Raw genomic sequence first — 72,037 nt, 5'->3', positions numbered from 1 at the left:
CTCTCACCCCAACTGGTCGAGACAGACGACCACCCACCTAGAGACGGAGGATCTGTCCTAGGTTTCTGCCTTTTAACAGGCAGTTTTTCCTTGCCCTTGTCGCCTAGTGGTTGCTCATGGTGGTACTGTTGGGTCTCTGTAAATAATGTTAAAGAGTTCGGTCTAGACCTGCTCTATTTGAAAAGTGTCCTGAGATAACTTCTGTTATGAATTGGCGCTATACAAATAAAATTGAATTGAATTGAATATGTATATGTTTGCACATACCTGGCCAATAAAAGAGATTCTGATTCATAATTTAGTTAAATTGGTTGTTCTATTTGCAATAATAGTGTCTTTTTAGAAAATATTTACAGTAAATCAAAACGTCTTTTTTTAACATGAAAAAAAAAGGGTTAGTACCTTTTTCATCACTGGCAATCTCACTCAGTATCATCTACCGATTCTGTCAGGCTGCATAAGCACCTCAACAACCTCCACTACATCAGGGTAGGGCAGCTTTGTAAAGCAAAAACCCAGGACCAGAAAGCCCACAAAACCTCCCCTTGCACCCCAATTTAAGTTTTATGTTTACATTTAAGGAGAGACAGATATTCCTGTCATTAAGCTTCCTGTATATAATGACGTGAACTTCTATTTGTTCCATGCACACACATTGCAAATACTGTGAGAAATAGTTACATAATAATCTATGTAAAGTCTAAATACGACTTTAAATATGAAGTCTGGAGTTGTGCTTTAAGGAAACAATGTGTTGAAAATGTCCATTGTGGATGAGAATGAACCATTAAATCAACAGCAACAACACTTCTGTAAGCACATTAAAAACTCCATTCTCTTTTTCATTAATGTGAACTAGCTGAAATATGTATGAAAGTCCACAATCAACATAAATGGAAGGGTGTGGTCTGTGTGTGCACATTCAATAGCTAAGAGGAACAATAGTGCTCTTTGTGATAAGAGTCGATCTGATCAACTTCAGCACACACACATCATAAAAGGACCAGAAAGGCCATCTTTAGTTTCCAGTGGGGCTGAGTTGGTGTATATATATGATGGACACTTACTGTGATGCATACTCTACAGTCTAGATGTACGTTCGTCATTTGGGTCACCTCAGGACTGTGATCTGTTCACACTGGAATATGATATGGGCCACGTTTAAAAAATAATGTAAACAGCCAAACAAAAACAAGACCTGAGGGAAAAATCTTAACTGAGCGAAAAGCTTTGCAGTGTGAACGGAGCCAATGACTGCATGCATGTTGCAGTCTTTGTTGCAAAACAAATTCAGCAGTCTCTCAGCACATATGTGTGACCAAATTAAGCATGGCGGATGTTCAAGGAAGGCTATCTTGTTTATCCTGTTTATTCTATTTATTTACAGTTTTATCTTTTCCTTTTCCTGCTTCCAACTCAGTCAGCTGACTGAGGGTGCTGACAGCTAGGACTGATGTGTAACAAAGGCTGAAAATATTATTAGTACTCATCCCTTTTAAAGGCAGCAGATAGTTTGCTATCAGGATTAGTCGTGAACATGGCTGCCATGCTCCATATCATTTTAATGTTAAACTTGAAATCTGTACATAACAGCTGAACAAGCAGCATGGATGATATTATTCCAAACACTCTGTGATTAAAGCTCCAGTGTGTAAAATGTATGAGAAACGGAATATAATAGGTATGTTTTTATTACTGTATAATCACCTAAATATACAGTGCATCCGGAAAGTATTCACAGCACTTCACTTTTTCCACATTTTGTTATGTTACAGCCTTATTCCAAAATGGATTAAAAAAATGTTTTTCCTCAAAAATCTACACACAATACCCCATAATGACAACGTGAAAAAAGTTTGATTGAAATTTTTCTCAAATTTGTTAAAAATAACAGACGAAAAAAATCACATGTACAGAAGTATTTACAGCCTCTGCCATGAAACTCAAAATTGAGCTCAGGTGCATCCTGTTTCCACTGATCATCCTGTTTCTACAACTTGATTGGAGTCCACCTTAGGCAAATTCAGTTGATTGGACATGATTTGGAAAGGCACACACCTGTCTACATAAGGTCCCACAGTTGACAGTGCATGTCAGAGCACAAAACAAGCCATGAAGTCCAAGGAATTGTCTGTAGACCTCCAAGACAGGACTGTATCGAGGCACAGATCTGGGGAGGGAGACAGAAAAAGTTCTGCAGCTTTGAGGGTCCCAATGAGCACAGTGGCCTCCATCATCCGTAAATGGAAGAAGTTTGGAACCACCAGGACTCTTCCTAGAGCTGACCGCCCAGCCAAACTGAGTGATCGGGGGAGAAAGGCTTTAGTCAAGATAGGTGACCAAGAACCAGATGGTCACTCTGACAGAGGTCCAGTGTTGCTCTGTGGAGAGGAGAACCTTCCAGAAGGATGACCATCGCTGTAGCACTCCACAAATCAGTTGGCACATGACAGCCCGCCTGGAGTTTGCCAAAAGGCACCTCAAGGACTCTCAGACCATGAGAAACAAAAATTCTCTGGTCTGATGAGACAAAGATTGAACTCTTTGGACTGAATGCCAAGCGTCATGTTTGGAGGACACCAGGCACCGCTTATCACCTGGCCAATACCATCCCTACAGTGAAGCATGGTGGTAGCAGCATCATGCTGTGGGGATGTTTTTCAGCGGCAGGAACTGGGAGACTAGTCAGGATCAAGGGAAAGATGAATGCAGCAATGTACAGAGACATCCTTGATAATAACCTGCTCCAGAGGGCTCTGGATCTTAGACTGAGGCGAAGGTTCATCTTCCAACAGGACAACGGCCTTAGGCACACAGCCAAGATAACAAAGGAGGGGCTTCGATGTCCTAGAGTGGCCCAGCCAGAGCCCAGACTTGAACCCGATTGAACATCTCTGGACCGACGCTCCCCATCCAACCTGATGGAGCTTGAGAGGTACTGCAAAGAATGGGAGAAACTGCCCAAAAATAGGTTTGCAAGTTTGTAGCATCGTACTCAAAGACTTGAGGCTGTAATTGCTGCCAAAGGTGCATCAACAAAATATTGAGCAAAGGCTGCTAATACTTATGTTACTTACTCATGTTATATTTTCGTTCTCCATTTTTAATACATTTGCAAAAATTTCAAACAAACTTTTTTCACGTTGTCATTATGGGGTATTGTGTATGGAATTTAAACCATTTTGGAATAAGGCTGTAACATAACAAAATGTGGGAAAAGTGAAGCGCTGTGAATACTTTCCGGATGCACTGTATGAATCATTGGGTTTTTGTTACCTTAGAATGAGCTGTTTATATCTACAGAGGGAGCGGGTCGCCTTCCATGGCGTCTACTATGCCATGTTACTACAGCAGCCCAGAAGGAACAAACCAAACACTGGCTGTAATTGGGCCTTTGGCCTTTTTTGTGCTTTATTTTTTTTTGGTCACTGTAGTTTCACCTAAACACTTCACAGCCCGTTCTAATTCCCAGGTTATCAAATACAGACACCAGAGGTGTTCAATTAGTCTGCAACTACACTGCTAGATGCCACTAAATCCTACACAAATTACATTTTAATAAACATCCCAATGAAATAATGCACAGTTAACTGAAAGAGGTAAACTTGACGTACATCAAACATGTTTTGTAACGATCTGTTTTCCATTACAGACTAAACTTGTGTTTGCAATAAGAAGTCGCAGAAATGCAAGCTCAGTTTCATTCCATTTTAAGCACCAAAACTGAAAACAGTGTCACCTGATCTGCATAAACATAGCCACATCTCTCCTCAAGACAAGCAGGATGTTTTACTGAACCAGTGAACTAACACACAGGCACAAACCCAAAAAAAGGCTACTGCAGGAAGAAAATGTTAAGTTATTCTGTTGAACATTGTAAAGTGTCATGTGATTAGAGCTCACCCTGAAGATGGGGATATCTGCCGGTCCGAGAGCATCACTGAGCGGGTCGTCGCCCTCCCCGGCCTGGACGTGGAACAGCAGGTAAGCCACTGCGTACACTGTGATGTTAGCTATCACTGTGAACGCATACCTGCACACAAGGGAGAAACTGTGTATTCAGGATCTGCTGATTACCTCGCTGTGTGTACTGTGTGTACAAAACGTACCTGTATGCAGTGAGCTCTACTTTAGCGTGCTCACAGGTGACCAGCTCCGGAATGAGAGACAGGTGGGAGATCTGAGTGGCAGCCCAGCCGAACTGAAAGACGATAATGAATGGGGAGAAGTAGGTCAAGCTGGCCCACTGTGGGGTGAGAGCGTCACAGCCCAGGCACTGATTGAAGACGAAGGAAAAGGACAGCAGCACGCTCAGTGTACCTAGAAAACACACACACACACACACACACACACACACACGCAAACAGCATGTAAATGACTTTGAGTGTGTTGTTACACCTAACTATTCCTTCCCATTCACACAAATGAACAGATGAACTCAATCATATGCACACACAATCAAATTCTGCTCCAAAACTAAAAAAAAATCAAAACACACCAATGAAGTCCTCAAACTTGCCAAATTTCAAACACTTGAATCACACTGCAGGAATAATTTAGATTATTTTTTTACTTTTCTGTCATTTTTAACCCCACGTTGCAACAAAAAGCGATTAAATAACCCTTAACACCTTAAATTTCACTTTATTGTAGACTAATAAATAAACAAATAACATGGCATTGCTGTTGCTAGGGCGTCTTTCGCATCAAAACATTAACAAAAGATGAAGTTTGATAATGTTGTGAAGTAGCATGGGATCATGGGAGTTGGTGTCTTCACCACCATTGCTGTCATTGCAGTCAAGAGGTTTCTACCGGGAGCCCAGTTATCCACAGAGCTCTCCTCCTCTCCAAAACAAAATGATTAAAACCACTAAAAACACTGAATAAAGTAGTTCCACCTTTAAAAATCACTGCTTCTCCCACGCTGTTGGAAGACAAAGGACGTCCCGGAGGGGCTGCGAGCCGAACTGCTGCTAACGTTAGCTCAGCTTGTTTCTCTGATAACTTGGCAATGTTTAGCTGCTATGTTACCCTTGTTACAAAGCCCTGTAGTGTGGAGAGGTGGTGGAGTGATGGGCTGCCCCGTGAGCAGTTAGAGGTTCAGTGCTTTGCACAATGATACCTCGGCCCAGGAGGTGAACTGACACCTCTACCAGTCCACACTCTACAGTGTGGCCCATGCTAGACTTGAAAAGATGACCCTCTGGACAGAGCTACTGCCAGCCCATACACTTAGCTGTCATTATAGACTCTTGTAAAACACCGTTTGACCTGAACAGGATCAATAAAATATATGTTTAGTGTTCAGTATGGGAGCATAGTCCAAACAGCAGTTTCATAAAAAGTTACATGAATACCCTTTATGAGAACATGCACATAACAGCTGAAGGGACCAGCTTCAAGACTGGACAACTGGACTGGTTTCTTACTGATTAACCCTTTCCCACCCACTGTTGGGCTGCAAGATTCTAGCAGTATGTATGTAAAAGTTATATAAATATGAGTGTGTAGTAAAGTTTTAACCTATATCCCCATGTATAAATGGTTTAGACTCGGAATTTTTATTTTACTGTACTACATTAAAGAAATCTGGATGTGGACTGCAGTTTTTTTGAGTGTACACTTTATTGTTGAGGGGTAAATCATTTCTAAGTCTTGTGGAGCAGTAAAGTAAAGCCACACTGTAATACTATCTACCTGTCTGTCTGTCTGTCTAGTTGACTTACCAACTAAATGCCACGTCTTCCTCTTGCCATAGTTGCCACAGCCAGGGGTTCGGTCAGACTCGTAACCAATGAGAGGCGTACAGATAGCATCAGCTATCTGCCCAACTAGCAGCAGCACACCTACAGCACAGGCACAATCAATTTAACATGTATTTAACATGGTAATATCAGATTTATATTGGATCAAGGCACATATTATTGAAGCTCTAGATGTTCTGAATCCAATGGGAACAGGCATACAGCCATCTCTGTATCATACTATATTCTGTTGTTAGTCACAAGGGGTTACTCATTTAATCCCATTGCAATACATTAAGGTCTGCACAATGGAAATACTGGATCAAGAAAAAGCAACAGATAATCATTTTTCTTTATATTGTAACAGTCCAGAAAAAGTATCTATCAAGATATAAAGATCGGAAGTTCTTAACCTTTTAACTTTTTAAAAAACTTCAGTGGAATTGTAATTAGCTCAGCTGGTACTTTAAGTGCTGTAAAGGAAATAGTTCAATTCCACTTCCATTAATGGGTTAAAACATTATAGGCAGGGTTACTGTATAGGACAGCAGACGTTGTCCAGATGTTAATACAAAGATAGATAGATAGATAGATAGATAGATAGATAGATAGATAGACTAACCTGCATATTCGTTTTGGAATCCCAGCACTGAGTGGTAGAACACCAGTAGGTATGTGAACCACATGGAGGCACACAGGTCGTTCAGAAAGTGTCCCACCGCATAGCTGAGCCTCCTGAGGGCTGGCAGAGACCTCTGTGTGTCTGCCATGATGGCTCGTGGGAGACTGTTTACACGACACGCGCCTTCATAAGCTACACTGACAGTGCTAAAATAAGTGCAATAAGTCAGCTAAAGTTTGACGAGTTTTCTCCACTTTGGGAGAAGTTGAAGCTGAATGACGACACACCTATTCTCGGTTCCCTTTTTCACATGTCACTCCCTTTAAATCATCAACTTATCGTCAGGTTTGTCCGTTCAGAAAGTTATATGTAGCTCCTGCGTGAGGTAGAACAAAAAGATACAGCCTTCCATTTCGGTGTCAATTTCCTCTTGTAAGTTAATCAGGTGACAGACGTGCCAAAGCCAGGAGGAGGAAAGAAAACCGAAACAGGATCGCACCAGGCGACAAAAAGGGTTTCTACTACCGCATTTCTGCCTTTACATTACATTCAAATCACTAGCTAACGTTAGCTAATACAAATATGAAACATCAGCGAGATGTTGTGTCTCAGCTTTCTGTCAGGTGAAACGTTAATTTAAGGATATTGTTGAAAAACGGTTGAAAGCCCATTAACAGTGACAGTGACCTTAAGATTACACAGAAACCTCTTGAATGCCCATTCTCCGTAACGTTACGTGTAATGTGAAATCCACCGCAGTACGTAAAGCAGCGAACAGCTCCATCATTAACGTCCAGCTAACTGTCCACAAACGGAGAGCACATCTGGCCATGCAAATACAAACAGATGTAAACAACAACGCAGACCGGCTCTGATGATGTAGACATAAAAAGCCAGAGGGATGGACCAATAGGAAAGCACTCGTGCTCCTCTCAGCCAATAGTGGAAGCCTCTCGGGTTAAACTTCCTCACGTGACGGCAAGTGGGCAGCCAGTGTATATCCGGTACTCATGTAAGTGACATATATATATATATATATATATATAGACATAATATATATGTCTATGTATATATTTACTGACTAGATGTTGCCTTGACTACTGCTGTTCATTGGAACGAATCCGTCAATAGAGACGCCATCTTGCAGCGGGGATCTTTTTTAGTTCCAACTGACAGACATGTATTTATGATCGAGTCCAGAGAAAATTTAAGCGTTTGATATTAATATAATCTACTTCAAAATGTAATGCCTAGTACTAGTAGGCGTAGGTTTATTATTCTTCCACTTAATAGTATGTGTATTTGCTTTTACACCTGTATTATACTCATATCTAATGACAATCTAAAAAAAAAAAGACCTAAAGGCTTCACAGCTCAATATTTCATGCAGTACCTTTTTGACGGTCGTGCTTTTATTTTGAAAACGTCACCGAACCAACCATAGATAACTATATATACTGAAACATGAGACTGAAACAATATAATTTCATCACCAGAAATATACTTTCGTAACATTCAATATCATAAAACACATTATTACCTGTGAAATATTATCCCTTGTTGTTTGGTTTTTTCATTTCTTTTGTTCGTACATCCATAAGCAGCACAACAGTCCTGCATCCTTAGAGCTGATGTGAATGCGGGAAAACTAATTTGGCGCTTCTGATCCCCGCTCCAAGATGGCGGCGGTTTTGACGTATTCTTAGAAGCCCAAGGCGACATATAGTCAGTAAATATATATATGTGTAAGTGAGACGTTGACATACGGTATATGTGTCTGTAGGGAGTCACAAGACCGTAAAGAAAATTTGCGAGCTCACAAAGGAGTACTACAGTACCCACAATCCTAAAGTGTTTCAGCGACGTCTCTGATTGGTGGAGGTAGTTATTGGCCTAATTGGCTTTAAAACCTGGTGCTCTTCCTGGAGACTGAGTTTATTTTCATTAAACAAATATTCATGTACAGCATTACCTTAAACATATCTCATATGTAATAAAATGAGATGGATAAAAAGGCACTCAGAGTCTCAGAGAACAAACTAAAGCATATATACGACACTAATACACAAAATAAAATAAAGAGGGAAAGTACATAGAGGGCTAGATCCTTTTTAACTCATATTCTTCTACTAAAAAGTTTACTGCATTTTGCTTTGATAATAAAAAAAAACACCTGGAAGTAATTTTTGCTGTTGTCCATAAACAAATCCATGAACAATGAAAATATCAAGTTAAGAAACTTTTTCGTAGAGCTAGTCGTGTGTATCCAGCCAAAAGGCTTCAGAATATATACATTGAAAAAAATATAAAAAATAAATAATATCAGTGATTTCAGCGTAATACGGAAGCCCTAAAGGGCCATGTTTTCATACATTTTATTTCCTCCGTTTTCTACGGTGGCCCTGAGGTGCAAATCACAACGGCAAATCAGAAAACACAACGACAAAAGAGAAAACACAACGACAAATCAGAAAACACAACACAAAAAGAGAAAACACAACGGCAAATCAGAAAACACGACACAAAAAGAGAAAACACGACACAAAAAGAGAAAACACGACACAAAAAGAGAAAACAACACAAAAAGAGAAAACAACACAAAAGAGAAAGAAAACCACAAAAAGAAAAAAAAACACAACGGCAAATCAGAAAACACAACACAAAAAAAAGAGAAAACACAACAAAAGGCAAATGCAATCAGAAAACACGACACAAAAAGAGAAAACACGACAAAAGAGAAAACACAACACAAAAAGGCAAATCAGAAAACACGACACAAAAAGAGAAAAAACACAACGGCAAATCAGAAAACACAACACAAAAGAAAACAAAAAAAAAAAAACAACAAAAGAGAAAACACAACACAAAAAGAGAAAACACAACGGCAAATCAGAAAACACATAGATATGGACTATTGGAACCCCTGTTTCTACCTCTCTTAGGTATCCCACATTAACACGGACGTATTAATACAATATTTTCCTTATTTAGTGGTTTGAATTTTCAGATTTGGCAACTTGAACGCATAGGTCTGGCGGTGTTGTGTTTCTGGTTCAAAGGACGGACCAGTTCTTTTGTCCGATACGCGACGACTCATGTCGCCCGAGGGTACCTACCTTTTCCGGTTTGGTTAATGTCGTTGTGTTTTCTGATTTGCCGTTGTGTTTTCTCTTTTTGTGTTGTGTTTTCTCTTTTTGTGTCGTGTTTTCTCTTTTTGTGTCGTGTTTTCTGATTTGCGGTTGTGTTTTCTCTTTTTGTGTTGTGTTTTCTGATTTGCTGTTGTGATTTGCACCTCAGGGCCACCGTAGTTTTCCCTTGATAGCCAGCCGTTACTCCGATCTCCGTGGTCAAATCAGCCACACTTCAATTTACAGCGTATTCACTTCCGGTAACAGTAAGCTATAATTCCAACCTACATTTAAAATACAATATGTTACATCAATTTTGTTTTGGCATTTCTCCACATTGTTGCAGTAGAAATGCTTGATATTAAGTATGTTTTTTATTCATCATGGGTGCATGAAACACTTTAATGTAACATATTTTATTTTAAATGTAGGTTCGAATTATAGCTTACTGTTCTAAATACCTTTATTTTGAAAACCGGAAGTGAATACGCTGTAATTTGAAGTGTGGCTGATTTGACCACGGAGATCAGAGTAACGGCTGGCATGACCGCAGTTATCATATCACAGTCGTTATCTCGAGATCTCGAATTAATTAACTCGTTATCATGGGAAAACGGAGGAAATAAAATGTATGAATGCATGGCCCTTTAGGGCTTCCGTAGAAGGGGTTTCATCACAATATACGCAATTATTGAATTGCAATTATAAAATCCAATTTTTTTTTTCACCAGTTCACTGCACCTATCACTCCATTTTGGGAGTTGGGGAATTGTAGCCTCCAATTAAACGATGTAGAGAGAAGGTATGATAGGAGTAGGGTTGTAGCAACCGATAATGTAATACCTGCCAATAACGTAATAATTCTGGCCATTTTAAATGTAATAAAGCCAATAACGTAATAACTTGCCAATAAGGTAATAACATTTTGCCAATAATGTAATAAGTTATTACGTTATTGGCACAGCATTAAAAAAATCCTTTGAAATGTAATAACTGCAGCCGATAATGTAATAATACATAGAAATAGGACTGCATTTCTTGGAAATAAAATATTTTTTTTTAGTTTTTGTGCAGTTTGCTCATCAAAAATAGATATAGTGAATGGCATAGTCGTCATATTCATTCATCAAGGGTATGTATTATGCAGCACTCTCTCCTTAAATATGCAAGAGTGCTGCATAATACATACCCTTGATGAATGAATATGATGACTTATTGGCAGGTATTACATTATTGGCCATTATTACATTATCCGTTGCTACAAGGATTCCTGTGATTAAGCATATAATATGGATGGCTTTTGTTATACAGTCATATATGATTGATACGATTAAATCATATTTAAGGCAAAACTGTTCATATGACAGGATAGAGCCACTACCATCAACTAAGTCAATCACTGACCAAATGCCTTTCTTCATCCAGTGCTTGTTCAAGAACGACTTGTTTTTAACTATGATATACCTATTATTCCATATTGGTGTGTTATGTGGGGTAAAATTCAATTAAAAAGGATCTACTGGTGAAAAGGGGAACATTTAATCAGGCGTTTTTGAATAGTGAAATCACATTTAAGTAAAAATTCTATACCTCCTAATTCAATAAATATTTCTTTGGGAATATGATACCTTTGTACCGTTGTTCCAAAACCAATTATTTGGCTTCCATTTATGAATAAAAAAATAAAAAAAATCAAACAGCATTTAAGCCCCCATCTTCAAATTCTTTGGTCATCTCTGCTCTTTCAATCAGGGGTGTTTCCAGACTTTTTTGACTGGGATGCCACGAGTGGGGCACTGACTGGGTGGCATCAAGTATGTGTCTCAGCTTTCCAGTCATTCCCAATTCATGCATATCCAACACAGTTTATGGACCCCAGTGTGCAGAAATATTCAAATACACTAGAAATAACTCATTTACATCAAAGACTTTTGAGTCATTGAACCCATTTTCTTTTAGAGATCTTGAGGTCAGAGGACAAGCGATCCCTTTGAAAATGGACGTGTCAGTTTTTCTATCACCATATTGAGCCTAACTCTCTAGCGTTATTTAGCCCGCTTCCCGACATGCTAGCATGTCATGGTTGTAACCGATGGATGCATTAGGCCATGTATTTCCATGTGATTGTTTTCACTTTAGCTCGTTTGTTAAAGTCATACTGGTACAATATACATTATGTGTACCGCAGCAAACACACATAAACCAATGACTCAAACTCTTTGTTTTTACCCACTCCCTTTATTTCTTTTTTTTTTGTCAGATAACAATAATTACATAATAATGGTACAACAGAATGTCACGTGTACAGCCAATCTTCATTTATAGTAACACTACAATCAAATATTCTCCATTTTAATGTGGTGTTCGCATCTTCTGAGCCTGACAAACTTCTGATTATTCGTCTTCATTACACACATCCTAACTATTCTCAAAATTAGTTATTATTCATTCATTCAATTTAATCATCAAAAATTCTGCAGAAATAATGAGTGTATATTCACCTGAAAATAAGAATCATTGTGTTTTCGTTACCATGGAATAAAGTGTGTTTATCTACAGTGGAGTCACAGCCCATTTGGTGTTCAGTTAGTTGCAAGAGTTGAAGAGAAACTTCACTGCTAGATGCCACTAAATCCTTTAAAAGACCACTAAAAATACATATTGACAATAACCCCAAAGTGAATTAACCAACCTGAACAGCTACAATACAGCTACAACAACTAAAGAATTTCCAACATCTTTTTAAACATTCTTCAGATCCAGTAAGATTTCCGGCTCCTTATAGAGGCTGAGGTTTAAGTCAGGAATCTGTTTGAGAAGACAACAGGACAAAACTGGGATTAGTTATGATTTATACTTTGTCTCTGAAAACATCCAAATCTGATTTAAGATTCACATTCCTGCTACTGACACAGCAGGACAAACTTACAATTTTTAGCTCAAAGAAAAGATAAATCATCAGTATGATAAAATGAATTCTGACTTAAACAACACTTTCATCAATAAAAAACGAATTGAATTAAGGAAAGTGTGAGTCCTCCTCCTCAGGAGCCCTCTTTAATAGTTTGGGAGTTTAAGTCTTAACATATTGGAACATTCATGCAGGGCACTTATTCATTCTGAGAGAAGAGCAAAATTCATTCTAGAGACACACTTAAAACCAGACGTTTACTCCATATCACTTAATAAAGAACCATGTAATTGATCCAAAGGGGAGCTGTCTTTACCTAATTACTCCAGGTCATAGTGATGAGGGCTTGGTTTTCTTCAGCATACTTGGACCTGGAAGATCTGCGCTTCCTGCTACCACCTCCGCTGCAGCTCTGTGAGACAGAGAGGATGGTTAGATTTTAGGCATAGACTGTGTCACCTTTTGGAAGGTCAGTGCAGTATAAAAGTACAGTATCTCTTTGGCATTATGTAGTGATAGCATTGATTTTTTTTTTTTCCTACAACCTGCACATTTCTTTATTTTAAGACATTATAATTATTCTTTTTTATGATCTATTTAAACGAGTTGATACTCAGCTGGTACTCAGCTGCAACTACAACAACAATGCTGCTCAAATATGAATGCATCAGTGAAAGTAATCTTATAATATACTGTATAAAACAACCATTCAGCATAATGAGTACTTTTAATTCGCTGAAGTCCTGCGTAAGAGACTTGTAACGGAGTTTTTTTACACTGTTACTTTACTTCAGTCTTTCCTTCAGCCCTGCTTACCACAGTACAGTTGTTGCCCTGTATGAGGCACAGCTCCAGTTTGCAGTGCAGGTAAACTTGGCCGTTACCCCCAGAGAACTGGAACATGTTGAAAGAGAAGAAATTGGACAATCCGTTTCCATTTCCCTCCACCTTTACCGTCTGGTCAACGGGGTTCGGGCATCTGCTCAGAAACAGGAAACAGACATGATGACATCATCAGCAGTAAGCAGTAAGGACACTAACAAAATCACAGTTTAGATTTTTTTTCTCACTTGTTTTTAATAAGGTCGTATCGCACAGTCGCATTAGGTGACGGGCTGTTGCTTGCCCAGCAGGAGTCGGTCACCACAGCAACCATTTTGGCGTCCAGCCCAGCCGTCTTCAGCTCCACCCAGATCTTCTGGTTCAGTGCAACCTCAGTGTCTGACTTGACAAGGTGCATGCGGCTGGAGTCAGTGTAGGTGTTCATCATCACAGTGTAATTCCAAATTCCAGATACAATCTGCGTCACCACAGAGCTGGAGAGACACACACACACAAACTTCAGCTGTCTTGAACTTTAACCACAACAAGCTTCAGTCGGCACATTAACAACCAGGTGAAGCTCAGCCGGCCTCCACACACCTGTCTTTGATCTTGAAGGACACACTCTTGACTTCCGGCTTGGTGTAGTAGCAGGAGAAGTCGATATTTACTTGGTCGTAGCGGGTGATGATGTCGGAGATGTTCCTCAACATGACGGTGTTCTGGTAGATGACTTGGCTATTGTTGTTCTTTAAAAGGAATACAGAAATGTTTTCAGGTGAATAAAACCTAATGAGTTCATTTAATCACAGCAGTCAAATTCTTCCCATATTAACCTGTGACATTTAAAAAAAGCAAGATACAACATGGTTTAGAGTCCTTCTCTTTATCGTCCTGATTGTAATTCACGTGTCTTTCTATAAATAATAAATAAATTAAAGGGACCCTGTGGAAAATGTCCTCTCACTATTAAACCAGTTAAAACCAGGTGAGTTTACAGTATGTGCCTCCCCTTACATCAATCCCACAGAGGCAAAATTTGTGGATAAAACTTGTTCAGCTCTTTTGTGTCTGCTGCAGGTGTAAACAGACTACAGACTGACACACATTCACAATAACTTCATAAAGTGATGATGAGTCAGCAGTTGTGTTGTCATCTTGTTCTGCTCCATCCAAGTGGCAAACAAATCAGTGAATGTGGCTTTGAAATCCTCCTTGTCACTCACCTGCCAAATGAAGGCTCTAGGAAGACCAACCTGTCCTGAAAGCACCAATATAAGGCGTGCATGGCTGAGACTTGAGTCTGAAGTGATCAGCAAAAACAACTTTTGGGCTTGCTGAGAGCAAACCAACTAGAGGAGAGTACCCACCAGAACCTCCGCCCCGCAGGTGTTGATGCTGTCGAAGCTGAAAGTCACCATGTGGGTCTCATTGTTAATGCGGCCTGTGCAGTTCTGGTCCCTGAGGTGTAAGGTGGAGTAGTCGATGTTTTTCTCCTCCATCAGACAACCGGCCAGAGTAAGAGTGGCAGAGTTCTGCGTGCAGACTGTCGGCTCACCTGAACGCAAACAAAACTAACTCAATTTTGAAAGTTAAACATTCTTGATCAAGTTAGTAATTTTAAGTCACACTGACTTTGTTTGCTAATCTTTACTTGTACTGTGAAAAGAAAATACTTAGTCAAAAATACTTATCAGGAATGTTTCTGTAATTTACATAGTTAAGTTGGTGTCACTTAAAATTACTAGTATAAGCTGCTGAATTAAGAATCTTTTTCTTAATTGAGTTTGTGTTACTTAAGAATTTGTTGAATTTTTTGCCTCATTACAGTGAACAATAATTAATGTAAATCTTCTCATAACAAGATCAAAGCTAGAAAATGCAGCAATAAACAAATGCCAACCCTATACAAATAAAAATAAATAAAATAATAAGTTAGTAGCTGTGGTCAGGAGGGAGGGAATCATGTGATTTTATCATCGTGATGATTTGGTGGAATGCTAAAGGTAGTCTGAACCAATTCTCCCTATGAAGAGACATGACAACCTTTCACCTTGTTGTTTTTCATGCCACACTTGTTGCACAGTACCTAAAGTGTCTGTTGATCTGTACTTGGAGGCGAAAATGGCCCGACAGAAGCAGCGGGATTCACCGTGCTGCTCACCGCAGAACTCATGAGCACTGCAGTACTGGTCCTGACAGGGGGGGGCAGCAGCTGCAGACAGACACATGCAGATGAGGCTCAGTATCAAATGAAAGATGAATGACATGAAAATGACATTAAAAAGCCCATTTGTTTATTGTATGTGTAAACACATTTTGTGATGTAGTTTTTACTGGACAGAAAAAAGTCCACTGGTCATGGAACAGTGGAACAGTATTTTATGTTCTCCTCCTTTATACTCGACATTCTTCTATTTTTATTCCACTGTATTTGTTTGACAGCTACGGTATACAACTAATTTTCAGATAAAGAATATATCCACAAGCAGCAACGAGTTTGCTCAACGGAAATAAGTGGCTCAAAATGAAAGCTTGACAATGGCAAGTAGAGTCACTATAATTCTGTTAAGAGAAGGAGTGAGACCAATCAGACACTTTAATAACAGTGCACCCAAAGTTCCATCATCTGGCCCCTCTTTATCAATACTGAATGAAACTTGGTAGGTAAGACCAGGACATAGACTGGGATGTCTGCAGTGAGTTGTATTAGGATTGCTCACAGGCATTTTGAGTTATGAACAAATATGGGATATGGCCACAACCACTTCCACTAATAAATATGTCCCTTCAGATTTTAGATAATACTTGCCCCCAGACCACGCATACCAAAATTTCTGAGTAGACTTCTTTGTAATCACGGTCTGAAGACATCTACCAATCTTCTTATGATTGGACAAATGGATAATGAGTTATGGCCAAGCCCCGCCTTTCACGACCATGTTTTGATTAATGGCAGCCATGTTTTTTGACCGATCTTGCTCATTTATGATAGAAATATGTATCTTAGTCCAACCATGCTGTATACCCATTTTGGTGTTGACTGGCCTTACAGCACCACCATTGGGACGATTTGGCTCATGTTTCTTGGGAAGCACAGGTGCAGTTTCATGTATCTAGCTCATTCCAGCTCACAGCAAATTGAGCTGTTGCAGCAGACAAATAATGATTATACATTCTGGACAAGAATACTTTTACTATGTGTATTTTTGGGAGAATTTGTTCTAGTGCAGAGTTTTTCTGATCAAACTGCCATATTTATTTCAAGCCTGGAATAGCAGGCAGAAATCAATAGAATTTTATTTTGTCTGAAACAACCACAACTATGAATATTATATTACATTTCTGACAATTAATCCTCCTAAATGTTACACACTGGACCTTTAATTTGTCTAATCCCATCTTCATCGTATAAAACAGTGAAATGATGATCTTACAGCAGTTGGTGTTTGACCTCCAGTCCTCCCATGTGATGTATTGTTTCAGGCTGCAGGACTTGGCGTAAGCTTCAAAAAACTGGCAGCCGACACCGTCCACCGCTGGGTATTTGCACAAAGTGTTTATGCAAGCGGTTATGAAGGGCTCTGGGTCAGCATGGCTGTGGCAAGCAGTGAAAGGTGCCTGCTTCATGAGATTGCAGCTGTTCCAGCAATGCAGTGAGGGAGAATGAGAGTTAATTACCAGTTGTGTGTGTTTAGCTTCCACAATCATTCCTGGTCATATGACAGAGTTATGGGTCCATAAGAACATATGATAAAGATGGCTTGTTCCTGTTTTAAAGATGACAGGAGTGTTTAGTGTGTTTTGCTGGATCAGTTCTTACTGTTCAGTTGTGCGGTTGCAGTTGATCGTACTGTTAGTGGTGTCGTTGTGGTGAATCTCACAGCTGTTGGGTGACAAACACAACAGTACATTCAATTTGAAACCCATGCAACATAAATAAACTGGTAATATCAGTTTGGTTGGAGTCGTACCTGGCTGCACTGTAATTAGAGGACTTGGCTGCACTCAGGGTGCTGTTCTCGCTGGAATTAGTGGGGTTGCCACACAAACCCTCCACAGCCTGTATATCCCCTGGTGGACAAATCAATGAACTTTCAACAACAGCTGTCAATCTTAAACTCAAACAAGATCAGCCTTGAAGAAGGTAAGCCATCATTAATCATCTCTTCAGATAAAATGTTAATAAAAAATACATTGACAGCTACTGTATAGTTACTAGTCATAAGGAGTAAATAGTAATACTTAAAAGTAGATAAATATCTGAATTAATTAATAATAACAAGTAAATATTTGTTTCCTGAAAGCTGCCAAAGCTAATGAACATTAGCTTAATAATTAATGAAAATTAAAATTGTGGCACAAATATTTTCTCCAAATAGGATTTCGTTTGATGTACCTGCCACATGTGCAGTGTTGCCATCAAAAAAGACTGTCAGGTTGGCAAAAGGTATCTTGGCAGTAACCACAGTCTGGTTCTTGGAGAGCTCCACACCGTGAACCAGCTGACCCGTGGTGTTGAGCGTTAGTGTTTGGTTATCAACCTAAATCATGGCAGATAGGCAAAATGAAGTTGAACAAAGTGAACACAGGCTGAAACATTACAAATACACATACATGTGCTTTGCGTGTGTGCTTGTTCCCACTTAAAGAAAGATCTTTTACAGCAACACTCAGTAAAGGACAGTAATGGCTGACATCTAATTGTAATTGTACTGTAAGGTTTCTGAACGAATGGCTGCGCAGAATTTTGGCAGTAACTGTTTTATTTGTGTGGCTCGATAAAACATGAATTAATCAAAAGTTCATTAGAAATAACAACAATTTGTACACCCACAGCTGCAGTACACAGGCCAGAACGACAGTGTGCATACACACACTGCATGCCATCATTAATCATCTCTTCATATAAAGTTTTAATAAAAAATATATTGACAGCTACTGTATAGTTACTAGTCATAAGGAGTAAAAAACATTTCTAAAAAGTAGATAAAAGTCTGAATTAATTAATAATAACAAGTAAATATTTGTTTTCTGAAAGGTGCCAAAGCTAATGAACATTAGCTAAATAATTAATGAAAATAAAAATCATCCTGCTACCAATAAGTAAATATCATTACAATATATTGTGATATTGAGATAATAATGGTCATCAAATTGATCAAACAAAGAGGGCTGAAGGTGGAAACAAGCCCATAAATACACTGTTAGGTGGATTTAGATGGATTGTGGCAGCTTACCCGAACTCTTCCACCTTGCTCCAGATAGATTTTTACACTTGACCCATTCAGTGACAGTATCAAGTGGTCCAAAAACACCACATCTTGACGGCGTCGCTCAAGGAAACCTGCCAATATGTTGTAGGCAGAGCTTCCTTGAGGCTTAATCAGACTGTATACACAGCGATCAGGAACAGAGTGGATGCTGCTGGAAAAATCGATGACAGTGGAGCCAGTCACAGTGCACACGGCAGGGGGTTTAGCACACCTGGTGGAGATGGAGAGGGACAGATATTCTGTCTTTTATTTTTGAGAGAAAAATCCAAAGACCACAATGAGAAAAAAGATGTTTTATCCTATGAAGACATCACTTCCAGTCAATATAAGTTGGAGAAAAATTAATCCTTACTGAAACTCAAAAGGGTTCTCCACCAATATTACAGGTCAGTTTTCTCATAATGGGGAGTACTATTCAGCCAAGGCAAACACTTGCATGGAGCCTTCTAAAGCTGTCCATAAGTGGGCAGTGCTGTTGTCACAATGACAAATCACTCAGTGACCTTGGAATAAAGCAAAACTGTACAACGTCACACACACATTGTGAGACAGTCTTAGCAAGAAAAAAGCTGTATTGCAACCTCAGTTCAAGACTTTACTGCTTGTCTCTTTCATGTTATTGAAGTGCAATGCTAAATCGTTGGAGAACACTTTTAAGTTCTATAGACTGAACGATTAATGAGTTGATTTTTTTATTTCATTTTTTAGAAACATAAAACAGATTATTCAGTAACGAAAATAATTGTTAGTTGCAGCCCTAATCTGAAAAATATTAGAACTTTCTCATCAAGTCTTCGTTGAACACAAGTGCCTTTTAGTCCAGAGGGTTCACTTCATTTAAATCAGTAGGCTGAACCTTTATTCAAACTTTATTCCAAATATAAAGCAAACATATTTACGTGTTGTTGCCCAGGCAAATCTTGGATCCACATGTACTGACAGTTTGGATGTCAGCAGAGACATCACACACGTGTGTAGTGCAGTTTTCTGCGACCAACCTAATCGTTGAATTGGCCACATGAGCAACATCTGGGAGGTGATAGAAGGGTTATGAAATTAGTTTAGCATTAAACATCAACAAGTGTACCGCAATGACAGGGAAAAAAAGCAATTATAACGGAGATTCACAATTTTGTTTTGAGGATCCCTGAGAAGTCCTAGAGCCCTCTTTGTGAATCACCGGATTCGCCTACCTGCGACTCTGCATCCGCTTATGTCCCAGTCAACATTGACAGCAGAAGCAGTTGGAACAGATTGTCGGCTCAGTGCGGTGTTACCGTTTTTTGTTTCCATGACCTAGAAAAGGAAAACAAAAATCAAGGTTAACAATGTTACACTGTGCTACACTGTGAGTCCACCTTTTTATATGTGCATAATTAATTTTCTCCCAATTTTAGGACAGTTCAGTAGGACAATGAGAGCAGTTGTGACCTAAGCATCAGATGAGTCAGTGGACATATGACCAGAAAGCACCCTGGTGGCTCACCTGATAGAGCTGGCGCCCCATGTACCAAAGCTGAGTCCTTGCTGAAGCGGCCATGGATTCGACTCTAAACTGTGGCCCTTTGCTGCGTGTTATCCCCTCTCTCCACCCTTTCCTATCACTCTACAGCTGTCACTATCCATTAAAGGCAATAAAATCCTTGAATTGCTTATAATCTCTCAGGATACCCAAGTTTGTACCTCTCATATATTACCATTATTACTATTAGATTCTAGTCTTTACAATAATTATCTAGCAACCTTAGAAAACCTAGAAGGTTAAAGGTTCTGCAGTTCTGAAGGTATTTCCAGCACTGCACAACAAAAAAAGACCTTTTAACCTTGTAAGTTTTCAGAGGCAGAAATGACATGTCTATTTGTTCTTAGAAAGAAACATCAATATATTTCACTGAAACGGATCATAAAAGGTTTAGCAACAGGTGTGTAGTTTAGAGGAGTCTGAGGATTCTTGTTAAATGACCTCTGGGCTCGTTTTTAGGAAAGTTGAATACTTGGGTCAACTGTGAAGGTAATACACAAGAGGAACAAACTGAGTCTGCTCTCAGGGATGAGATTCTATGAACTGAAGTCTGAAATCACAGCCAGTTGGGATTAAGTCAACTTCCCATAAAAACAGATTGGTTAAATGACATAGGTTGCCATGGTAACAAACACAGATTCATATCTGAGACCAAAGGTTTGTTTTACATATACTTACAACAGATGGATTTTTAAAGCCTTTCATCGCAGAGAATTTCACAGCTGTTTGTGCTCCAACATTGTAAAAAGAAACACTAACCTGAAATCAAAAACAGACAAGATACAGAAAATATGAGGACATTTATGATGTGAATAATATTTCAGATATAAACTTTGAAGTTCCCTTTGCCACACAATGTCACAATTGAAATGTTGATTTTGTTTAAAAGAACAACATTAACAATGAAAAACATGGAACTGATGATGACTCACATAATTGGTGTCATTAGCTTTGAACACAATGGAAACAAAGCATTTGGAAATGTTGGACTTGAAGTTTGGCAGGTCAACAGGTGTTGATTCATTTAGTAATTGCACAGTTATTCTGTCTGTTTGGTCAATATTGTAAGTCCAAAGACAGTCCTGTGCGATGTCAGAGGAGTTATGTTTGAAACAAATTGCACGATTGGTTAGATTTTTCGACACCTGCAAAAGAGAGAGACACCATATATGGATTATTACATTAATAGTACAATTAGTGCAAGTCAATAACCACATCAGATCAGTTTCTCATCAGTCCAAAAAGGTGTCATACATAAAGTACAGAATAGACGGAAGCAGTTTTGCATTGGAGAGAAGAGAAAGGTTCAAGGTGACTTGGTGGGAAATTTGGAGATTTGTGGGCAATAGTTCCATAACAAATCTCCATCATTTATTTGTATTTGATATTGTTATTATTTTTCAGATTTAATTATCCAATATATTCCATATTTATTTGTGTTTCATGTTCAGATGGACTAAAAGAATTGATGTTACACTAGCCTCTAATGAATGAATTCTACTAACTGCCAAACTTATAATTATAATAATATAAAATAAATAATATTGTGAAATGACAAGGATTTACAGGGAAGAATCCCTTTGTTCATACTATATAGGAACTATTAAAATATTGTTTGTTTGAGACTTAAGTTTTCAGTCTTTATATTAAGATAAGCAAATTGTAAAGTATATTTAAATCCTAATACTTCTGAATGCAGGACCATTACTTGTATAAGTGTATTTCTACACTGTGGTATTATTACTTTTACTTAAATAAAAGATCTGAGTACTTTTACCACTGCCGACTGCTGCTGTAGCTTCATATTTACTGCACAGACATGAGTGATACCAAACTTCTTGTTTAACTCTCAGCAAGAAAATGAGAGACAAGCCTTTTCTCAGACATGGTTTCATTTTACTCACCTCAATTACTGAGTATGTACGTCCATAAAAACTAATGGAACAGTTGCTGATGTCCACTTCCACAGAAGCATTAAGTGATTGGGACAGAGAAAGGTCGACCTGGCTTGCAGCGACTACAGAGTGAATTTGAAGGAAAAAGAAATGATAAACATCATACAATAATCAAGCTTTCTTTCTTTTCATTCACAAGTCACGGCTCTGACTTAGAATGGCATTTCTCAACGCAATGACAAATGGGAGAACTTAAAGGTTAAGGCCCTCATCATCAAGTGGAGCAATTAACTAAATCTACTAAAAAATGTCTTCAGTGTGTGAAACTAAATTACTGTACCTTACTTATGCTGATTAAATGGTGAAATGTTGATGTGCCCTCGTATTCATTTGTATTGATTTCATGGATGAGCATATGTTTCAAAATGCATTATTCAGGTAAATTCTGTATTGGAAATTTGATCATTCTAGACAAATCTGAAGGCGCATCTCACTTTTGAACCCACACCGTCACACTGTAATGAGGAAGTTCTTTTTTAAAATGATTTTGGAAAGAAATGTGGAAAATTAAATCTCCTGTAGAGCCCACTACATTTTTAAAATAAGGCTAGTCATCAAATGCCTTAAAAATAAAGCTTTTATTGTAAAGGTCTTTTCAGTGGCTGCTGCTTACCTGCCAGCAGGAGAAGCAGTGCACGAGGATTTGCCATGATGGAGTCCCAACAGTAAACTGTCACAGAGCTGGGAGAGACACAGTTCACACGATAATGTAATTATTTGTGTACCATACCATACAAATACATACAGCGATCATTTCAAGTGTATTTTAAATTGCATATTAAAAGTGGGTTCTGAATATTCCTGTTAATAAACTGAGGAACCATGATGCATCTTTATAGAACCAGAGTGAGTCTAAAGATCTGCAGTCATCTTGCTTATTTAAGTGAATAAGCATCGTCCACATGAAGCCAGGCAGAGAGGGAGAGTGTGCAGCTTGTCTTACCTTCTGGAGGGTGGCTGGAGCAGCAGGGAGATGAAGCTTTGCAGATGGAGGTCGGTGATAATCCCTTCTGGATGTTTCAACTCTCTGCCTGATGTGCTTGCTATGTGCATCTTCCTGTCTCTTTTTATGCAGGTTCGTCTCCCTCACGCCCCTGAAAAATTAAAGAAGTTTAACAGGTTGTCAAGGATATAGGACTCCCCAAACTGGCTTTTTGTAACCTGGAGCGACCCATTGTGTAACTGCACTATTATCAGTAATTATTAAAGGTTATGCAGTAAGTGACTGTTGATACACCATTACATGTCCACACACACACAAACACACACACACACACACACACACACACACACACACACACACACACACACACACACACACACACACATACATTTAACCAACCAAACCTATTTTCCTTGATTTGATCCACACTAAAATGCATTTCAATAGATACGGGTCAAATCTGACCCAAACAGTATGGAAGGGTTAAAGAAAAAACAGAGGAGTAAAATACTACTACCACCACCATCAATCCATATCTTCTGTTCAAACTAGTTCAATGACCTGGTTTACATTGTATTTGTTCTGTACTTTCTCTCCCCCCAGCAGATCAGGAGGTCAAAAGTTCAGTTCATAAAACTACTAGCTAAAACTGCACTGCCCCTCGTTCAACGGCCCCATCCAAGCTGGTTTGAGGTCTGGCTAGGAGGACCAGGTGGAGGGACATTTGTGATGGACAAGGAATCAGAGATAAGTCTGGGGTCCTGTAGCAGACACCTCTCAAGTAGCTGCTGGCACTGTTACAAAGACAATTTCCAATTTTAGGAGCTCCCAAAACATATAAAAAGAAATTGTTTTTATATGTTAATTGTTGTTAATGTTGACGTTATTTATCAAGAAGTTTAACATTTATTATTACCCTTGTTGGTAACACTTTATAATGAGTACACACTATTAAGCATTAGTTAAGCATGAATTAATAATGAAATTATCATTTATAACGCATGAATACACATTAGTATGTAGTATAAACACAGTTAAAAATGTTTTATTCATCATTGATAAGCACATGCATAGGGCTTATGTCAATCATCATCCTTAAGAATGTACCTGTATTACATTCTGTCACAGTGAGATGGCCTGTCTATTTACCCTGAGGGCTTTCAGGTGCACCAGTCTAGTTGTACAATTGTTGTGTCACATACCTTCCTTACAGAATATGCAAAGCAGCAGGTTGTTTTTAGAACATTCCTTTATTTCTGACATTTTTTTGAGGACTTTTTAAACTTTTTCTATCTTAAAGGAGTAGAGAAAGGGGTCAATTACAAATGCCATTAACAATCAGGGATGCCGCAAGGGATTTTGGTCCCCATAAAAAGATATCATTATGGGCCCTCCACCACAGGCCACGTCAGCTCTGCGCAATTGCTGTAACAACACCTCCAGAACCTGACTCGACTATTCAAAGCTTCAAATAAGTACTTTAGTAGGCTTGCAACTCTCTTGTAGTCCAATGCTTATTGTACGATATTTATCTTATCGTAAACAGTGGAATTCACTATTTGATTCATCTACAGTCTGAATTTAATTTTAATGGTAAAATCCTTGAATTCTTGAACCTTAGCTCTGTCACACACTGTGGCAATCAGTTAGTCTAGGCTTATGTAAGCACACTTGACATTTCCTTTTACTGGCAGACAAAATGATTGGATTTCAATATAAAAATTCAAAGAAATGCAGTTTTGGTAAATTTGTTTGAATACATTGTTAAATGGGGGCTACAATATGACTTGGGATGTAATCTTTGAGGGTAAAAAAGGGGCATTTTTTAAATTTCATCTGGACTTTAAAGAGACAGATCTGATCTGAAGTATCTTGAGCCTAAACTGTTCAGTGACTCATGGACAAGAAACTGAATTTTGAAGTTGATTCTGTGAGAAACTGTTAACCAATGTAATGATCTGAGAACTGTAGTGTGTGCTGCGCTTTTTGCCTCCTTGTCACAACCCTGGCAGCAGCATTCTGGATCAGCTGAAGCTGTCTGATTGCCGTCTTAGACAGACCTGTGAATAAATGCATGTACTAGTTTCTCCACATCATGTTTTGACATCGATGCTTGTGATATTTTTAAGGTGGTAGAAGGCTGATTTTGTTATTGATTTAATATAACTACTGAAATGTAGGTCTGAATGTAGGTGACACTGAGCTTTCTGGCTTGGTTTTTACTCTTTTAACGACAGACTGTTATGGTGGGCACAGACTTTAGGTCTTCACTGGCCCCCGAGGACAACAACAGTTATTTATAAATAATACGTAATGTGCTTTTGTCTGGAATTCACTCCTTCATGCACGACTGAAATGTGCTTCTTAACATAAACATCTTAAAATAACTTACTGCATTATTTAAAGAATAATTGCTGAGAAAAGTGAAGTACCACAATGGACTGCTTGACGTAACAAAAACCAGTTTGGGGAGTAAAACTTCTTGATCTGCCCAGGAGCAAAAAGCTTCAACACCCAATCGATCAGTCAGACTATTTGTATGGCACTTTTCATACAAAGAAAATGGAACAGTGTGTTAGTGCGTCATAAACTTTGTGTTACAACATGAGTGGGACCATGGCACTCTCAGACCACAAGTACCATGTAGCTCCAGATGTGACGGCAAGGAAAAGGCAGTGTTGAGGTGGCTGACTGCAACGCTTTCTTTCAATGTCAGTCGGTGAGTCGCAGCCACTCGTTCAACGGCCCCATCCAAGCTGGTTTGAGGTCTGGCTAGGAGGACCAGGTGGAGGGACATTTGTGATGGACATGGAATCATAGATAAGTCTGGGGTCCTGTAGCAGACACCTCTCCAGTAGCTGCTGGCACTGTTACAAAGACATCCATTTTTGCAAAATTGCTGCCATATAATCAAATATATTTGTCAATTTCCATTTTTAGGAGCTCCCAATGATGACCAAATAAGTTCTGTTTACAGAAATCATCTCAAAGAGTCTTGATGAAATATCATTTAGGACTTTTCATTTCATTTAGGGAGATGAAATATTTGATCTGATATTTGATCTGATATGTAAGCTAGCCTACATTATTTTCTCCTTCAAACTTCTACTTAAATTCAAGACATTTAAAGACACATTAGGTGGAGATGTTCTTGTTAAAATGGCCTGAAATCCTTTGTCAGGTGACATGTTATCACCATTTAATGGTGTCCACTCAGTTTCAATTTAATTGTCTTTATTGGGATGACGTTTTAAATCAAAAATGTTGCCAAAGCAGAGGTTTGAAAAAGGTAAGGGTGCTGGGAAGGGGGCTGCTGGTCTTGTTGACTCTCAGCCTGGGATTTGTGTTGCTGTTGTGTTTGTTTTTTGTTTTTTTTGTTTTGTTTTGGGCCTTTTACTGCCTTTATTGATAGTGACAGCCGAAGATAGACAGGAAAGGGGGGCAGAGAGAGGAGATGACACGCAGCAAAGGGCCGCAGGTCGGATTCGAACCTAGGTCGGTGCAGCAACTCCGTACATGGGTCGCCAGCTCTGCCTACTGTGTTTTTAATCTAGATTCAGTGTTGTGTTTATATGTCTTTATGGTAATAAATCCCATGAATTTGGTTGTTTTAAGGCTGTCATACATAGTAATTAACTTAGTTTATTTTCATTATACACATATTCATTAATTAAATGCTTTATTGTTTTTGTTACACTTCTGGTCTCCTGTATATAAGAAAAAAATATTTTTATGTTAATTGTTGTTAATGTTGACTTTATTTATCAAGAAGTTTAACATTTATTATCATTATTGTTATATGCATAGGGCTTATGTCAATCATCATCCTTAAGAATGTACCTGTATTACATTCTGTCACAGTGAGATGGCCTGTCTATTTACCCTGAGGGCTTTCAGGTGCACCAGTCTAGTTGTATAATTGTTGTGTCACATACCTTCCTTACAGAATATGCAAAGCAGCAGGTTGTTTTTAGAACATTCCTTTTTAAACTTTTTCTATCTTAAAGGAGTAGAGAAAGGGGTCAATTCCAAAGCCATTAACAATCAGGGATGCCGCAAGGGATTTTGGTCCCCATAAAAAGATATCATTATGGGCCCTCCACCACAGGCCACGTCAGCTCTGCGCAATTGCTGTAACAACACCTCCAGAACCTGACTCGACTATTCAAAGCTTAAAATAAGTATTTTAGTAGGCTTGCAACTCTCTTGTAGTCCAATGCTTATTGTACGATATTTATCTTATCGTAAACAGTGGAATTCACTATTTGATTCATCTACAGTCTGAATTTAATTTTAATGGTAAAATCCTTGAATTCTTGAACCTTAGCTCTGTTACACACTGTTGCAATCAGTTAGTCTAGGCTTATGTAAGCACACTTGGCATTTCCTTTTACTGGCAGACAAAATGATTGGATTTCAATATAAAAATTCAAAGAAATGCAGTTTTGGTAAATTTGTTTGCATACATTGTTAAATGGGGGCTACAATATGACTTGGGATGTAATCTTTGAGGGTAAAAAAGGGGCATTTTTTAAATTTCATCTGGACTTTAAAGAGACAGATCTGATCTGAAGTATCTTGCACCTAAACTGTTCAGTGACTCATGGACAAGAAACTGAATTTTGAAGTTGATTCTGTGAGAAACTGTTAACCAATGTAATGATCTGAGAACTGTAGTGTGTGCTGCGCTTTTTGCCTCCTTGTCACAACCCTGGCAGCAGCATTCTGGATCAGCTGAAGCTGTCTGATTGCCGTCTTAGACAGACCTGTGAATAGATGCATGTACTAGTTCCTCCATATCACGTGGTAGAAGGCTGATTTTGTTATTGATTTAATGTGACTACTTAAATGTTATTTGTCTAACTGAGAATCTGTTGAACTATATTGGTTTGGAGACACAGCTTTATATATTTGCATGTCATCTGCATACATGTGATGAGACTTTAAAACTTTGGGTAATTTCAGCTAATGGGAGTATGTAAAGCTTAAATATTTGATCTGATATTTGATAGGATATGAAAGCTAGCAAGCCTAAAACTGACTTTTCTGGCTGGTTAGGGTTAGTGGAGGAATGTTGCTTACCCTATAGGGAAAAATGTTTGGTTAGTCATATGAAAAATATTTCCTCAAGGGCTGTGAATCACTCCCATAGTCACTTAAACAAGGAAAGAACTTACTGCATTCTTTTATGAATAATTTGGGGAGTAAAACTTCTTGATCTGCCCAGGAGCAAAAAGCTTCAACACTCAACCAAAATGTTTACATTTATGAATTCAATAATAATTATTTTAATGATATACTTAATGACAGAGTTATGTTGTTTTTTTTTAGATCCCTTTCAATTTGAACTTTTTATTGATGGGTTCCTCTTTCTTTCCTTGACAATGAATTACACTGTAGCCTAATTCTATTTATTTATAGATTCATTAATCAATTAGTAAATTCATTATTAACTAAAATGTGCTCATAAAAAATCAAGCTATAAAATTTTTAATTTAAACCAGTATCAGTTGCAATCATACATATCAAATATTAATGAATTTTTAAAACGTTTTAACCCTTAAATTGACATATTTTTATCATGATGCAACACCATTTTATGGTCTAAAAAACACAATAAATGATTTATTTTCAATATACTTAATGCAAACTGGATTATTTATGGTTTGATTATTGCAGCCTGGTATATGTGAAAGATTTATATGCCCTTTTTTTAATATGTTTTTGCAGTGTCATATTTCATAAAATGCTCACGTAAAGGTCAATTCGAACAAAAATGTGCTCATAAAAAAACACTACGCTTACTACAAAGTTACTGTTTGGATTAATTGTACAGTTTTGAATATAATATAAAATATCCATAAAATATGTCACTGAGTCAGGGGTTGTCAGTTTACTATGATGGAAAAGGGTTAGGAACCACTGGCTTATACAAAGTGTCCAGAGGAGCAGTGTGGGGGCATGTGTGTTACAGTCACCATCTTGTGGTGTTCAGAAGATGAGGCATTGAAGGAAAGCAAACAGATAGTTTCAAAAGAACTACTTACATGAATTAATGGACACCCTGCAGCCAATCAGAATCAAGTATTCATGGTGCTATATGTGGCTGCCATGTTCTTAACCAGATCTGAGAGAGGGTCACATCACCCTCCTTGGATTGGTGATGTGATGACATTAATGTTTCAAACCATTAAGCTCTCATTTCCAGGTGTTCCAGAACATGAAGTGAGATTACCAGGACAGGATTCTGGGGATGACTCACAGCTCAACACTGTAAAAAAAGGAAAAGTTAAGAAAACTCATAATTTCAAGGCAATTGTCTTCACTGTTTTTAACAGTTTTAAGTCAAATTTAAACTTTTAAGTTTTAAAAAATGTAAATCTTTGGAAACTGGAAAAAATCTGTATTTCAGAAATTGTTCATTGAGCTGTGAACAGGATTCATTATTTTGCTTCTTGAAAATTACATAGTTGCAATGGAAAGTATGAAATTATTCACCGTTTATCACTTTAATGAGTTATCTGAAACATTTTTGAAATACAGATTTTCTTTTGTTTCCATTTAAGTTGTTCTAAAGAGGAAAGGTAAATTATCATTAATTATCGTTAGTTTAATTCAACACAAAGAGTCTGAGTTTGACCTAAAACTCAAAAATGTAATGAAGACACAACACCAGCATCTTCCACAACATCACCTCATAAAGGATTATGAAATGAAGAGTGCCAGTATTATTTACACATGTAAAAAAAATCAAATTCTGCATTTAACAAAACCCTATTTACATTTGTAAATCTTAAAAAACACTGGGGGCTTCTTTTGCTCCATAAATACCAACTTTGGTTATTTAATACATTGGTCTATGAACCTCCACCTGTATCTGCCAAACTGACATTCCCATCATCCTCAGCTGTACTGTGTTAAAGCATGTCAGCAAATGTTAGCATGCAAAACTAAGATGGTTAACTTTGTACATATAACATCAGCATGTACCATTGTACTTCAACACAACTGGTCATGGCGATAGCTGTGCATGAGGACGCAGCGGCTGGTAACTCCCTCAAACCTGCTACATTTTTGTTTTAATCTGTATTTTTCAGCTTCATTACTGAAACATCATGCAATGATGTCTGATTGTTAAGTGCTAAGCTAGAAGTGTTCAAATCAACTGCATCTGGGGATTTTGACTATGGCAACAGCTGCACATCCGGATGCTTCTATTCCTTCAAACCTCAAACCTGTTTCACTGCTAAAACATGTATTACCTATGACAGAAACCGCCTGCACCATTACCCACCGTCATCAGAAAAGGAAGCATGGGGTGGATTAAAGAGATACAGATCTTGATAATTCACCCAGCCAGTCAGTCGGAGGCCACTACAGTGCATACTGTCACCCCAGGAGAAGAAGAGAGGGATGGGAGCTATGCTTGGCCAGCTTGGATTTAAGGCTGCTCCTGGCTGATGTCTGGTCTGAATGAAATGGGACTCAGGCTGGCCAAACAGGAAATCAGAGACTTGTGTACACATCTTTACAGAGCCCTGCTCCGTCGACATGCTGGATCAAGCACTCCACAGGCTGACCGTGTTCAGAACCATTTCAAATGAATTACCATTTCATTTGATTTGCTCAATAACCAAAGTAGGCAGTTAATCTGGACTACGGCAGCTGAGGATCAAAAAGTAAATCTGTAGCAATTTCACACATAGCCTACTCATGGCTGTTTTTAAAAACTATTGTATGATGGTCAAAGACAATTAAGACTTCTAACAGGGCTGCATCGGTTAGTTTTATTTTTTTAAAGTTATTTTATGGCTTTATTGGATAGGACAGGTGAAGATCGACAGGAAAGGTGGGCAGAGAGATAGGGGATGACACGCAGCAAAGGGCCGCAGGTCCGACCCAAACCCGGGCCGCTGCAGCAACTCCATATATGGGTCGCCAGCTCTACCGACTGAGCTAACCGATGTTTCAAACTGATTAATCGATTATCAAAATAGTTAGCAGCTAATCGGTTAACTGACTAATTGTTGCAGCCTGCCTCCTCAAACTCCGTGCTGGATCCTAGCGTGGCAATTTGCACTCTTACATCTAACTGATCATCCACATTGTAACAAAACCGTTATCAAACCATGAAAGACCGACAAGACTTTTGGGATAAAGCTGAAGAGTTAAATGACACATTAAAACAGGGATATTGATATTGGTCATGATTCCCTTAAATAAAGATCAGTTTTTATTTTGTTTGGTTGTTTTTTAATGGAGTTATTCGCCTTTCCATCCTCCAACCCAGAGAGAAAGAGGAAAAAAAACATAACAGAAAATTTAAAATACAAGTTATTAAAAAAAAAAACATTTTGAGGAACACAATCGAAGCTACAAAACACAAACCTTTTGTACAACTCAAAAAGACAGAAAAAATAACACAGGTTCCAAATTGTAGACAGTCTTTTTTTAGTTACAAATTAAAACAGGGGGGAAAAAAAGCATAGTTTTCACATAAACATCTTTTTAACTTTTGATTCTGGTGGTTGTGAGGTTTTCCTCTGAGAGTGAACGTGTCTGAGAAGTACACTGAGGCCAATCCGTTGCGGGAAATAGACCAAGCCACTCACTGTGTACTTCCTACGACCCTAGAGAATAAAAACTTTATAGACTATGTGCAAGAGCTGCATCTTTGTGTCCAGGAAGTCTCTTTATGATGACCTCGAGAAAGTGTGCAGCGTGTTTGTACGTGTGTGTGTGTGTGTGTGTGTGTGTGTGTGTGTCTGTTTTGTGTGCAAGTGTGGTCCGACAGTCTCATTGCCTCCCATCCTCTTTTAGTCCTCTCTTCTGTATATCTCCTCTGAAATACACTTCTCTCTTCCCTGAACCAGTCAGTAAGGAAGAAAAAAAAAACAAAAACAAAATAATAAAGAACTAGCCAGTCTGCCAGTAAACCAGCTTAATCAGCCCATCGGCTCGCCTCTGACAATCTGCCAACTGTTTGTTTGTCATCACTTGTTTCCCACAGCAGTTTGTGTTGATCCAGTTTCAGTTCAGTTTGTGACCGTTAATACATGAAGACTCTACCGCTGGTACAGCCAGTCACCGTTTAAAGCTCCGAGGTGGAACAGCAAACACGTGTTACTCTGTCTCAGTCCAGAGCAGTTGAAACCAGTAGATCAGCTTAGCAAACACACTCAGCTGCACGGTGGTCCAGCCAGTCCAGCCAACCTAAGGTAGACCAGGAGACCGCCAACAGCAGAGGATGAGGAGGACTGAGAGGGTGAGGGTGGGGGTGGGGGTGGAAGGGGGCTGTATGAAGAAGGCTAGAGACAGAGAGAGAGAGAAAAAGAAGAAGAGACCAGGGTTTCTCTCTTGTCTCTCGTTTTCACTTGTGTCTCTGGAGAGCTTTCCTCTTCCTCCTCTTGAAGAAACAGCAGCACCTGCAACACACAAACCATCATTAACGGATAGATCCTTTCAAGGGGAATCTGACTGAATTTGACCCAGCGGCAGGGATTATACACTCCTGAACAAAATCTTAAGACCGGGGGGGAAATTACAAGTATTGGCATTTGGCGCTGGTGGAATGTAACCAGGTTGTAAGTAGAGCTTCAAAATGCAAAAAGAAGAAACAGGAGCAAGAGACAAAAAATAGAGTAGGCATTTATTGAAAACTGCATTTAAACTCACTTTAACTTTAAACAGGCTGTTCATCAGCTGATCAATGAGCTGATCATGAGGTGTCAGTGTTTGTCTACATCTACTCTCAATCACCTTTTTATACTACATGGTTTACATACACACAGTTTCTAGCCAAAAACAGATTTTGGTTATTTCAGATTTCTTGTAAAACAGTTAAAAGAAGAGCCCTGGCGCTCTACTCTAATGTGTGTTCTTACTTGGTATCATCAGCCACTTCCACCTCTGCATTGGCTGTGATTGGTGCGTTGGAGTGCCCTGCAGTGGGATCGTCTGTATTAAGCTCCCCATTGGTTGAACTCATCACCTGGAGGCGGGGAATGGAAGACAGAGGGATGAGCACAGATGTACCAATGTCCTATATTAGAGGGATTCAATTAAAAAACTTACATTACGTCCACATTAAGTCAGATAAATCTGAAAAACACTGTTTATGTGTGAAAACCACATGCTTCCACACAAGTGTTTTCTGGTTATATTGTAAAAAGTCCTTTTTCTATACAGACACACCAAAACTATAGAAAACTCTTCTTCCTTACAGCCAAAAAGCAATGTGACAAACAGAGCCCGGGTGAGTCTCAGCAACTTAAATCTGTGTCCTGCTCTCCATCCTCAAAGGAAAAGTTTTCAAATGTAGCCAGCTTAATGTGGACGTGGTCTTAGTAGTCCATAAGAGCTGTGACATCCAGGGTAGCCTAACACCTAAACAGGCATTGTAAACATTCACTTTGCTGCCATGCAAAATAGCGGCACCTCTGCTTAAAGGTCCAGTGTGTAGGATTAAGTGTCATCTAGCAGTGCAGTTGCAGATTGAAACTAACTGAACACCACTCGCGTCTGTATTTGACAACATGGGAATGATAACGGGCTGAGAAGTGTGTAGGAGAAACTACAGGCCCTATGTACAGTGCGTGTTTGGTTTGTCCCTTCTGGGCTACACTACCAGCGGGGTGTGCAGATAAAAACAGCTCATTATAAAGGTAACAAAAACACAATGATTCCAATATTCAGGTGATTATATAGTGATTATACACTTTTCTATTGCATTTTGGTCAATAGAACCTCCTAGATGTTACTCACTGGACCTTTATTGATGGCTGACTTTGAGAATTTAAAACAAAAAGCAATGACAATTTTTGGACTTTTAAATCTTTTACCAACTGAACAGCTCACATACATGCTAGTACAAACTTGCAGTTTTCAGTTCCTTTAAGCATCTTAACCATTAAACCCATCATCTTTTCCTTTTTAAATATTTCTCATCCTTTCAGTGCACAGGCCACTGAAATTTTTTTAAAATCAACTTCTCTCAGGCTTACCCACTTCAAGCTTAAAATGCAGTATCATAAATGGCAATGCCGCTCTCCTATAGAAACATGTTCAAAAATCCAAATCGATCAATATACATATTCAATAAAAAACGACTGGGTCCCTTTTACTAATGTGTTTAAAATACTGCTCCATTTAAACATATTGAGAAATATAAAGAGGTATGTTTTCACTAACTTGTAACACGTCAACAAAATCATTACATTGTTAGCTTGCTGTGTGTGTCACTGTAGGTGAAACAATAACTTTTTTGACACTGGTGTCTAGTTTATACATATAATTCCTGGTTCCTGTTTTTACCCCACCCGTCTGCTTCTTTGTTTTAATGTTTTATTTCCTTGCAGACTGCATTACTATTAAACAGTGCTGTACAGTCCTAATACACTTTTTGTATTTGCCACAAAAATCCCATTAAAAAGACATATCTTTGATAAAATCTTAGAATACATTAACACACCACTACCAAATTATAATCCTCACAGAACAAATTTCATATAGAGCAGGTCTGGACTGTACTGCTTATAACATTATTTACAGAGACCCAACAGTACCACCACGAGCAAGTTCTTGGTGACAGTGGCAAGGAAAAACTTCCTTTATAATACCAATAAAGTAAATAATATGTCAGTTATCTTGTGAGTATGCTGGACACAAACAATGACACAATATATGAAGCATGATGCTACTTCTTACAAAGTAAGCCATGGCTACAAGGTAGAGATGGTAATGGAAAATTAGATATGTATGTATGCACAATTTTGTGCTGGCTAAACATTGTGTTGGTTATTTCCAACTCGCATATTGGAGAAATAGTCTCCTCTGTTTGCCAGCACCGGCACAAATTACATGCAAACGCTGATGTGATCCACGCAGCAGCACGGACAGTAAGCGGCTGTTCTGCCTCTCACATCTTGGATGAGAAGAGAAACAGACTGAGCTGCAACAAGGCAGAAAAGGGCAAAAAAATAACAAAAAACATTGGTATGGGACAAATTGTTATTTTAAACATCTGTATCAGCCCAGAATTTCACAATCAGTGCGTTCACTACATTGTAACAGCTGGGGTGCTTTTTTATGTCAAGCAACATAGAAAAACTACTAGTGCCTCAGAATGCATTAAATCCTAATCTGTTTCCACATGGATTACTTCACAAGTAAATTCTTAACAAATATCAACTTTCTAACACATTCACCTCTGCACTGTGGGCTGACCCTATGCAGAGTAAAGAAAACTTCTCAACCATAAGTACCAACTTAATTTCTGCTGACTTTCTATTATTTATTCTAGCTGTTGCCTCAAATACAGTATGAACCCCAGCCTCTTCTACCTTGTCACTAGTCACCCCCCAAAAAGCAGCCTACATCATGTGGCCTTTGTCTATATATATGTCAAACCACCGTCTGCCCCTTTGCAGGTAGTCTCCATTACTTTCATGTTAGAAATAGTGCTGTCAGTTAAACACATTATTAACGGCGTTAAAGCAAACCCATTTTAACAGCATACATTTTTTTATCGTGAGATTAACGTTCTTTTTGGCCTAGCACACTTTGTAGTTTTTTTCACGTGCTGTTGCACCAACTAGTAACGTTAGAAAAACTACAACACCACACCGGATCTAGCTAGACCGGAAACAAAACACACTTGTTTAAGAGTAGTAGACGTTAGGTTTTGAGTGGATGGCGAGCGCGAGACGCCGAAATGGATGCCAATAATATTCTGAATGGAAAGTTTACTTTTCCATGCTGATAAGAGCATTAAAATGAGAAAAAAATAATGGGACAAAAAGAAATCAAGGGACATTTAGAATAGATAAAAATGTGCGATTAATTGCGAGTTAACTATGACATTAATGCGATTAATTGCGATTAAATATTTTAATCGTTTGACAGCACTAGTTAAAAAGTAAGATTACCTAACATGGATAAGTAAAGGTTTTAATTTGGAATGTCTATCATAATAGTCCCATGTGAGGGAATTATTGAGGTTGTGAGGAAACACACTTGAAGTCAGCCCTGCTGCAGAGACAGAGGAGGTCATGCAGGCAGACGGATAACAGGTAGGCAGACAGACAGGAAGCTAGCAGAGCTAACCCTTCCTCTCAGTACCTGGACAGACCCGCCCAGCCTATCAGCAGTGAGATGGGAGCCCAGCAGCTCTCGATTGGTCACTGGAGTGGGCTGGGACTCACTGCCTTTCCCCTCTGGAGACTAGAGGAGACAGGAAGCCAATCGCAGGAAAAACGAGAAGGGAGGAGGAGGATGGGGAAGAGGACAAGTGAGAAGGAAGAGGAGGGTCGCACGGAAAGGGGAGGAAGCAGTGTGGATTAGAGTGAGAGAAGAAGGAAAAGCAGTAAGGCGAGGAAGAAGTGGGAAGACAAACAGATGGAGGTGAGGAGTGGCGGGGTGAGGAGCAGTACGGTGAGGAGAGAATAAGCAAAGAGTAAAAAGGAAAGAGAAAAGAAGTAGTGAGTACAGAGTCAGTATTTGGTGGAGGAGCAACAGTAGCGTGAGCACTCAAGTGTGCAGTACAGTGAAAGTGCACAGGAGAGTGCGCACGTGTGGAAGCCCCATGCAAAAGGGGAAGGAGGTGGTTTGTTGGGATTAGACCCAAATAAGCCTGCAACCTAACTACTGGTGCATTTGTGTTTGTGAATATAAATGTAAGGCTGGGCGGTAGAACTGGTCATTGCTCACTGTGAAATATGCAAAAAATACAGATTGGGAATAGGGGTGGGCGATATGGGCAAAAAATAATAAACGATAATCAGTCGATATCCTTTAAAATGTGATTGGAATTGTCTGAGTTAGGGCTTGTGTCCACCAAATGCGTTTTTAGTGCTGAAAGCACTCAAAAACTCATTTTCCGAGCGCCCAGTGGTGGCTTACGTTGAACAGATTTCAACTAGAAGCGCTCTGAGCGCTGCACTAAAAAAAGTCTTTTCGAAACTAAACCATTTCCATGCCAGAGAGGTAGACCCACGTCTCGGCACTAAATCATCTGAAGTACCGGTAGCTTCAGGGACTGGAGGTGCTTGCATTTTCTCTCTACCATCACAACGCGCTGCTAAACTGTTGCAAGGAGGATGCTAGCGAGAGGTCATGTGATCACGTCATGTGATCATGTAGGCCCACTTGTCGTGTGACTGAATCCTGCCATGCTGTAGAGAGTGTTGTTGCACCGTGTATTAAGTGGATGTGAGTTTCCGCGTGCGTTTCAATATTTTTGGCGAAGTAATTTAAATACTCGATATTTGCACATCGTAAAAACAACAATGACGATATTATCGCAAACGATATATATCGCCCACCCCTAATTGGGAAGTAGCATTTGTTCTGGTATAGAATGGATTTTTACGTCACAAAAACCATGTTAAAACCAACACATCTGAATACTAAGACAATGGGGAGAAACTGACACAAATTAAAAAAAAATGTTGGTGGACCAAATGGAACACACACACAGCGTCAGCTCCGAGCAGCCAAAAGACACGAGTCGTGCTGCTCCCTGTTTCCATCAGCCTTCTCTACACACATCGCAGTTAGTTCTGTTGTTCCATTATTTTCACCCCATTCACTCCTGGTATTAAAATTATATTTTTAATGCATTCTTGTTATCCTCGTTCCTCGTAACTCAAGAGGTGGCAAATCAGCAGACTTCCTTAAAAAAAAAAATCTGTCCATTTTATTCCTTTCTCTGTATAAAAAATATTGTGTCAGTTTGTCTTGGTGTGTTGCAGAACTGGCTTGTCGGCAACTCTGTGTGTAGATTAATTATTAGCCTTGTTAATAGCTGATCAGCTGCACAGATTAGTTGCAGAGAGTTATATCTTACTGTATATCATTCATTTCCACCCGTATTGCTTTTCAAGCAGTTCAGTTGAATAACACATCTTTTGGCAGAGAACAGATGGATAATCGGTTATTGGAGTGTCTATTTCAACCATCTCACTTGCTCGCTCTCTAAATTTGAACAACTTATACTCAATGTTAGCTAAAAACAAATACGACATGACCTATCCGTTATGTTGTGCATTTTGTGTGGATTGTGTTTACACCTAACGATAAGATCCACACACAATGCCAGCCAGATGTGGACAAGTAGATCTGATCGCATTCAGATCACAATGCTTTTACACCTTGCATTAGCATACAGTTTTCCTTATGCGGATACAAACTGTATAATAATACCAGGTGTAAATGAGGTTCAGGACTCAGTTTTTAAAGTTTAAACCCTGCCATGCTGTTGCTCCTGCAGTGCTCTGCTGTACAATTACACAGCTAAAAAGAAGTGCAGTGATTCGACTGACAACTGATGACTCAATTCATCGACTTTTATGGGGCAGCCCTAGATAATACACAGTACAAGTGTATCAACTTTAGATGATACCGCCCAGCCCTTTGTGAGAGCGTAATGTGTGGGTTACTTGTATGAATGTGTACATGAACTAGTGTTCTACAATATCCTATTTTGTTGACACACCATGAAAACCATTTCCATTTCATACTATTTTTAATAACAGTGCAGAGCAACTGGATTTCCATCGACACATGAACACAGTGCTTACTGTACACTGAGGTTTTTCCATGTTTTGTGTAACAGCATTTAACAACAGATGCAAAATTTATGTTTTCTGACACTGGTCAACAGAAAGAAAGGCTTTCATGTCAAACTCCAAACACATCTTAGCAAACTGATCTAAATTCAAGGATCACGCCAGGATGATATTGTGCAATGTCAGTCAGTCAGAGATGTGACACATTTGGGATGAAAATATGCACCATTTGAAAACAGAAATAAAACCATGATATTGCAATTATTTTGACAGATATTGTGATTGCAATATGAACACGAATAGTGTGGGAATAATAGTTTTTGTGTCACAAATTTAATTTTCACCAAAAAACAAAACTATTAAAAGACATTTTTGCGGTCCGTTTTAAACATGTTGTCTTAAATGTGGAGAACAAGATTTGTAGGCCAGGGCATCTCTGTAGAACTACAGTACTTCAATATAATGTTATTTTGTCTCACATTTTACTTTTATCAAATTGCACCTGGCCATATTGTGGTGTCTATAATATGATTAATTAAGCAGCTCTAGATGAAAATGAGCATCAGACACATTTTTCCTAGATTTTCACTGCCTTCTCTCATCTACTTTGACAGTTTTGTTTCTCCTTTACAAAGTGCAATACTGTGCTTTTGTGTGTTCAGTTCATATTTGTATTAGCTATCTATCTGTCCCCACCAAGAAGCTTGTGGGTTATGGTACGACAGCAACGGAAAGGACATTTGCTCTCTGAGTTTGCCCTAAAGACAGCACTTCCCTCAAAGCTTGGTGCTATTATGCGGGGGAATTTATGTTTCTTGGGAGGAGGCATTACCTAAAAGGCTAAAGTCAGGGAACATAAATCTCTTGTGCATAGTAAATACCACAGATTACACTAAAGAAATAATTACCTACAGCCTTCCACAAAATGAACAGTGGCATGTACCTGTGGTTATCTTTAGGCAAGTATACAGTAAATGCCACTGCCCAGATGTGGGTATATGCTGTGTACTGTCTACCGTGTGCTCAGTGTGGAAATAGAATGTGAGACCTCTTACTGTCTCTGTGGTAAAGACCAGTTACCCTGGGTCAGACAACAATCCACCTTCAACTTCAGTGTGTTTCTCCCCTTTTACCTGCCGGCCTGTAAACCACTCCATGCCGCCTGAAACGCTCTCTGCCTTTGGTGAGGAGAGGATGTGCCGCAGCTTCCATCCGAGTAGACCATGAGGCTAATGGACTAACCAACGAGCAGATACAGGTTAGCTGCACTGGCTGGCTAACTAGCAGCAAAAAGTTCATTTGGTTGTCTCTGCAGCTAAGAAAATGTGCAATAACGCTGATGATTTTTTTTACTTAATTCGGTTGGTACCACAAAAGCATCGGAGTTCGGTTCCCACCCTACCAACACACAGTGTGTTCAAGCTTTTCTGTTGATCAGTGTCAAAACACGTCTACTGTCCACTGTGACTGAATTTAAAAATACTTTAGCTAACAGGCACAATAACTATACTACATGAATTATGAAATGTAACAATGCAGACTTTTTGCAGTTAACTTTTGGTGTTAACATCCTTAGTTCAGATCTCTGCAGGATTGGCTGTTTAAGTAGAGCAAAGAAAGTGACAAAAGCTGAGAGAGCAGCACTGTGAGTGAGACGCAGGGCTGCTTCACGTGACTGACATACCGTGAGTAGACTGGGACATCCACTGTATGAATTACTGAACGTTTGGCAATTATGTACTGAATCTGTTCCAAATACTCTGACTCTACTTAAAATCACAGGAATGGCAATGCTAACATGTTGCATATTTGTTCAGAATGAGCATGCGTACCTGATTTTTGGTCTGCGGTGCTTTCTCTCGGTTGCTCGTCTGAAGTGGAGTCTCGCTGGCCACCGGACCAATAGGAGTGGGCTAAACACACATGAAGTGAGGTCAACATGGGATCAGAGTGAGGAAATACACAGATGGTTACATGAGGATTCTTTATGTGGACTTGGTGTGCTACTATTGAGCTTAAGACCATTCTCCATTCCTAAAACAGAGCTTTCCTGATTTTACTTGAACTTTAATCTTCCTATTTCCCTAAATGTTTCGTTTTCATATTTTCTTGTTTAATATAATTGGAAATTTCTTTTAAAACTGATGAGTTTATGACTTGTGTTTTATAAAAAATTTTTGTGAAGTACTTTGTACAGTGGATTAAATTATCAATTTTATAAACTAATTACATCAAATGTAGCAGCCTGAGAATGCTGAATGTCACAGCATTGTGTACTACAAGCTCACATTATTTGTTTTCTGCTGACCACACTCGATTAAAACTTGGAGGAGGAAGTGACTTTAGGTCTAAGTCTCTAAGTTAATGACTTCATCACTTCCTGTTTACACAGTAAATGAGTCATATGATTATGTATCACTATTGAACTGACCTCTCAGCATCGACCCTGCTCTAAACCGAGCAGTAAGTTCAGCTCAGACAGCTCACTGTGCATGCACAACACAAAACACACACTCCACACTAACCAGTGGCTTTCCAGTCCAGTCATACTGGTAGTCAAAGATGTATCCATTTCTGTCAAAGAGGTCCGTGAAGAGTTTCCTCAGATAGTCGTAGTCTGGCTTCTCGAAGAAGTCGAGCCGACGCACATACCGCAGGTAGGTGGCCATCTCTTCTGTTACATACACACAGGCACCGAACCCACACGTGGACATATTCATACACAGACACATGAAATTTGATCAACAAATGCGTACCGGGGTATATATGCAACAGCTGTTTTGTAGAGGTGTGTGTGTGTATACGAACCAGGGAAGCTTTCACAGAGGACCTCAATTGGTGTGTCTCTCTTTGTGTCTCCAATCTTCTGATAACGTTCTTTCAGAGTGTCAGCCTAAAAACGACAGAGACAGGGAGGAATTTATTAATGACTGAAGACAGAGATCCATGCTTGAAAGGAACGGGGAAAACCCAAAAGAAAGATGACTGAAGTGATGAACACACTGGTTTGGTGTTGGTTGGCTGTCTCCTCACCTTGAGTCCCTGCCAAGGTAGACTGCCTCGCAGGAAGTACATGAACATGTGTCCTAGAGCTTCCAGGTCGTCCCGCCTGCTTTGCTCTGAAATAAACACAGAACAACAACAAAGGCTTAAACGGCTGGGCTGCATCAGTGCTGCTAAATTCAACACCTCTAATGCCAAGAACTCTATGCTTCAACACAATACCCCTGCTGTGAGAAAGGCTGGTGAAATATATTCACCATGGTGTTATTCCTTTTTGATACTTGAGCCATATTATCACTAATGATTATCCTGTCTTTACAGGTCTCTTTAAAGAATCAATCAGACAGCTGCAGCTTAACCAGAATGCTGCTGCTCATGTCCTTACCAAGAGCAAAAAAGTGAATCACATCACTCCTGTTCTTCTTTACACTGGCTTCCTGTCTGTCACAGGCTTGATTTTAAAATACGACTGTTGGTTTACGAAGCACTGAATGGTTTAGGGCCAAATTTAAATTTTTCCAAAGTCAAAACTAAACATGTAGAGGCAGCTTTAGGTTGTTGTTTTTTGGGTGGGGGTGTTATATTTTGGGGGACTTTTTGCTTTTATTCCATAGGAGAGCTGAAAATAGACAGGAAAGAGGATGACATGCAGCAAAGGGCAACAGGTCGGACTAGAACTCATGTACACTGTATCAGGGACTCGTTGGTACAGGGCACGCTAGCTGACACCAGGTCTGCCACCAGGGCGTCCTGCACCTTTCAGCTATTACGCACCACACATTTGGAATAAACTCCCAGAAAATGGTCGACTCCAAATCTCAGTTCTTGTAAATCAAAGCTGAAGCTTTTCTGTTTGCTGCTGCCTGTTATTAAATCAAAAACTTGTCTTCAGCTTATCTGTCTGGAATTCAGGTACTTCCTCAATGTGTTGCTTACAATCCACAGGTTCTTTTCAGAACAGACTTTATAGGTCTCAATCACAACAGATGCAAGCCATCATTCCTAGGTATGTGTTAAACAGACCAGAAAGTGGGATGAAAAATAGACTTGGGCTATTGGACAAATATATCAGCTATCTGCGAGGTCCATCACAGATTTTTATTTGTTGCCAATTTAATGGTCTGCCTCAGAAGAACGAGCGCTGCTGCTCAGCGGGGCAGTACACACACTAAGCCGAAGAATGAGTGAAAGGAAAAACTGCTGTAGACCCCATGTATCTTCTCACACAAGTGTGTTATCAGATTGCTTAACAAGCTCTTATTTCGGTATAAGAGAGAAACTTGAATTCACCGTTGTATTTTTCTTTTTAATGAGGAAAATATGTCTTATGTGTATGTTTTCTTTTCCTTTGTTGACATTTGGTGGCACTGTGCCCATCTGTGTTTTGTGAGCACACAATTTTTATTGGGGTGATTCTTAATCCTGCCTATAAAGCACTAATTGGTTCAACTAGAACACCAGAACTATTTACATCGCTGAAAAACTTGAAATAAATTGGGCAACAATTCAGAGGTCTGGAACCATGTGTTAGTTCTCCTCTTTTTATTACTAGTTAAATATCATTTGTAACACTTCCACTTTCCTCTGTGTATTCACATTACTGTTTCTCTTTAAATTAATCTCTCTGCACGCGTTCTCTGGTGGAAGTAACGTGCCACTGTGTGAATTATTTCTACAATCATTTTACCAAGCCCATCAGAATCTTTTTATTCTCCCCAGAATTGTCTAATTAAGAGTTATTATAAAGAACAATGAAGCAAACTTTTACAAGGCCTAAGACATCTATGATTTGGGCTGTAGTGGTACAGCACGAGGGAGCAGCTCACCTTTCCCCAGGTGTGTATTGATGCTCATATATCTAGCAGTTCCAGTCAGACTCTTGTGTTCTCTGTATGGGATGTGTTTCTTGGTCTCTGGGTCTATGTATTCTTTCGCCAGGCCAAAGTCTATGATGTGGATGGTGTGTTGCCGTTTGGAGCCAGGTCGGCCCACCAGAAAGTTCTCAGGCTTCACATCTCGATAGATCAGGCTTCTGGTGTGGACAAACTCCATGCGGGTTATCTAAGGAGCAAAAAAGGCAAAGATAAGAAACCAAACATTTAACAACAAGTGTTTGGAGGCAAAATGTTTTCTGTTTGTCTTACCAGTTGTATGGCTATCATGAGTACAGTCTTTAGAGAGAAGGTCCGGTCACAGAGGTCAAACAGATCTTCTAAGCTGGGTCCAAGTAGCTCCAGAACCATAGCATTGTATTTACCACATGGTCCAAAGTAAAACACCTGGGGTACACCCTCTGGATGAACAGACACAGGCATATTTATGTATTTACACTGGATATTGATCAAACATCAATCATCACTGCATCCATTATGAAAGTGACTGTAACTGTTTTGGGAAGAGTGACAGCAGTTAAAGCCCATCACGCTGTATTTTAAATACACAAACTGTAGCTCAAAGATGTCCTACAGTGTCCAAAACATTTCATTATCCTGCCTACGACAAATTGAATGGCATTAGGGAGGGCTGTGAATTGGCAAGAATCTGGCAACACAATACGTATCACAATACAGGGGTCACAATTTAAGATATTATGATATATCACGATACAGTAAGCAAGGTGATATATTTTGACTTTTTTTCATCTAATTTTAGGACAACTGTTACAGTATAAAGAACACAACACCATTTACATACAAAGTTGAATTTTTTGTGCAACCACAACAGTGGCATCTGCACTTGTATTAGTCAGTCCTTTTAACACAGCACTACGTTTTTGTACAATCTGAGCAAAGGAAATATATGTGCTTACTTCTCCCTAAAATAGATTACAACACTGTCATAATGTCTCCATGTAAACTATTAATCTATAGTGTTTTTGAGAACCGACAAAACAGGATAAAATATAATATGGGATTGCAATACAAGTGTGTGGACATCTTCTTACACCCCATGTCTTACGCTCATCTGAGGGAACAGATGTGCTTCCATTTCAAACAATCCATTTGACTACACAGGCCGTGCAACAGCACATTTTTTGTGTGTTTCATTTCTATTTTCTTCAGTTTTATGCACAAAACTACAGTGACTGTGTGTAGGCTCTGTGCGTGGCCAAATGTGGGTGACTAACACTCAAGACTGTGCTAGGGCGCATCTTGTGGGGACACATACGAAGCTAACATGGTGCTTATGCTACAGAGTGTTCAAATATTTAACTTTTTTTAACCACGAGTAAAGTTTCCACAGCTGAGTTCAAATAACCAGTGGCAATTCTTCTGGCTTTGTCATGTGGTTAATTATCATAATTTGTCTGGTGGGAAACCCATCAAGTGCTCTTGTGCAACTCATACCGATTGGTCTGGGTGTCAGCACAATCGGGGGACAGCATGTACCTCCCAAATGTGACAACGGACAATGAAAAAAGTGTGTAAATATGTCCGGCAATATAGAGGTAGAACATAGCTGCCTGCACCCTGCCGAGGTCAAAAGTAGAGCTAACAGTGACAAGGACAGCAGGCCATGGGGAAATAGGCATTCCAAATTGGGCAAATCAGGAAAAAATAACAGAATTAGAGAATTAAAACACAACTTTAAAAAGTCATATTTGCTATTAGCATTAGTCCATATGCTATAAACAGATAACTTTATGAATGTTGGTCAGATGCAAATCCTCCATTAAAACTACTCAGGGTAAAGACCCTGACAAAAGAGTGGGTGGTTCTCACCTGAACTTCCAAGCTGTTTATAGAAGCGATATTCTAGGTGGAGCTGTGGCGCCCGTGACTTGATAGGCTCCTGCAAAAGAGAATTATGTTTGCATTACAATTATTCTTTACCATACCATTATTATACTATATATATAAATTATTATACACCATTATTTAAAGACACATTATTTTACCAGTTTGATAGCCACATATTCATTGGTGTATAGGTTCTTTCCAAGTCGCAGCTCTCCAAAGTTCCCACAGCCGATCTTCTTTCCGACCCGAAAGTTTGGTCCGACCATTAGAACGCCAGAGTTGGAGCCGGCACCCCGGCCACCGTGCCCCGATCGACTCCCCGTCTTCCCAGACATCCTCTTCCCCTCCTCTGTCTCTCCCTTCCCTCCACCTCCTCCTCCTCCTCCTCCACCACCACCACCTCCTCCTCCTCCTCCACCTCCCCCTACTCCTCGCTTGTCAAAGTCCATCAGTTTGTGGTAGCCTGGCCTCTCCACGGTTAAGCCGATTCCATGCAACCAAAACAACTACCAAAACAACTGCCTAGCAGCTTGACTGTGAGACGTTAGGGTGGTGTACACTGTGCCAAAATGTGAATTAAACTGGGGTTTGACTTTAATGAGGGCAGGAACTGAGCTGTAGCAATTTAAGTGGAACTGGGTAAGATGTGAGATGAATTCAAAGGAAAGAAGTGGATCTCATACAAGACAAACGCTTAGTTAGGCTCAGCTGCTTAATACTATACAAAAGGGATGAGGGCTGATGAGAGTGAAAGATGGAGCAAAAGCAAAAACTGATGATTGTTGGGTGGATGGGTAGATGACAAAATGAAAGAGATGAAAAGATGACGGGGTAAGGGGGCACCACTTCCAGCTAGTTTATACCCCCTTGTAGGGGCCAGAAATGGTGATGGAGGGGAGGGTAATGGCTTGATCTGTCAACATAGCTAGCCATATGCTAACATGCTATACAAAACTGGGAAGCTATGCTAGCTTCAGGCTCAGACATACCAGCCCACCATGACAACAGCCTGCTGTCAACACAACGCCCATACACCCAACCCCAGCGCAGACTTTGACAGAAGCAATGTGTTGAGTTTATTAAAAACTAAAAGGAGTTCAGATGTTTACATCTGATATTCGGGTATGACTAAATACGTTTGATGAATTGCCATAGGTCTTAGTTGGTTAGTGTTCCTATAAATGCTGGACCTCTGTGCTTGTCCACTGCCACACAACGGTTTGGTCCAGTAGAACACCCAGGTGAAGCTTCGGCCCCTGGGTGTAAGGAGTGCTGTGTGCCGAGGTTTACGCCACCTGAATGACGTACAGAAAAAACAATTAGACCAGACTGAATTTTTTCATAAAAGCAGACCCATATTTTAATATGGTTGTGTATATATATATATATATATATATATATATGTATAGCACAATTAGGAATGGGATGATATTCGTATCATGACAATGAACGACATTCAGATACATTTACTGGGCTGAATTTCAATCATCAAGATAATTGTGTATCGCTATAATCGTAAATATTCTCATATAACTTGATTTGAAAAAGGTGTCTGTCTGTCTCTCCAGCATACAGTCCTATATTGATATTCCTGATTTACTTTGAACAAGGGGACATTGCTCACATTTTTCTAGTCATTCCAAAATCCGCCTCCTATCACCATGGTTGAAGGCGGCAGATAGCTTGCCCGTTGTATCGCCCAAAAACTGTTAAACAGGATGTGTGGAAATAGTACAGATTCCAAAATAAAGAACAGGGAGATGAGGCGTCTATCTGTGATGGACTGAATATGTGTTTCTTCACAAAATGTAAGGTAAAGTGGTTCCAGTATGTTTTAGTGCCATATTAAGTATGTAAGTATATTTTCATACTTGTCGTAATATACAGACATGTATCACAATTATTTTGACCAAGATAATCGTGACATGAAGTTTACATATCGTTCTATGCCTAAGCACAATACTTCCAGATCACACAGACCCATCTTTATCAGACTTTGTGAACCATTTTAGCTCAAAAGTAAAAGGACAAATTGCTTCCACAAGTAGGAATAAAGAACCAGTATTAAGTTAGTACTTACTTGTCAGTGCCAAAATATTGAGAAGTGTATTTTGTGTGTATTTTAATTCATTTTAACATAGCTGGCATTTTTTTTAAATTCCTAATCGTTCCCCACTGATGACAAAACTGTCGGTTTCAGGCGATTATGTTTGACGTTGCGTAACAGAGTGTTTAAATTCTGTGCTCTCCAGTTGTGGCTGACAGGGCAAAATGTTCAAAAGTGTGGGCTCACTTCACTAAATTTAATGATTTATTTAATAAATGCAGCTAAATACAATATGTAAAGTGGTAGTTGCATGTAAAGGGAGTAACACAAGCAACCTCACACTTACAGATAGAACATTGTTACAGAAGCTCAAGGACTAGAGTTCTTTGGTAATTTGGTAAGTTTAGCTTCTGGTAAGGCGCATCACTACTAGACATTTGTAGCAGTTGCTCCTCCCTCATCCACAGGAAACGTAGAAAACCACTTATTTCAGAACATCCTTAAAGAAAAGTATTGATATACATCAGTGTCGATAAGCAGTCCACCACTCACAAACTGTGGCCTTTTTAAGAAACACCACAATAATCAAAAATTTAAAGTGCAGAAATGTGACTGAAATAGAAAGAACCCTCCCCCGTGAGGGCACCCTGACACTTACGGTGCAGCAATTGAAGTATATTGGGTCAGTAAGCAATTCCCTGACCTTCTAACATAATCATTTTTACATACAGTATTTTGGAAGTTTACATGTTTCAATTTTAAAATTCACAACAGCATCTGATCGGCAGCATTTGGCCTTTCTAACAGAGAAAACCAGGCCAGGTCTTTCTCCAGTAGGACAGGACATGTTCGCTGGCGTTTCTGATTTCCTTTTCTAATAATAACACTCATTCTAGCTACTCCAGTTCCTTCCTTCTCTCCTCTACGTTTTCCTCTGCACTCAATTCTTTCCTTTTCTACCTCCACCTCTACGTTTCTCACATCCTGTCTCTCCTTTTTTCTGCTCTCCATGCTATAATAATACGCTTGTAAATGGCAATGCATCCAATTGTACTTATTTATTTATTAGGATCCAACTATCAGTCAAACATGACAACAAAAAAAACAGCTTATTTGAGTCAACAAGTCAAATTCAGGATCAGGTATATGACTTCAGTTACATGTATATTTCTAAACTGCATGTTTTTGCACTGAATATCATATATGTATATACATACTGTAACTGACACATTCATTACTACAGGTCAAGTCACATAAATTGAGGTTCAAAGCAGTATATTTAAAAAATAAAAAACAAGAATCAAATTGGTTGTGTCCTGTTTGAACAGTTAACTTCAGAGGGGATGACTGCGACACATGGTAGAGAGTAAAGCAGCTTTAACTTATATACTTAGCTGCAAGACAATTTATAGGCATGAAATTAATAACTATATGTTAGTTTAGGGAGGTTGGTCCAAAATTTTATTGGCAAATTACCGCCCCATAGCAGAAGAGATAAGGCTTGCAGGATCGGTAAATTCTTTTAAATCACCTCTCAAAACCCATTTTTATAGACTTGCCTTTATGTGATGTGGTCCTTTTATGTTTATTTTTACTCCAACCGTCTTTGAGTTCTTCTACTTATTTTATTTATTCCATTTCTATTATTTTGCCTACTTTATTTCATTCCATCTCTATTATTTCACATACTTTATTCATTTGTATCATTACCTCTGTTATTTCAACTATTTCATGCAATTTATTTTATCGTCCTTTGTAATTGTAAATTGTATTCTTGCTGTGTTCTGTCAAAGCACTTTGTAAACCATGTTTTTAAAAGTGCTATACAAATAAAATTATTATTATTATTATTAGCTGAGTTTTAAAACACATAAACAGTCACCGCTCCTCCATTTTCACAAAACACACCATCATCGGGAATCTGAATTTTCTTTTTGTGGGATAAGACAACACCGATTAAGGAGGTAGAGGTGTAACAAATAGGGCTGTGTTTTGGCAAGAGTCTAGCGATAGGATACGTATCACGATACAGGACTACTTACTGTAAGCAAGGCGCCACATTAATGTGGATATGTTCAGGTTATTCAAGGCATTGTTGTCAGTAAACTTCAGAATAATAGTCTACAGCGCCAGAAGTTTATGACTTATTTACTCACGATAATGACATAGAGGACAAGGAGATAACATTGAGGAGGAGGAGGAGGAGGACGAGGAGGTGGAAATATCAAGATAGTGGACAAAGCCGAGTATGTTGAAGCATCTCCTCTGATGTCATTATCAGGAATAACATGAACCCCTGAAACCTTGTGAGGAAGCGTAGTATGTAAACTGTGAACATCAGCAAAATGATCCTGTTCCTATATGTGGGATTTTATTTTTCTGCAAAGAGTACATAGATAAAGCATCTCTACTCTAGACAACACAACTTATTGACTTTAATCTCTGAAAGGTCACTTCAAATCATGACATAAATGATATAATATAATATACCACAAGAACTACACGGAGCTATTACAATCGAGTCAGATATTGACGTTCTGATTCTATCCAACCACTGTAACTGGAGGCACCCCACACATAATATTTAAAGCCTATAACAGTTGCTGAATGCATGTAAAAAAAGGGCTGATGCCGATGCCAATCTATGAACACAGTGGGATTCAGATGACTTCGGAGCTATGTGCGACAACAACTTCAACTACAGTGCAGCTGCATCAACTCTTTGCCTGAGAACTTGATTTGCTGTTTATGTGGGCACTGTGCTCAGCTGAGTTTATCAAATGAGGTAATTAGGTTGCTTGAAACTTAACAAACAAGGTTGCAAGACTTGCTAAACTAACATTCCGTGACAAAAATTAAACAGCATTTTACCCTGACTGAAGTCAGACCTATGCCTTTAATTACGTCTGCTGTAGCAGCTCAAACACTGTTCTCTATCTGATTGAGCAACTCACAGCAAAAATCAATGCTGCTGTATAGGCCATACATGATACATACAACATCACTCCCACACACTATCTTTGGCCACAGCTAATTAATCAATTTTCATTTTATTTTGCTTGTGCCTGATATTTATATCCATAATCAAATGTAAGGCTTTTTAATACTTTTAAGGATATCCGATACCCTAACTTAACTAAAAACCATACTGGCCACTTTTATTTTTAAAATATGTAAAATAATATAGATATTCAAAGTAGTATTTGTTAAGCACTGAAATCCCGACACCGATCTTGATATTCAATACTGAGTCATTGTCTGCAATGTTTTCTGTTTTGGTCCCCTCTGGTTTGACTACATCAAGCTGAGCAGTTTAGGTTAGGAGTTCACTACACCCACTAACCTGGATGCACCCTCACACCCAACAGTGTCCACCACACCGCATGCCACAGGCTACAACCCTGACCTCAATTACTAAGCAACTGGGATTCAACAGTTTCTCAACAAAACCAAACAGCTTCTTAGATATGCCCATTTAGACACTACTTATATAATATTAACAATCCGCCAGGAACCTTGCACCTTCCTCTATAAAAAGTGTTTTAGCAGATAAAAAAAGTGAGTTTCATACATAAGTACTACTGACTGTAAAATGCAATACATCAATAAATACACAGATTAAGAGGGGGAAATAAATTAGCCTGTTATGATATTATGTGCTTAGAAGTTTCTGTATTTATGAAAAGTTCAAATCAAGAAACGTGTTAAATCAAAATTTACAAATGAAAACTTCCTCTGTACTATCCTGATACATTTACTAAAAACAGTTCAAAGCCCTCTGAACTGTACAACGGCTGTTCAATAAATATACCATTCAAATGTACTCTATCATTACTCTACTGGTGGCTAATGGTGATGTTATACTCTCTAAGTACTAAATTACTACTTTTACAGTCCACTGTGTCCTGTATTAATTGTTGCTGACAGTGTTATGTGTGGTATACATTTTAAATGTACATTCCTATTGAAGGGTTGCCACTTGTGCACCAATGGCACCTTACACTAAAACTAGGAAATTAGTGCATGAAGTACTTTTGGCCATTCTTATTCTTCTTATTCTAATAATCGTTCATTTTAAGCTCTTCTCAGCAGCTCTTGGTGAGATCTTTAGAGGGAATACAGTATATAGCTGTAACAACATGGCCTTGTCTCACCACCCACACTCCAATGATTAACCCAGCTGCAGCACCATTTACTCATCTCTCAACATGACTTTTGGTACTGGTGAATACTTCAAAGGCAACACGAGAGGCTGTAAACAAACAGCTTTCATGAAGATCGTCGCGAAGCTGTCACTATTTCGAATTTAGAACCCGAAAGCGGTTGAAGTAATGATACTACCAGAGGAGCTCGAATTTGTTAATGGAGCTACCGTTAGCGGATACGACTGCAGCAGATTCAATATCCGGGGAGCAGCGACTGTTCAATCTGATAACTATACTGACGCTATCTGACTCCGACGTCAGCTGGTAGCTTATTGTGAAAAATCTAATAATATGATGTTATTGCACGTTAAACTACCAACAGACCTAGGTAACGCAGGAAGTTAGGTTGAGGCCACAGTAGTTGAGAGTGCGAGTGTTTGGCCTCAGTGTAGCTTGACAACGTTAGCTTCATTGAAACGCTAAGTGGAGAGAATGTAGTTACAAATGAAGCGAATTAATGTCAGATAATACATCAACAACAACAACGTACAGCAGCGAACAAGGTAGCTATCAACAACTAGCTACCCAGCTAGCGCGTACTAGCCTCTTTGGTCGTAGCAAGACGTAGCCTGATAGAAGCTAACGTTGGGCTAACATGTTAGCCAGTCAGCTAACTAGCCAGTGTTGGCTAACGCAGAATTTCTGCCCATACATACAGTCATTCATAAACATAGCTAGCTAATGTAACAAACAAATATGTGCAAAGTTTAAAAAAGGTTCTTACGAACCTAAACAGATTATTTTCCTCCCGCTATTTTTCCACCTTGGAATAAATTGTTCTCATTTTCTTCGTCTCGTTTTCCTGCTCATCTCTTTTTCTGTGGATGTTTGGCTAACCAGCTGAAAAGCCTCGCCAGTTACCGTAACGCAATTTGCGTAAATGGAGATAAGTACGGCGCCGTAAACGGAAGCGGCGAGCGTAACCTGCTTTGAAGAATATGGACAGAAACTCTGTGTGCGCGCGAATGTGTGTCTGTGTGAGTGTACGTGAGAGAGGCTCACGCACACTTTGATTTTAAAAAAGAAGTTGTTTTTTCCCTTTCGATGAATTTAAATGAATTAACATAATTAACATATTCATGTCGTGTGCAGATGTTGGCATGGCGACTTTAAGGGCTGACAGAAACATCTGCTGATTCAATCAAACAATCACATATATCAATATTTTCTTTAAAAAGCCCCCAAGTGAACATGTTTGAACTCAGTGGCATTAGAAATCAATAAATTGTTTTATTTTCAAATCTTCAGACATTCATCTCTTTTTATATTGAACTTAAGCCTTAGTCTATAATGTGGCCACAACAGATCATTAAATTCAATTCCATTTTTTAACATGTTACTGTGTTCAATTTGACACCAAACAGGCTTGACAGCTGGGTTTGCCAGGCATCTTTTACCGGTGACAGTGGCCACCCCATGGTACCCTTCTAGATCCGCCCTTGTAACATACAACTCTGCTTCAGCCTTCAGTGCTTGCTTGTTTTAGGGGTTTTTGCCTTCAGTTTGGTCTTCTTCAAGTAAATCACATGATTTAGATTCCCAGAGGGAGATTTGTTGTCACTGCCAGTACATACAAATATAGACATTACATAAAATCTTCATGTCTACATTCATTCTTCCCGGCTCACGGCAGTCAGCGAGGCAGTTTGTTCAGGGATGCGACGGCAGAAGGGAAAACTAATCTAAATCTTAAATATCTTTTTTGTAACACCTCCAAGGATGTTTACAAAGGGGTTTCATTGTGTCAAAACATTTAGAGAGTAACCTATAGAGTAGAGGAACAAATCCCTCCAAAAAGGCTTTCATTTCTGAGATACCGCTCGCTGAGGTAGAACAAAGCACAACCATGTCTTCTCATGGCTTTGATATGTCTACTTGTTGAAATCCTGTGTAAAAACATTTTACTGCAAAATCTCTTTATCTGGCTGATGTTTAGATCCTCCCCCAAACTGAAAAAAGTTTAGGGTTCTTAGAAAGGGACGGTGTCTGCCTTATCTCATGTATCTCTGGATGTTCACAGACAGTTACTGCATACAATAAAGCAAAGAGATGTGATTGGCTCCTTATATAATACACCATTAAAAATCATCTTATTGATATTTATTTGCTGGTGTCTTTATTTGCATGTGTGGTGTTGTGGTAATCAAAAACTAATGGAAAGTAATCAAGTTATGTTACTTTAATATTGTGATACTTTGATTTGGTTACTGACTACATTTTTTAACAGGTAGTAAATAATTTCATCTAAATACATTTTTAAAACCCTCCTAAACCTGATTAAATATAGTTTTCTGGTTTGTGTCCTCAGCATACATTCAACACACCCATTCAGGAGCTGGCTGCACTAGTTACCTGTTAGGGGCTGGTGACATCAGAGGATGGAGTGAATAATGAAATAACCTACATTTATGACAAGATAACAGTCTTTGGTACATATAAAGGATTGATAGTATACGATAATAACTGACTGTGAACATCCAGTCCCAGTTTGTCGACGTTCTGATCATTTCAGTCAAATCTGATTTTATCAGTTTTGGGGAGGATCAAACATCAGCCTAATCAAGGGGCTCAGAGTCAGAGCAGGTCGACCCCTAATCGGAAGGTTGTTGGATCAATCCCCGGCTCCTCCTGCCACATGTCCAAGTATCCTTGAGCAAGATACTGAACCCCAAATTGCTCCTGATGCTGTGCATCGGTGTGTGAATGTGTATGAATGAGTTAGTTTCTGTTTGATGGACTTTGCCATCGCTGAGTGAATGTGTGTGAAAGGGTGAATGTGCCATGTAGAGTAAAAGGGCTTTGAGTGGTCAGAAGATTAGAAAGGTGCTATACAAGTACAGGTCCATTTAGCATTTAAACTGATATAAACCTTGTTCTACCTCAGGTAGGGGAGTGTCCAGAGAGGGGGCTTGGGGTGGCCAATCAGATTTCAGGGGAGACCAGTACCACCCCATTATTCTTACTTCTTCCACTCCGCACTGTCTTTCTGGGAATGTAGAGTGAAGATACTGGTATATTAACCTAGATGAGCTAACGCATCCATTGCTACCAACCATGTCTTGCTAGCATGTCAGGAATTGGACAAACTAACGTTCCAAAGTTATTCAAACTTGGCATGGCCATTTTCAAAGGGATCCCTTGACCTCTGACCTCAAGATATCAGCATGAAAAAGGATTCCCTCCTTTGCAGACAGGCCCACTTTATGCTAATCCTATGCAGTTTCTGGCATGTGGTGTAAATGTGTTATTTCTGCCCACTGGGATCCATAAACAGTGTTGGAATTGCATAAACTGGGATTGACTGGAAAGCTGAGACACATAAGTCAGTGCCCCACCTGTGCCACCCCAGTCCAAAGAAACCTCCCCTGCTCAGTACCTCTGCTGTTATTCCATGTTCGGAGTGAAACCATGCTTGTTCTGCCCTTCTGCATTTGACTGTTGTTTTCTGTGTCCCAAATGGTGCTTTAAGCCCTTGCCATCTTTCTCTTGGTGAACTATGTGAGTGAACCATGAACTATCAAATTGATTTCTCACAAGATTTACCATGCACATTAAAAACACCATGAAGTACAACAAAGTGAGTATAAAATATTGCTATATAAAATGCATTATTACCTTTTTAGGCCCAGTCCTGTTACAAAGTGTCATTTGTCTTTTTGATTGCATGATGGGTAACAACAAAAACAACTTCCTGCCATTGTACTGACATCGGCACTGATCGTTCTTTCTAACCTACTTTTCAACACTGCAGCATGTTTTACCTTCAGCGTCCATACACGCAGGGCGATAACAGCCGTGGTCAGTGTTATCAGTTGTAACCTTTTCTGCTATGGTTATCACGGCCTTCGTCGGCTCAGAAATGCAGAGACGTACATCCTGTCTGGGACGGTCAGGCTGTCTGTCAGTGCGTGTATGTACGTCAATGTGAAATATACCTGACACTGAAACCAGAGACGGCCTCAGTCTGATAGTGACGGGCAGGATGAGGAAAGAATCAAACATGTTGTTTCTGGTGGTGAGTTTGATGTGCTGGACTCAAACTGCAGGTGAGGCTTTAAGAAAAAAAAACATTACTATTAGTAGTAGTAGTAGTATTACTAATTATTGTGTATTTTATTTATGAAATTTACATAATAACTGTAAAACCATACAAACATCCAATGTATATATATAAAAAAGAAGACAACACAGTTATTAATAAATAGTTATGTTACAAGCAGATTTGTAAACATAGTGGGTGTGTTTGGGAGAACTCACAGAATACAAGGGTACCTTTAATCTACTAACAGACTAACTAATATACAAATACTCACTAAATTAAATGTCCTCATTTTGAGTGGACTGATTATATTTCAGATCTGTTTGCATATTCATAATTAAATGTGTATTGTGCTCAAAATATATTTTGAACAGGTGTATTCTACTAATGCATTCATTGTTTGAGCTATATGTGTATTTATGTTTCTACATGAACTCAATAATTGAACATTTTAATGGAAGTTTTCGCAGGAGATGCGCTTACGAAGCATTGAGCGTTGTCCACCTTTTATAGCTGACCAGTGTTAGCTGTCTCAGACCACTGCTTCCTGACCTTTTTCCTTAAGGGAGCCCTTATTTTTTTTATTATTGAGTAAACTGATGACAGTGACATATGGATGGATGGATATTTCATATTATATTGATATATTGTGAATATTACATCAGAGATGAGTTTTCTTTGGTTGTTTTAACTATGTGCTTTTCTAATGGAGGCTCAGTGATTATAGCTCATGTTCAGGTCTTCACTGTGCTCTTATCCTGTGAGATGTTTTTAAAGTTTATCTCTTAAATAATCTTTAAATAATCTTTCACTTTAAAAATCAATGAAATACTGAGATATAGGCCTACTGTATATTTTTAAATTAAAAATGTTCTTATAACCCTATAAATCAAGAAGGCCCAGCAGGACCTTGTGAAGCTGCCACTAGTGGCGGTCAATACCCTCAGATTGGGAACCAGTTGCTTAGAATGTACAGGACAGCTAATGGAACGGACAGCTAATGGTTAATATTTCTATTGTTGTGTGGATCATATTTATCACTTTATCTTGTTACGTCTGCCGTCTGACTACATCTTCTGCAGGTGGTTGCAGTGGAACTATTGTGAGTATTTCTACAGAGAATAGGATGCTTCCAGCTGGAGAGGACCTTAACCTGAGCTGTGAGTTCACATGTTTAGGAACCCAACATGTCGCCCAGCTGTGGAAGAACTACGAACAGGAGGTAATTAAAATGTCTTCAAAGGTTTTCTAACATTAAGAGTTTATTATGTCAGGAGTTAACCTCTTTCATATGTTAACAGAAATGTAACAGTGTACTCTTTAACAAGTAAAGCGGTTCTCTTTTTGTTAAGGATGATGATGATAATTTTGGCATGGTATTTCCTTGTGCATTGAGGTGTTGTGGTTGCACTGACCAGGTCAGGAAATCAACAATTTAACAAAATGTTAGTTCCTTTTTTCTGTCTGTTCAATTCAAAATGAAAGGCCCAGTGTGTAACATTTATGAGGATCTATTGGCAGAAATGTAAGGTAATATTCATAGGTATTTTTTCCTTTGTGTGTAATAGTCGTTGTGTTTTCGTTACCTTAGAATGAGCTGTTTTTATCTACAGAGGGAATGGGTTGTTGAACCCAGAAGAATGGACAAACCGTACAGCGGCTCTAGATAGGACCCTTGGAATTTTTTGCACGTTTTGTAGCCACTGTAGTTTCACCTTTGCGGTTGGAAAGGGAGGATGAAATAAGGGAATAGCAACTACACCACTAGATGTCACAAATTCTTATGCACTGGACCTTTAAATGTGAATTCTAAACTGTAAAACCAACAAAAAATGTTGAAACTGATTACATAAAAAATTTGAAGTAAAACACAAAAAACATTCTTGATCATGTAGCTTTAGTCTCCTTCATAAAAAAAAATTCTACTTAATCAAGAATGTTTTTACCTATCAATTGAATTTGTGTTACTTCAAAATTTCGATGTAATCCATTTCAACAAAGTTTTTTTGTTAATATAATTGACTGCATTTCAGTGTATGTGAATTTACCTTGTCTGATACAGTCCCTGCTCACCACAATATCATGAACACCTGTTCAATATATTGTAATGTAATGTAATGTTTCTTCAAAAAATAATGCATTTGTGAAAGATTATAATGTTCAGGTTTTGTGTGGCGTTGTGATTTGGGTGAGCTTGTGACAATGCACCAACCAACTCTAAAAGAGCAACTCAACAGCAGCCTGTTTTTGCTGAGATAAAAGTGGTTGTATATTTCGCTTGCATTGATGTAGAGGTGTACTCCTGGATGTGTCAGCGCACTGTGACATCATTAGGTATGGTTATAGGTACAACCATGCATTCTTTAGACCTCTTAACCAGAGGGCACTGAATCACTGCTTTTCAGCCTGGTGTTACTCACTGTTAAGAAAGTCAAAGCCAACGCTGGTGCCAAAGTGTATCATCACATTTCATCTCCTAGGACAAACTGTGCCTTGTCAATTTGACCTCCACCCACCCCAATGTGACCGTGGTACTGAGTATCAGCTCTGCTACAAAGACAGACACTGGTTATTACTCCTGCATGACCCAGCCGCCTGATACCATCAGCCCCGCAGTCTGGATACAGATAGCAGGTAAGGTGCTGGTGAACAGGAACAGCATGTGTCCTTTTGAAATGTCTCATGTCAAATTTGACTTGATAGAGTGACATTTTACTTAGACTTATACTTTCAGACTATTTTATATTATTTATTTATTAATGATCAACCGTCCCCTCCCCAGAGAACCTGACAACCTCTACCCTGATCACAACCAGCACGCCACAGTGTGGCAGCACCCAACTGCACAGCAGTGCAGCAGGTGAGAGCTCACAGACATGTTGCAACTTCTCAGAAGGGGTACTTCTCTGAACTGTAAGCTATGAAAAAATATTATATTTACAGTAAATTTAATATTATACTTCACATCTCAAGCATGGACAAATACCAGTGCATCCATTTAAACTCCACCGCTAAATGCCACCAAATCCTGCACACTGGTCCTCTAAACCAAACCAGGAAATGTACATCATTTAAAAAACTACACTTTTGATGACACTTTGACCAACTGTGTTGGGACACCATCCACAGTTGAGTGACACTGTACTGTTACTGGGTGGGAATTGTGTTTTGAAAATTAACCAATGATTTCCAACTCATGTGGCTTCTAATTTCACTTTAGAGTACAATAATACATAAAATAAAACCCCTTATTAATAAACATGTTATATATAATTACATTTTAATTTCATGTCTGTCAAAATCATCTTTACCTTGTCTTTCTTTTCTCTCTGCCTCGTTTCATCTCTGTTTATGTCCCTGCAGCTTTGCTTCCGAGAGATTGTATGTAACTAAAAGCCCATCTCACGTCCGTCTGTGTTCATGTAGGTGTGCAGGGTCAGATATGGTACTGGATTCTGCTCGGAAAAACTGCCATCCTCATCATTTTTTTGGCCACCCTGGCTGCAAAACACAAGAGAGGATGAGAAAAGAAGGATCCAGATATCACTCTCCACTTCGCTTTTAATTTCTGCATTCTTTAGTCCTTGCATTAAACATTTAATGTCAATGAAGCAGCTCCATTATTCATCTGTACCAGAGGCTAATAATAGTGTTGGTTTTCTTGGTTCTCTGGAGAAATGTTATTGTTCATTGTTGCAATATATCAATTTATTTAGCAGGCTTTCAGTCTATCTGACCTTTATCAGAGCACACCTGATGTATGTAATTCCATGTAAATGGTCTTTTGACATATTTCTTTTTGGTATAAATATAATCTGTAACTTGGTAGTAGTGACACAGCAATGTTGACCACAAAAACTGAAACTGACTTGTTGAGAAATACAATTAAAATTAAATGATTCGTATGGTTCTTGTTGTATAATAGTATATAATTGCTAAAGCCCGACTGATTTATTGGTTGGCTGATACGGGCCTGACATATAGTTCTATCCCAGATATATTGGTATTGGTGTATATGTTTTCCAATATGCACCCACTTTAAAACTGTTTTTACAGAACACATAATGCAGAAAATGATGAGTGGGGTATTTTAGAAATGTGTCATTATGTAGTTTGTTCAGCAGAGCGCGCTACAACTCCACTGTTAACAATACTGTTAGTCAGCACTGTCTGCAGCACATCATGCATCATGAGTGCATCACAGCTGAGTGGTGTCAAGCAGTGTCTTCACAGTAAGTAGTTTGTGATACTGAATTATGTTAAATGAACATGTTAAAGAATATTTCACTTAAATATACCGCAGCCATCTGGGGACCTTTGTATATTCATATTGATGCAAAATCCACACTGGAAAGGTCTATCTTCATTCAAGCTCAGTTATTCATTATATTGGTTGATTGAGTACCTATAATAACAAATGTTTCTTATGTCTGTATTACAGCTGAGAAAATTCAGATGCAGAGCATCAAACAGGGCTTACTCGAAGTCAGGCGTAAACAAAATAATATTAAAAAATATATAACAATGACAGGTATGTAGGACAATACTGTATACATTGAAGGGACCTGAGGAGGAGTATTCTAAAATTGCACGCAAATGACACATGGCAGTTATTGTTAAGGCTTATTTAAGGCAGTATTTGTCTGGACATATTTAAAATGTGCCTGTAAGGGACAGTTCTCATTTCTAAAGGGAATGAGCCAGAAACTGTCAAATAGATTAAAGCAAAAACAAATACGTACAAATAATATATAATAAAATGCAGCAGATATTATGAAAATATATATAATAATAATAATGAATAATAAAAGTATTATTTAGGACTAACAGGAAAAATAAAGAGTGTTTACTTGTTTCCAGTGCCCTGCCCATCTACTACTACACACTCCAGTCCAGGGGGGGGCGGTAATGCAGCTAAGCTGGTTTGCCAACCGCCATTAAGACTCAAAGAAAGAAGAAGAAGAAAAAAAAAAAGTCACCGAAGAAGTGAGAGAATCTAACATGGCGGTGCCCTACAGAGGCATTCACTGACAGGCAATGACTTAGGTCAAAATAACAGCTTTAATCTTAAAACCCGAATAAGAAGAAGACCCAGGAGCTAATATGTTTCCAGAGACGGCTCAGTGTTTAAAAATGGCGGCTCCGCTGTTTCCTCACACCGTTTTCTTGAAGGATTTGAGTCGGTTGTCCACACATGGAGCTGCCGGCTGCCTCCAGGCCCGGAGACACTTCGGTGTCAGCCGCAGTCTGACAGGCAAGGTTCTCCCTCCGCGCAAACCCAGGGAGACAGTGGCGATCCCCGGCCTGGAGATGGTCACCTACGGGGAAATTATGCACTATGCGCCGGGGCTGGCGAAGCCCGCTAACCCACACTGGGAGAGGGACTACAAAGACCCCAGACATTACAGATCTCCTCCGACCCAGGAGATGCCACTGTACAAGGAGAAGCCGTGCTATGTGTACAACCAGAGGACCAACGCACTGGAAGGTAAACTGTCTCAACCGTGTAACAGCCCATTGCCAGCAGCTGCAGTACATCAGTGGCACTATCGTTTCCCCACCAAGAGTCAAAGGTCTAGGGATATACACTGACATATTAAATCGTTTAAATGCTGAACTCTTCAAAGGTAGTTAGTCATGTTTTCACAGGGGTGAACCTTCATTAATGATCAATAATTAAGTAAACAGACAGAATTTGAAATGAGGTTCATCATTTCATGTGTTACATTTAAGAAATAAATAGAGTGGTTGAATGAAATATAACTGCTTCTAACGACCACATATTGCCAGAACATGTTTAGATAGATAGACAGACAGACAGACAGACAGATATAGAAAACCTTATTGAAACAAGTATACAGCAAGTTCAAAGCAGCTTGAATCTATTATCACAAATAAGCCAGGGGGACTAAAGTTAATAACAAAGACAAAAATAAAATAAAAAGTGAATAAAATATCTTGTAAAGTCAATGCATGTATGTTTTATCATCTTTTAGAAAATGTCTATATTACAGCACTACACAGATTCATATGACCAATATTAAAGTGAAGAATTTCACAACATGAAACCTTGTATGTGAAAACAGAGCCCAACCCGCCGGTTTACCCACATTCACAATGACAAGACAGAATAGAGTACTATGGAAATGGCAGTTTAATCAAATCAAAATGCTTATAATATGTAAGTGCAATGGCAATATTATATCACAGTTTCACAGAAATGGATGAAGTCAACAATGTTGAATGTCACTTCATTCCTATATGTGTGTGTGTGTGTGTGTGTGTGTGTGTGTGTTTTATCTGCTTGAGGTTGAATACTAATATAAATATAAAGCATATAATGGCTTTGACAGATGCTCGCTGTCTCAGAGATGCATGTCCACACAGAATGTCAGTATTTCTAAGCCAAAGATTTGTGAAGGCATATGACAGGATACAGTTTACCACCGTAATGTTCACCTGCTGAGATATTTCTGTCATTTTCAGATGTCATAGAATCAGCCTAAAGGCTCATCCTGCGCTGACCTTGGCAGATGAGCCTGGATGTATGTTTGATCATTGATATTCAGTACTATAAACTGTTAATGTGTATGTTTGTTAATTCTCTCCCCTGATTTAGCACACAAAGTGCCGACTGCAGTGTAGATCCATGCTGCAAGTGTCAGTCATTTTTTAGAACCTCATGTTACATTTTCATGTGTCTCTCTCTCTCTCTCTCTCTCTCTCTCTTTCAGGCGTGCGTCAAGCTGTGTGGTTGACCAAAACCAAGCTGATCTCTGGTCTGCCGCCTCAGCTGCTCTCATTGGCAGAGAGACCTACCAATCAGATACCAGATCAGGATGAACAAGTACAGAACGCCATCAAACACGCCCGCTTTTGGGACACAACAGAGGACCGGCCAGGCAAACAGAAATACGGGTAGTGTGACACAGCAATGTATGTTTAGTGTGTATCGTCGACGGATGAATGAATTGTTAAAGCTCATTTTGTTACAGAATAAAAAACGTCAGTACAGTAACAGAAGAGTATTACCAAGGTTTATAACGCCAACAAGCACCAAGAAGCAAGACAGCATCAGGAAATTTGAAGAACAAAGCAACCAGTAGGGATGATTATCAGTATTCGTAGCCATACTCAAACTGGGCGGAGCTAAACCCAGATGTGTGTGATGCTTAAGCTAACAGAGCTAACCAGCCATGAGCAGCTGCTGTCAGACAGGCTACAGCTATGTAGCAGGCCCCAGTCTGCAGAGTGGAGATGTTGGTTTTATAGAAGCAGGGGTAGATTGGTGAAAAAAAGCTGCCATCACAGACGTCACCTGCCTCCAGATCAGCAAGTAGCAAAATTCTATTGCAATAGCAGAGTTCCACCAAGTAGAGGGTAGAGGTCACTATGTATTTTTATAGCAAAATATGTGGAATTCAAATATTTTGCACTAACAGGTCCAGATTTAGACCATCAACAACACTAGTAAATACCCTTATACATAGGTTTTTACCAGGGGTTTGGTTACTCTTTAAACCATACATGGGTGCCGCTAACTGGAGGTTAAAACTGATGGGTTAATATATATAATATAACTTACTTGCTCTACCCTAGAAACTAGCCTAGCAAGGACTGTGTGTGAATTATGTTTTATTTTTATAGAACAGAAGCCAGTGTCTGAGGAAAAGACTGGTACAAACCCAGTCATAAAGACGGGATTAGGGTGGATGAAAGTTTTTTTCTTCTTTTTGCCCTTAACAAGCGTCATCTCATTGGTTGTCCATTGAAAGGTCCCCGACAAATAAGTTTAAAGTGATTGAGTGTAATGTGGGATGTGTACTTCAGTTGAGAATCGGCAGCTGATGGCAGCACAGTCCTTGTTTGTTAAAATAAACAACTGTCCTCTCTCTCCCTGTTTGTGTATGTGCGTGTGCTCCCTCCCTAGCAACACTTTGCTCTTCAACCTGCTCCATCTGTGTGCCACTCTACAGCCCAGCCACCCAGCCATCGGTAGGAGGATCTTTGCTGAGAAATACTCATTGGCAGCTACATGGAGAAGAGGTAATGCACCCTCTCGGATGACCTGGTGGTAATGTTGGATACCCTGTAGAGCTTTTGACCACTGCTAGGAAATGTCAGCGGATGACCAAAGTTGCTGGGACTCATTCTCCTAGGAACATGAATGTACAAAAATTCAGTGCAATCCATCCAGTAGTTGTTGGGAAATTTGAGTCTGGGACAAAGTGGTGGACTGACTCAAAGACAGAGCCACGCCACAAGCATAGCCAGACATAAGTCTTGAAAATGTGTGAATGCTGCCTGAAATAATAATAATAATAATAATAATAATAATAATAATAATAATAATAATAATAATAATAGAAATAAATCTAAAAGTCCAGAATGCATTCTGATGGACTTCCATTTCCACTCCATATTTGTTTATCAGGTGAGGACCTGTTCCAGGTTAGGGGTCAGAACGGTTTGCTGCATAACTGCATGGACCCTCTTCCAGAGGTGTCTGGAAAACAGGAAGTGGCAGACACGGCCGATCACGTCCTGGAAACCTTCTATCCTGTCTCCCCCAACATCGACCTGCAGAAAGTACACGTATACAAAGAGAAGGTGAACTGCTCAGGTGAGTCCTCTGTCATGTCTCACAAATCCTAGTCCTGAAACAGTAGTTTCCCTGAGGCTGAGTGCCACTTTGTCTGGAGTTCAGTAGGGCTGCAACTAACCATTATTTTCATTATCAATTAATCTGTTGATCATTTTCTTGATTGATCCATTAGCTGTTTGGTCCATAAAATGTCACTAAATGGTGAAGAATATTGATCTCTGTTTCCCAACCTAAAGTTTACTCTCATAGAGGACTAAAGAAAGCAGAATATACTGAGATGTGAGAAGCTGAAATCAGAGAATTTTGACATTTTCTTCTTACAAAAATGTCAATTTATCCATGATCAATCAAAATAGTTGACAACTAATCAATTCATCGTTGAAGCTCTTCAGACCAGTCAGTTATTTAGTGACGTCTCTGTTATCCAATCAGGTTTCAGGGGCGACTACCCTTACCCTCATGCCCACACACTTTACTTCTTGGAGGATGCTGATGCTCGCTGTAAGCTCCGCCCAGAACAGTTCAGAGCCAAGATGGTCATGTTCAGCTTTGCAAACGCTCTGGCCCGTGCACACAAACTTTATGGGGTAAGAATATATATACAATATATGTCCTTATGCACAGCAAGTGTGAACACACTGTATCACCGTAATTATCCTTCTCTCTGTCTCTCAGACCCAGCCCCAGCGTGTGTTAGACCGTCCTATAACCGTACAGGCAGTCGGGACAAACGGTCGAATTTTCCAGTTTCTGGTTTTCCAGCTCAACACCACAGATCTGTCAGGAGACGACGGCATCAAGAACCAGGTGCTTCAATGTGATATTCTCCAGAATATGCAGCAGTGACAGGACTAGTGTTTATTCATGGGTAGACCAGCACAAAATAGTACAAACTACCTGCAGTAAATAGTATAAAGCTTCTGTCACAGCTCAAACAAATAGCGCTGTGCGTGTGCTTTAATGGAGCTCTGAAGTCCCTTATATTTATTTAAAGTCTCAAGGCACCATAAGTCCAGAAGGTGTCGCCAAAATGCTATAAATGAATATATGTGACTCTTATATGTGTGTCATTTTGAACAAACATCTTTTGATTGAGCACATATGTTTCACATGCACCACATGAGTTCATTCAGTGCTCATTTTCATAGTCCATACAATTGTGCATGTGGCATTGAGGTTATTAGGAAGCAATAAGTACACATATGATATCAAAACAAAACGATAGATAGAATGAAGAACTGTTCAAATACAAAATAAGTTAAGTAGGAACTAACAATGGGTTCGAAATAATGGGTGCGTGCTAAAGTGCCCTCTTGGGAGACTTCAAAAAGTCCGTGCACGCCCCTGATAACGTGTGAGCTCGCAGATTTGTCAGTTTTTATACAGATTAAACAAACAAGATATAACATGTTAATTACTTACCTTAAAGGCTTATGGCAGTTTTTAAACTTAGGACAGAGCTGGGCTACATGTTTTCCCATGTTTCCAGTATTCATATGTTGCCACCTGGCTCGAGCCAATCAGTCTTTCCGTATCAATTGGAATTGACAGTGACGTAAGAGTAAGCTTCCTGCCTCTCTTTGTTCACTGCTGTCTGCTGCCTGCAGGTGTGGCTGGATGATGACGTGGAGCTCTACGATTTTGCAAAAGTGCGACCTCTCATCAAGAAGAAACAAGTGAAGGTATGGCTATTGTCAGATTCTGTCTTTTGGTTACTGACACTCACTGCCTCTCAGGCTTATTATGACTTACAGCCTTTTTCTTTCACAAGGCGGTTGCCTCCTCATCCAATTAGAACTGTTACCTTAATTTACATCAGTGTGGTCAAGCGACTGCCTTTATGACACGAGGAGAAAATTGCTAGCATTCATAGCATCATATTCTTCTGCATCTTATCGCGTTGAATTGTATTGTGTTGGATCAAATTGCATCTTAATAGGTGTATTGTATCATATCGCACTGGTAGTTTTTCTTATCTTTAATATATTGGATTGCTGGAAATGCACCGAGGTGTGTATCGCAGCTCGATTCGTTGCTAGTACTGATGGATGACTGTGATAGGACAAAAAAGACAATTGAAGAAAAGAGCAGCAGTGTAGAGTTTAGTGATTCTGATGGTTGCTGTGTGTCTCCCGGTAGGTACCAGCTGGTCTGGCAGGATACAAGCCTGAAACATTCAGCAAGTTCCTGGCCCTGTACCTGCACGGAGCTGTGTAGGGCTGTGTCTGGGATCTAAAGTCATCAGAAAAGTCCTCCTTTTCTTTGGAACCGTCAGTGATGAGGCTTCACAGCGTGTTCATTTGTTTGGATCATTTTAACAGAATGAAAACTACAAAACTCATTTCAACACACCCAACGCCATCACTCTGTTCTCACCACTGTCAGAGTTCTCAATGAAATAAATTGTCATTCTGAATATTTACTGTGTGTGGGAGTCTGTTTTGAAGGTTTTTTTTAAATGAGCCACTCTATTGTGCACCAACAAAGTATGTTCAGAAACCTGGATAAGACGTTTGCATGCCACAGTATCCTGGTTTCAGCTGGCGTACTCCAAGTAGCAATTCCAGGTTTATGAAACCAGCACATGACGTTTACATGTGCAAAATGTAACCAGGATATTAGAGCGCATGTAAACACACTCTGGGAATAATCTGGGAAAAAAACCTAACCCTTATTTAGAAAGTGTAACAGATTTTGTTTCAAGACAGTCGAGCCATGCCCATTCAAGCTGGAGTGACGCAGTGGATTTTTTTCTGGATTTTCTTTGTTTATTTAATTACTATTACTATATGTAGTTATAGACATTTGAGGTTAAAGCCTGCTTCTATGAGGGTGCCAAAAACATGCATTGCACCCTCAGTTTAAAGTTTTGCACCCTTAATGCCAAGTGCAAGGTGGCGCACAGACTGTATGGGCGTCTCCATGCACACCTTCTGATTTGGTCCATGTATGTTCACAAGCGCAACCTGCAAACGGGCTGGGTGAAGGTGAATATAGATCACAGGTGGTGATTATTAAATACTTTATCTAAATAAAGAAATGTATTTGGTGAAACTGCTTATATGATTATAACCAATCAGACTGATGCTCTTATAGTAATAATTCTAATGTATCTCACCTTGTTCATTGCCATCTAGTTTAGTAATTAATGTTAAACATTGCACTGCAATGTGTTTCCAGGATAAAACATGCTACGCAGACTGCTACCTGTTATGATTTTGGATTTGTCAACATTTACAAATGATTGTGCGGTACTAAATCAGCTGTACATGATGTCAAGTGTTTGTAATTTCTTTCTGCACCATACAGTCCTTACACCATGAATGCATGTGGTCAGGGGTGTATGAAGCTGGGGGCGAGAGGAGAACATGCTCACTGAAAATGTCAAGGATGACAGATAAAGATTATTTCTATTATGGTTCTTTTTCCAGGAAGACACATTTAGTAATGCATATTTGTATTGTATATTTAATTATTAATGAATGAAATGCTTAATTACTATCTCTGTGACACCTGGAGTCCTCCATACTGAACCTGCTGACATTAAAAGAAAGAACAGGACATGAAAACAACACCTCAAGATCTCAATATTATTCTACACATACACTGTTGTTATGAAATTATATTGAGAGAAAAACAAAGGGTTGTTTCTGTATTAAAAAAATGGAATGCTTTTAAATCTTGAAAAACCCTTCTCATTCCCAATATTTAAGAACTTTTCTGGTCACTTTACTGATGAAAAAGGATACTTTATCAGTTGTTTTGATAACTGTGATATCAGGAAGATGTGTATGTTGAGCCCAACTACTGTATGTGTTGTAACCTGCACCAAAAGAGACTGAACCCATGCCAGATCATTTAATAGTGCTGATCTTTTTATGGCACAATGAACTTAGAAACAAAACCAATGTCAATCACTCTTTCATCCACAGCCCTTCACATTGCTCTCTGTTCTCCAGCCCCTGTTCTCTTCTCCCAGGCCAGGTTGTTTTCTTCAACTCTCCAGACCTGCTGTTTCACCCCAACCTTAGGCGGCCCTATGGGGTAAGCAACACTCCACCACTGACCCTAACCAACCACATAACCCAGATGAAAGTCCAGCTGAAATGAAAAAGGATTGAAGTTTTTTTTTTTCATTGAACTGAAAAAACGTTCAAGAATTCAAGGATTTTACCATTAAAATTAAATTCAGACTGTAGATGAAGAGCCATCAAATAGTGAATTCCACTGTTTACGATAAGATAAATATCGTACAATAAGCATTGGACTACAAGAGAGTTTCAATAAAGGAATGTTCTTAAAACAACCAGCTGTATTCTGTAAGGAAGGTATGTGACACAACAATTGTACAACTAGACTGGTGCACCTGAAAGCCCTCAGGGTAAATAGACAGGCCATCTCACTGTGACAGAATGTAATACAGGTACATTCTTAAGGATGATGATTGACATAAGCCCTGTGCATATAATAATAATAATAATAATAATAATAATAAACGTTAAACTTCTTGATAAATAACGTCAACATTAACAACAATTAACATAAAAAAACAATTTCTTATATACGGAGGACCAGAAGTGTACCAAAAACAATAAAGCATTTAATTAATGAATATGTGTATAATACAAATAAACTGATTAATGACTTAGTATGACATAAGACACATTTAAAACAACCAAATTCATGGGATTTATTACCATAAAGACATACAAACATGACACTGAATCTAGATCAAAAACACAACACCAACACAAATCCCAGGCTGAGAGTCAACAAGACCAGCAGCCCCCTTCCCAGCAGCCTTACCATTTTCAAACCTCTGCTTTGGCAACATGTTTGATTTAAAATGTCATCCCAATAAAGACAGTTAAATTGAAACTGAGTGGACACCATTAAATGGTGATAACATGTCACCTGACAAAGGATTTCAGGCCATTTTAACAAGAACATCTCCACCTAATGTGTCTTTAAATGTCTTGAATTTAAGTAGAAGTTTGAAGGAGAAAATAATGTAGGCTAGCTTACATATCAGATCAAATATCAGATCAAGTATTTCTTCTCCTAAATGAAATGAAAAGTCCTAAATGATGTTTCATCAAGACTCTTTGAGAGCATTTCTGTAAACAGAACTTATTTGGTCATCATTGGGAGCTCCTAAAAATGGAAATTGACAAATATATTTGATTATATGGCAGCAATTTTGCAAAAATGGATGTCTTTGTAACAGTGCCAGCAGCTACTGGAGAGGTGTCTGCTACAGGACCCCAGACTTATCTATGATTCCATGTCCATCACAAATGTCCCTCCACCTGGTCCTCCTAGCCAGACCTCAAACCAGCTTGGATGGGGCCGTTGAACGAGTGGCTGCGACTCACCGACTGACATTGAAAGACAGTGAATGGGTAGCCTATTGGGCTGAACTATGCTGCAGCGGTGAGAGGAACCACAGCCCCACCCCCTCTGGTGAACTCATAGAAATATTACACATGCTAAACCTGCTCTGCTCTCACCTCATGTAGCTACATGGTGGAAGAGCAGAGACACCACAATAATTAATAGTTTAACATGTTGTATATCATTTTAAATGAATAGTAATATAAGGACAATTCTTAACAGTATTTCACACATGATACACTCTAAAATGTCACTCAAAGTTTAATATTTTATTAATTTACCTCTTTTTACACTTTTTTAAAAATGTTATTATTATATTTTAACATCAAGTTTATCATTATTATTATTATTTATTTATTTTTATTATTTTTCTTTTAAGCTGTTTGTCTAATTTTTGAACAGATCACACTTAGAGATGAAATCGTTTACAATAACATGTTGGAACATTCAAGGTCTGAGATCATCAGCTTTTGGTTTAAAGAGCAGAAATTCAGATTTTAATAGAGAGTTAAAAAACTCTATGACATCATAGTTTTACAGGAGACATGGTGCAGAGAAGATGTTTCCAGAGATTATTATACCATCAACAAAACATCCCACAATTACCCAAGGCAGAGATTCAGGAGGCATGATTATATTTGGTGTAAATCAGAACTGAGCCAGTCCATCACAGTTATTAAAAAAGAAGAATCTTATATATGGTTGAAAATATTATTTGTGCTGAGCAACATGTCTACATGTATGCCATCTATATACCTGCTTCAGAATCCCCCTACTACAACCCAGATATTTTCTCTATTCTTGAGGAGGAAATTAACCATTATAAAACCATGGGAAATGTATTACTCTGGGGGGACTTGAACGCTCGAACAGGGGAAGGAGCTGACACTATGGCTGCGTTTCATTAGTGTTGAACGACTAATGAAACGCAGCCTATGAACACCCAGGGAGACAAACACTTACCTGGAAGCACCTGCTTCCCCCTCCCTGAATGTCCTACTAGAAAGGGCTTTGCCAAGCTTACTAATACAAGCGGTATGCAGCTTTTACAGCTCTGCCATACACTGGGTCTGTACATTGTCAACGGCAGGCTACGAGGGGACTCTGTGGGTCGCTACACTTACAGCTCAGCTCTTGGCAGTAGTACGGTAGATTATTTCATTACAGATCTAGATCCAATGTCTCTCAGAGCTTTCACAGTCAGCCCCCATACACCCCTCTCAGACCACAGCAAAATCACAATCTATCTGAGAAGGGCCCAGTCTAACTCTGGAGCCCCTAGTGCCTGTCAACTGTTTAACAGGACATACTCATACAGATGGACCCCTGACAGCATGGGGGCGTACCAAAAGGCACTGGAAAATCAAAACATATATGATTTAACTCAGTTTTTTCTAACTGAAACATTTCCCCATAATAATTATGGTGTAAATTCTGCTGTGGACAAAATCAATTCAATTTTTCATCATTTGGCTCTATTGTCTAATTTGAAAGCCTCCAAACCAAAATCTCAACAAATGAACAATAACAAATGGTTTGACACTGAATGCAAAAACCTAAGGAAAACTTTAAGGAAATTATCAAATGAAAAGCATAGAGACCCAGATAACCACAACATACGCTGTTAATATGAGGCCACTCTGAAACAATACAAGTACACCCTAAAAACAAAGCAAGAACAACACAGAAAGAACAACACAGCAAGAACCAGCTCTATGAAATTGAGGAATCTCTTGAATCCAAGCAGTTCTGGGAGAAATGGAACCACCGAAAACAAAACCCAACAGGATGAATTGGCGATCCAAGATGGAAATACTTGGATTAATCACTTTAGTGAATTATACAGTAATATTACAAAAAATGATGATCAGTACAAGATTTTCATGAAATGGAAAACTCTGGAGGCGGTGATAAAAAAACAACCAAAACCCTCTAGATTACCCAGTAACAGAACAAGAATTAACAGAAGTCATCCAGTCCCTGAAAGGAAAAAAGGCTTGTGGTATTGATGGAATCCTCAACGAAATGATCAAATACTCAGACCATAAAATCAGATTGGCTATACTAAAACTGTTCAATACTATTCTGTCAACTGGAGCTTTTACAGACATCTGGAACAAAGGTTTAATAACCCCAATTCATAAATCCGGAAATAAATATGATCCAAATAACTGCAGAGGAATATGTGTCTCCAGTAACCTGGGAAAAATATTCTGCAACATCATTAATAAACGACTTGTCAACTTTCTTGATGACCACAATATTTTGCATAAATGTCAAATTGGCTTCTTGCCAAATTGCCGCACAACTGACCATATATTGACCCTCCAGACTTTAATTGATCAAGAATTAAAAATTAAGGAAAGAAAGGTATATGCATGTTTCGTTGACTTCAAAAAAGCCTTTGATTCCATCTGGCACGAGGGCCTTTTCTATAGGCTACTTGAAAGTGGCATTGGAGGAAAAACATATGATCTGATTAAGAACATGTATACAAAAAGTGAATGTGCTG

The 72,037-nt window shown here is 39.0% G+C and overlaps 4 protein-coding genes across 10 annotated transcripts in view; 1 reads left to right on the top strand and 3 right to left on the bottom strand.

The window, feature by feature from the left end:
* Positions 1–7,273, bottom strand: part of LOC127368936 (major facilitator superfamily domain-containing protein 12) — a 14,984-nt gene extending 7,711 nt beyond the window's left edge. Inside the window, exons 1-4 of the mRNA XM_051410138.1 lie at positions 6,370–7,273; positions 5,730–5,849; positions 4,110–4,320; positions 3,904–4,033 (exon numbers count right to left, since the gene is read on the bottom strand). Of these exons, the coding sequence (XP_051266098.1) occupies positions 3,904–4,033; positions 4,110–4,320; positions 5,730–5,849; positions 6,370–6,517 (609 nt within the window). The 5' untranslated portion in view covers positions 6,518–7,273. The remainder of the gene's footprint in view (positions 1–3,903; positions 4,034–4,109; positions 4,321–5,729; positions 5,850–6,369) is intronic.
* Positions 7,274–11,715: 4,442 nt separating this feature from the next.
* Positions 11,716–23,051, bottom strand: LOC127367996 (alpha-tectorin-like). The gene is made up of 19 exons (XM_051408371.1): positions 22,927–23,051; positions 22,597–22,664; positions 21,933–22,045; positions 20,961–21,173; positions 20,707–20,787; positions 19,700–19,802; positions 19,406–19,535; positions 18,471–18,717; positions 17,630–17,774; positions 17,205–17,304; positions 17,054–17,116; positions 16,668–16,870; positions 15,320–15,445; positions 14,601–14,788; positions 13,831–13,979; positions 13,479–13,724; positions 13,225–13,387; positions 12,725–12,820; positions 11,716–12,305 (listed from the first exon to the last, which is right to left on the bottom strand). Exons 1-18 carry the CDS (start codon positions 23,034–23,036, stop codon positions 12,725–12,727), a joined length of 2,544 nt encoding a protein of 847 aa, XP_051264331.1. The 5' UTR covers positions 23,037–23,051; the 3' UTR covers positions 11,716–12,305.
* Positions 23,052–31,156: 8,105 nt separating this feature from the next.
* Positions 31,157–52,373, bottom strand: LOC127363854 (casein kinase I). Of its 7 annotated transcripts, none has more exons than XM_051400833.1 (12): positions 52,216–52,373; positions 45,394–46,530; positions 45,218–45,287; positions 43,640–43,788; positions 43,322–43,556; positions 41,526–41,611; positions 41,301–41,385; positions 41,018–41,166; positions 40,325–40,405; positions 36,046–36,147; positions 32,811–32,917; positions 31,157–32,351 (listed from the first exon to the last, which is right to left on the bottom strand). In XM_051400833.1, exons 2-12 carry the CDS (start codon positions 45,682–45,684, stop codon positions 32,297–32,299), a joined length of 1,410 nt encoding a protein of 469 aa, XP_051256793.1. In that variant the 5' UTR covers positions 45,685–46,530; positions 52,216–52,373; the 3' UTR covers positions 31,157–32,296. The 7 variants fall into 7 exon arrangements, with proteins under 7 accessions (XP_051256793.1, XP_051256801.1, XP_051256815.1 ...); XM_051400841.1 differs by having other exon boundaries at positions 41,018–41,163; XM_051400855.1 differs by lacking the exon at positions 36,046–36,147.
* An 8,116-nt stretch (positions 52,374–60,489) lies between these two features.
* On the top strand, positions 60,490–66,553 carry mrpl37 (mitochondrial ribosomal protein L37). The gene is made up of 8 exons (XM_051404806.1): positions 60,490–61,014; positions 62,261–62,444; positions 63,457–63,572; positions 63,961–64,149; positions 64,564–64,718; positions 64,807–64,938; positions 65,739–65,813; positions 66,271–66,553. The coding sequence occupies exons 1-8, from the start codon at positions 60,630–60,632 to the stop codon at positions 66,346–66,348; spliced, it is 1,314 nt and encodes a 437-aa protein (XP_051260766.1). The 5' UTR covers positions 60,490–60,629; the 3' UTR covers positions 66,349–66,553.
* The last annotated feature ends 5,484 nt before the right edge of the window (positions 66,554–72,037 follow it).

The sequence above is a fragment of the Dicentrarchus labrax genome, unplaced genomic scaffold (genome assembly GCF_905237075.1).
Source record: "Dicentrarchus labrax unplaced genomic scaffold, dlabrax2021, whole genome shotgun sequence".
NCBI classification, from domain to species: Eukaryota; Metazoa; Chordata; class Actinopteri; family Moronidae; genus Dicentrarchus; species Dicentrarchus labrax.
This window is presented reverse-complemented; position numbering and strand designations above follow the sequence as displayed.

Coding starts and splice junctions, on each gene's coding strand:
- LOC127363854 (XM_051400833.1), bottom strand. CDS start 45,684: ATGGACTTTGACAAGCGAGGAGTAGGGGGAGGTGGAGGAGGAGGAGGA. Junction 41,167..41,300: donor CCTCTGTGAAAGCTTCCCTG/GTTCGTATACAC, acceptor TGTATGTAACAG/AAGAGATGGCCACCTACCTG. Junction 40,406..41,017: donor ACTGGACTGGAAAGCCACTG/GTTAGTGTGGAG, acceptor ATGTGTGTTTAG/CCCACTCCTATTGGTCCGGT.
- mrpl37 (XM_051404806.1), top strand. CDS start 60,630: ATGTTTCCAGAGACGGCTCAGTGTTTAAAAATGGCGGCTCCGCTGTTT. Junction 61,015..62,260: donor GAGGACCAACGCACTGGAAG/GTAAACTGTCTC, acceptor TCTCTCTTTCAG/GCGTGCGTCAAGCTGTGTGG. Junction 64,939..65,738: donor ACGACGGCATCAAGAACCAG/GTGCTTCAATGT, acceptor TGCTGCCTGCAG/GTGTGGCTGGATGATGACGT.
- LOC127367996 (XM_051408371.1), bottom strand. CDS start 23,036: ATGCACATAGCAAGCACATCAGGCAGAGAGTTGAAACATCCAGAAGGG. Junction 19,536..19,699: donor AAGCGGATGCAGAGTCGCAG/GTAGGCGAATCC, acceptor ATCACCTCCCAG/ATGTTGCTCATGTGGCCAAT. Junction 16,871..17,053: donor TGCAACCGCACAACTGAACA/GTAAGAACTGAT, acceptor TTGCTGGAACAG/CTGCAATCTCATGAAGCAGG.